Below are 72,089 nucleotides of genomic sequence, written 5' to 3' on the forward strand. Positions count from 1 at the left end.
GAAAAAAGTGAAAAAAAAAGCTATCTGTGAGGAAAACACATCAGAGCTGCTACAAGGGAAACCTACACTGACTGTCTATACTAGCCAAAAGAATTCTTCTACAAGGATAAACAAAACCATGAACGGCTACACCTTTGCTTATCATACACAGGACTTTAGATTGGATCTTCCATACTAAAAGAAAAAGAAAGTAAAGGAAATATAAAAATCAGAGTAAAAAAGAAACATCCCAGAGACACAGAGGGAATTCCTAGAAAATACATGAACAATTCTTGACTTAAATATAATGAGCAAGCCAAACAAACAAGCAAGCAAAACAACAAACAAAAAACCCATATTTTTAAATTTGTGGTGGAAGAAAAATTAGGTTTTCCTATGTAGAAGACAGATATTATGTGGGGGATGGGGGGACCAAAGAAAGAGCCCCCAAACAGACAAATCTGAAACAATTTAAGCATTAAAAGAGAGTGATGTTATATTATAAGCCAAGGTACAAAGCAAGTATCCCTGAGTTTGTGACCAGCCTGGGCTACATAGTAAGTTTCAGGATAGCATGGTCTACCAGAGTAGAACTCTGTCTTAGGAAAAACAAAAAACAAAAAGAAAGAAAGGAAGAAAGGAAGGACGGGAGAAGGAAGAAAAAAAGGAAGGAAGGAAGGAAGGAAGGAAGGAAAGAAAGAAGAAAGGAAGAAAGAAAGTTACATGGAGGAGTGGTTCCTTTGTTTCATCTCACCTGGCTAGCTTACACCCGAAATAATCAAACAGAAACTGTATTCATTTAAACACTGCCTGGCCCATTAGCTCTAACTTCTTATTGGCTAATTCTTACACCTTAATTTAACCCCTTTCCATTAATCTGTGTATTGCCACATAACTGGCATACCAGCAAGATTCTAACCAGCGTCCGTCCCAGGCAGGAGATCAATGGCGTTTTGCCACTCTGCCCTTCTTCCCAGCATTCAGTTCTGTCTACTCTGCCTACCTAAGTGCTGCCCTGTAACATGAGGGGGCCTGCTAGTTGTTGGGGTTTCTGTTCTGCCCGGGCCCCCAGCTGTTTAGTCCCTGGTAAAATCCACATGAGATCTCTTTAAGTTATAAAGCTGATTGGCCCTTTAGCTCATGCTACCTACTTGTTCTTATAGCTTATTGTTCTGATCTATGTTAGCCACCTGCCTCAGTACCTTTTTCAGTGGGGCAGATCACATTCTGCTGCTTCGGTGCTCTGGGCAGAAGTGGGAGGAATCAGCTTTCTCCTTCCAGAAATCTTCTGCTCTCTGGTTTTTCCCACCTATACCTCCTGCCTGGCCAATCAGCATTTATTTAAAACATGATTGACAGACATGATTGATAGACAATTCTCCCACCTCAGTGCCCTATCAAAAGGCCAAGGCATTTTGTTTATTCAACCAATGAAAGCAACACAAAAACAGTAGGACCTTCTACACAAAGAAAGAAAGGAAGGAAGGAAGGAAGAAAGGAAGAAAGAAAGAAAGAAAGAAAGAAAGAAAGAAAGAAAGAAAGAAAGAAAGAAAGAAAAATAAAGAAAAAGGAGCACCTGACCAGCAGCCAGTCTGATGCCCCAGAAAGGGGAGCTCAGGCACCCCCCATTTCTCTAAACTTTCTGGCCATTCAGCGGGGGTTTCCCACTGGTTGCTGCCTTACTCTTCTTATCCCATCCCAGCTTGCCCCCCAAGCACCCCTCTCCATCTGCAGGGTCATAGAATGTAGGTACCCAGGTCTTTTTCCCTTTTCTTCCTTGGCATTTCGCAGGGCTGTTTGACCTCTGGCCCCTGGAGATTCTGCACTAGCACTGGCTTGGGGGTAGCTTAGAAAGAACTTGGCTGTCTTTGTTATGGTAATTCCACCTGTAAACAAGGTTGTAGCTGCGGGCCCTACAGGCCTCCCATGCCTGCCTCCCCCTTAGCTGATTCTGCCTGAGGCGCTGGGAATGTATCAATCTATCCTACTGCTCCTGATGGGAGGGGGCCATGCCTTTTTGAACCCTCTTGCCTCCTGGTATAAATACCCGACTTGAGTTTAATAAAGGTCCTTTTTTTTACTCTTTGGCAAGCGAGCAGGTCTCTTGTGTTTGTCTATTTAAACCCTTAGGACAATCGTCCATTCTCGTGGCCCTGGTTCAGGAAAGCGTGCTCCTGGATCAGGCCTGGGTATCCACAGAAAGTGCGGAGGCTTACAATAGGATTCCCCAACTCAGCCTGCTTTGGGGCTGAGGTCTGGGGACAAGTGGTGAGGGCAACTGCTGCAGGACTTTCTTTATCCTACTGAGCCTGCACCCAGCAAGTGCACCCTTTTGCCTGTGAGGTTCCTGGCCAGCAAGTGGCCTGGATCCTGTACCAGAAGATCTGTCCTTCTGGAGGGGTGAGTGTGTGCCCGGCCGGCAGCTGGCTGGATGCCCTGGAAAGGGGAGCTCAGGCACTCCTCATTTCCCTAAACTTTCTGGCCATTCAGCAGGGGCTTCCCCCTGGCTGCTGCCTTACTCTTCTTATCCCATCCCAGCTTGCCTCCCAAGTACCCCTCTCCATCTGCGGGGTCATAGGATTCCCCAACTCAGCCTGCTTCGGGGCTGAGGGTCTGGAGATAAACTGATGAGGGCAACAGCTGCAGGACTTTCTTTGTCCCACTGAGCCTGCACACAGCAAGCATGCCCTTTTGCCTGCAAGGTCTCTGGCCAGCAAATGGCCTAGATCCTGTACCAGAAGATCTGTCTTTCCAGAGGGCATTTGAAGGAAGAAATGAGCAGGCGCCAATAGAAGAATTCCTTCAACAATCTGAAAAACATCAGAATCCAGCGAACATACAACAGGAAGACTTGAACACCCTAATTCAGAAGATGTAGAATAAATAGACTTTAAATGTAACATTATGAAAGTAATAGAGTCCCTTAAACAGGAAGTGAAAAACTCCCTTAATGAAATAGATGATAAGAATAACTGATGGAGTAAGTCACAAAACAAAGCAATCCCACGCAAACTTGGAATTAAGATTAATAAAAGGGTTATTTATTTAAAAGGAAAAAGTTACAGATCACCGTCCTAGACAACAGCCTCCTGCAGGATCAGGAAAAGCATCTGAAAGCTAGAAGCGGAGTCCAAATCTAGCAAGAGCGCAAGAGGGCTGGTGCAGCTTATTTTTAAAGCGAACGATACCACACCACAGTGGGCTGGTATCTCAAAGGCTATTGGCTGAAGGGGCAAAAATAGCTCCCGCAGCAAATAACAAAAAGTTTGAAGAAATGAATAAATTTCTCAAAGATACCGTAGGAAACCAAAAAAAAAGCAATCAAACAGGTAATGGAAACAGTTCAAGACTTGAAAACTGAAATGGAGGTTATGGAGAAAACACAAACCGAGGGATGGCTGAATATGGGAAATCTGGGTAAACAAACAGGAACTACAGAGACAAGTATAACCAAGAGAATACAAGGGATAGAAGAAAGACTCTCAGACACTGAAGATACTATAGAGGAAATAAACTCATTGATCAAAGAAAAGAGCAAATCCAACAAATTCTTAACACAAAACATCCAGGAAATCTGGAACACCATGAAAAGACCAAACCTAAAAATAATAGAGGTAGAAGGAGAAGAATTACAACACAAAGGCCCAGAAAATATATTCAACAAAATTATAGAAGAAAACTTTCCCAACCTAAAGAAGGATATTACTATGAAAGTACAAGAGGCATACAGAATACCAAATAGATTGGATTAAAAAAAAATCCCCTCACCATATAATAATCAAAACAAAAAACATACAGAATAAAGAAAGAATATTAAGAGCAGCAAAGGAAAAAGGTCAAGTAACATATAAAGGTAAACCTATCAGAAAGACACCTGACTTTTCTATGGAAACAATGAAAGCCAGAAGGTCTTGGATAGATGTGCTGCAGAAACTAAGAGATCATGGATGCAAGCCCAGACTGCTATTCTCAGCCAAGCTTTCACTCACCATCAATGGAGGAAACAAGGTATTCCAAGATAAAAACAAATTTAAACAATACATAGCAACAAACCCAGCATTACAGAAAGTAATGGAAGGAAAATCTCAACCCAAAGAACCCAACAACACCCACAATAACTTAGACATCTAACAACCCTCCACAAGCACAACCCAAAGAAGGGAAACACACAAAATCTACCACCAAAAAAAAAAAAAAATAACCAGAGTTAACAACCACTGGTCATTATTATCACTTAATATCAATGGTCTCAATTCACCTATTAAAAGGCACAGGCTAAGAGAATGGATGCGAAAGCAGGATCCAACATTCTGCTGCCTACAAGAAACACACCTCCACCACAAAGACAGATATTTACTCAGAGAAAAGGGTTGGGAAAAGGTTTTTCAATCAAATGGACCTAAGAAACCAGCAGGTGTGGTTATACTAATATCTAACAAAATTGACTTCAAACTAAAATCAATCAGAAGAGATGGAGATGGATACTTTATACTCGTAATAGAAACAATTCATCAAGATGAAGTCTTAATCCTGAATATCTATACCCCTAATATAAAAGCGCCAACATATGTAAAAGAAACATTATTTGAACTCAAAGCACACATCAAATCCCACACATTAATAGTAGGAGACTTCAACACTCCTTTTTCACCAATGGACAGGTCAATCAGACAGAAACTTACCAGAGAAATAAGAGAACTAACGGAGACAATGAATAAAATGGACTAAACAGACATCTAAAAAACATTCCACCCAAATAGGAAAGAATATACCTTCTTCTCATCATCTCATGGAGCCTTCTCGAAAATTGACCACATACTCGGTAACAAAGCAAACTTTCACAGATATAAAAAATTATTAGTAACCTCCTGTGTCTTATCAGATCACCATGGAATAAAGTTAGAATTTAACAATAATTCTATGCCCAGAAAGCCTACAAACTCATGGAAGCAGAACAGTCAACTACTGAACCACCCCTAGGTCAGGGACAAAATAAAGAAAGAAATTAAAGTCTTCCTTGAATTCAAGAAAAATAAAGACACAACATACCCAAACCTATGGGACACTATGAAAGCAGTGCTAAAAGGAAAATTCATAGCTCTAAGTGCTCACATTAAAAAAAAAATAGAGAAAGCTCACATTAGAGACTTAACAGCACAGCTGAAAGCTCTAGAAAAAAAAAGAAGCAGATTCACCCAGGAGGAGTAGAAGACTGGAAATAATCAAACTGAGGGCTGAAATCAACAAAATAGAAACACAGAAAACAATTCAAAGAATCAATGAAACAAGAAGCTGGTTCTTTGAGAAAGTCAACAAGATTGACAAACCTTTATCCAAACTAATCAAAGGCAGAGAGAGAACATGCAAATTAATAAGATCAGAAATGAAAAGGGGGACATAACAACAGACATGGAAAAAATTCAGAGAATCATTAGGTCTTACTACAAAAGCTTATATGCCACAAAATTGGAAAATGTGAAAAAAATGGACTTGTTTTTAGATAAGTACCATTTACCAAAATTTAAATCAAGACTAGGTGAACAATTTAAATAGACCTATAAGTCATGAGGAAATAAAAGCTGTCATAAAAAACCTCCCAAACAAAAAAAGCCCAGGACCAGATGGTTTTAATGCAGAATTTTATCAGAACTTCCAAGAAGAGCTGATACCTATATTCCTTAATGTGTTTCACTTAATAGAAGCAGAAGAGTCATTGCCAAACTCTTTTTATGAAGCTACAGTCACCCTGATTCCAAAACCACACAAAGATTCAACCAAAATAGAGTACTACAGACCAATCTCGCTCATGAACTTCGATATAAAAATTCTCAATAACATTCTGACAAACAGAATCCAAGAACACATCAAAAAAATTACCCATTATGATCAGTAGGCTTCATCCCAGAGACGCAGGGCTGGTTCAACATATGAAAATCAATCATATAATCCATCACATAAGTAAACTAAAAGAAAAAAACATATGATTGATCATTTCATTAGATGCTGAAAAAGCACTTGACAAAATTCAACACCCCTTTATGATGAAGGTCTTGGAGAGGTTAGGGATTCAAGGATCATACCTAAATATAATAAAAGCAATATATAAAAAGCCAACAGCTAATATCAAATGAAATGGAGAGAAACTCAAAGCCATTCCACTAAAATCAGGAACAAGACAAGGCTGTCTACTCTCACCATATCTCTTCAACATAGTACTTGAAGTTCTAGCAATAGCAATAAAACAACATAAGGAGATCAAGGGGATTTGAATCGGAAAGGAAGAAGTCAAACTTTCGTTATTTGCAGATGATACAATAGTGTACATTAGTGACCCTAAAAACTCTACCAAAGAACTCCTTCAGTGATGTGGCAGGTTACAAGATCAACTCAAAAAAAAATCAGTAGCCCTCCTATATACAAAGGATAGAGAAGCCGAGAGGGAAAACAGAGAAACTTCACCTTTTACGATAGCCACAAATAGCATAAAGTATCTTGGGGTAACTCTAACCAAGGAAGTGAAAGATCTACTTGACAAGAACTTTAAGGCTTTGAAGAAAGAAACTGAAGAGGACAACAGAAAATGGAAGGATCTCCCGTGTTCTTGGATGGGTAAGATAGTAAAAATGGCAGTTCTACCAAAGGCAATCTATAAATTCAATGCAATCCCTATCAAAATCCCAACAAAATTTTTTACAGACCTTGAGAGAACAATAGTCAACTTCATATAGAGAAACAAAAAACCCAATCCTATCCAATAAACGAACTTCTGAAGGCATTGCCATCCCTGACTTCAAACTCTATTACAGAGCTACAGTAATGAAAACAGTTTGGTATTGGCAGATAAACAGAGACGTCGACCAATACAATCGAATAGAAGACCCGGATATTAACCCACAAACCTATGAACACCTGATTTTTGAAAAAGGAGCTAAAAGTATATACAATGGAAGAAAGAAAGCATCTTCAACAAATGGTCCTGGCATAACTGGATATCAACCTGTAGAAGAATGAAAATAGATCCATATCTATCACCATGCACAAAACTCAAGTCCAAATGGATTAAAGACCTCAATATAAATCTGAACACACTGAACCTGATAAAAGAGAAAGTGGGAAGTAGACACATGGGCACAGGAGACCACTTCCTACATATAACCCCAGTAGCACAGACAATAAGGGCAACATTGAATAAATGAGACCTCCTAAAAATAAGAAGCTTCTGTAAAGCAAAGGACATTGCCATTAAGACAAAAAGGCATCCTACTGAATGGGAGAAGATTTTCACCAATCCCGCATCAGACAAAGATCTGTTCTTCAAAATATATAAAGAACTCAAGAAACTGGACTTTAAAATTCTAATTAACCCAATCAAAAAATGGGGCACTGAATTGAACAGAGAATTCTCAAGATAAGAAGTTCAAATGGTCAAGAGACACTTAAGGTCATGTTCAGTTTCCTTAGCAATCAGGAAAATGCAAATCAAAACAACTTTGAGATACCACTTACACCTGTCAGAATGGCTAAAACCGAAAACACCAATGACAGCCTAGGCTGGAGAGGACGTGGAGTAAGTGGAACACTCATCCCTTGTTGGTGGGAATGCAAACGTGTGCAGCCACTTTGGAAATCAGTGTGGCAGTTTCTCAGGAAATTGGGAATCAACCTACCTCAGGATGCAGCAACATTACTCTTGTGAATATACTCAAGAAATACCAAATCATACTACAAAAATACATGTTCAACTATATTCATAGCAGCATTATTTGTAATAGCCAAATCCTGGAAACAGCCTAGATGCCCTCAATGGAAGAATGCATAAAGTGTGGAATATATACGCATTAGAGTACTAATCAGCATTAAAAAACAATGACATTTTGAATTTTGCATACAAATGGATGGAAATAGAAAACCCTATTCTGATTGAGATAACCCAGACCCAAAAAGATGGTATTCACTCATTTGTGGACTCTAGCCATAAACCAAGGATATTAAGCCCTTAGTTCACAAGCCCAGAGAAGCGCAATAACAAGGTGAAGCCAAAGAAAAACATATATAGATCCTCCTGGAAATTGGAAGCAAACTAGATTGCTGGGCAAAAGTTGTGAGCATGAGGGTGGGGGTAAGGGTGAGGGTGAGGTTGGGGGAAGGGGAGAGTGGGAGAGAGAAGGGACAGAGGAAAGAGTGGAGAGAGCTTGGTGGAGTGGGAGGGTGGAGATGGAGGAAGGGCGGATATAGGAGCAGGGAAGAAGATAGCTACATTAAGGGAGCCATTTTAGGGTTGGCAAGAGACTTGGCTCTAGAGGGTATCCCAGGTGTCCACGGGGATTTCCCCAGCTAGGTCCTTGGAAAGCAGTGCAGAGGGTGCCTGAACTGGCCTTATCCTATAGCCACACTGATGAATATCTCAAATACCACCATAGAATCTCCGTCCGGCAATGGATGGATATAGAGATCCTCATCAGAGCAACGGACTGAGCTCCCAAGGTCCAGTTGAAAGGCAGAAGGAGGGAGAAGATGAGCAAGAAAGACAGGACTGCGAAGGGTTGGTCCACCAACTGAGGCTTGTGCCTGTTCTAATGGGAGCTCACCAAATCCAGCTGGACCGGGTCTGAATGAGCATGTGATCAAACATGACTTTCTGATTGTGGCTGACAATGGGGGCTGACTGAGAAGCCATTGATAAAGGGACTGGGACTTGTTTTTACGGCATGTTCTGGCTTTTTGGGACCCTAGTCTATATGGATGCACAGCTCCCTAGGCCTAGATGTAGGGGGGGAGGGCCTTGTACTTCCCACAGGGCAAGCTTCCCTGCCCTCTCTCAAGGTCAAGCAGGGAAGGAGAGGGAGGAGGAGGTGTGGGGGAGCATAAGGGGATTGGGAGGAGGGAAGGAAGTGTAAATATTTGAATGGAAAAAAAAGAGTTAAAAAAGAATACATTTCATTCATATTGTATTTGAAATAAAACAAAAATCAGCTATTCTCCAAGATAAGAACCATATATACATATTTTAAAAATTAGTCAAAATGTCTATAGCTTCCAAAGCCTAACCCACAAAACAGCAATAGTCTATATACTCACGTTTTATTAAATCTTGCAAACAGCTTCTATGCCTTAAAATATAAATATTGCAATTTCAGACAAAACAGACTATTTAAGCTTTTCATTGCAACTAAGGTCTGTCAAGTTATTATTTCTGATTGTGCCTTTATTTTACTGGATTGCTACAAAGAACAGGTTTCTCAATCTAACATAAGCAATAGCTTTTTGTATACTCACTCACTCAATCTCAATTATTATCTGAATACCTACTGTGATAGCCAAGGAAACTCCATTGTGTACAAGGCACCCTCCTTAGTAGCCAATGGCCTCTGCCATAAATTCCTGAAAGATGAACTTCACAAGCCACACCCTCCCCAGAATGGTGTAACTGCTGAGAGACAATTAACCACTTGCTCTGGCTTCTGTCAAACTAGCTTTACATGTTAACCCCAAAGATGGGAAGAGAAAGATCACCAACTCAAATCATCATGGCCAAATTAATTAAAGCAAGCAATTAATTATAGCAAGCTCTTTTTATTCATGTACACAGGTTGCCTCCCTCTAAGGCAGGGTTGGAAAGGTCAGCCTTGGATATGGGGAAGACAGGCTTTTATAGCTCAAGTGTAGGGGGGTTCCAAATGAGGGATTTGGTAGGCAAAATGGGGGGAGGTCTTAGTTAAGGTTTCTATTGATGCGACAAAACACCATGACCAAAGAGTAAATTGGAGAGGACAGGGTTTATTCTACTTACACTTCCACATTGCTGTTCATCACTAAAGGAAGTCAGGACAGGAACTCAAACAGGGCAGGAACTTGGAGGCAGGAGCTAATACAGAGGCCATGGAGGGATGCTGCTTACTGTGTCCCTTGATTTGCTCAGCCCATCTTCTTAGAGAACCCAGAAACATCAGCCTAGGGACAGCACCACCTACAGTGGGCTGGACCCTCCTCCATCAATCACTAATTGAGGAAATGCCTGCCTTACAGGTGGATCTCATGGAGGCATTCATCAACTGAGGCTCTTTCCTCTCTGATGACTGTAGTTTGGGTCAAGTTGATAGACAATAAATAAACTAGCCTTGGCTATTTTATCTATCCTTATCTCCTCCTAGAAGCTGCCTGCTCTGTCTCTGTTCCCATTGGTGGTTCTTTGGAGCCTGTTGTTTACATCCTACAAAATCTTTTATCTCTGAGATTTCCTTGTTCTCTGCTTACTTTGTTCCATCCTTCTGGACACTGGATTCAGTTTTCTATGGAGTTAGGTGTCTTTTGTATGGATAATATTGAAATATTGTTTTATGCTGCTCTACTTTATTAAGAAATTGGCTCTGGAGTTGGCTTGTGTTCTCCCTCTTCTACCTCAAAAACGCTTGTTTAGAAATTTCTTCAAAATCTCTGTCCTAAGTCAGAAGGCCATCTGACTCTATGATAAGAAGATGGAAAACCAAAGAAAAAAAGCCCAGGAAAAGACACTATGGACTTTAAAACAGCTAAAAAGTCAAGTATTTGCAACAGGCAGTACTTCTATACATCTCAAACTATTTTGGGTTTTATTTAACTCTCTAAAACTTGTATTAAAATATAAACTTTATCTCAAGGTTTGCAAGACTACTGTGTAAAATTCCTGTAAGTCAAAATTTGTAAGTTTATTGAGTATGTTTTTTTAAAATCTATAAAATCTCTAACAAAAAATTACCTTAAAACTCATAACAAAGGGGTTAAAAGTTACAAATCTATAGATAGGTAATATTAAAGGGGTAAGTGCCTAGTGGACTCACCTTGAAGAGCAACCATGTGGCTTGTTGCCATTTTAGCTCATGTCCCCATTAGGATAGAAGCAACCACGTGGCTTGTCGCCATCTTTACTATAGTTAAAGTGAGGATAAGACATGTAACTTCATTACATCTTAATTAAGATGACCATGTAGTGTAAACTAATTAAGGCAGTGCCCATAAAACTTCTTAGTCCTACTGAGTCCTCTGCTTATCACCCTAACTTCTTTTTAAAATAAAGAAAAAAAAATGTCTCCAAGATATTTTGTATTAGGATGGATTTTGGTATGATTATTTTTGTCCTGGGAGTAAAAATTTTATTTAAAAATATGTTTAATAAGGTATGCTTACTTAAGGTTTATAAATTCCTAAGGTTATAAAGGTCTACTCAGGTTAACATAAACTGACTTAGTGTTTAAACTTAGTGTTTAAACTGTGTATGTTTAAACACATCTTTGCTGTGTTCAACACCAGGCTTCTAGAAAAATTTAGATAAGAAACAAACATGTCTTTGATAAATATTTTTGAATGGATGTTAACTAAGGTTTATAAATTCCAAAGGACTATTCAGGCTAGCAGAAATTGACTTGAAGATATATGTCTAGCCTCTTTGCCTTTGTTAATTTTGTTAAGCTTTAACTATTTGGAAAAATCAAATCACATAAGAAACTATGGCATTATATAATGGTATATTATAAAAGGGATCACAAAAATAAAGTCACAGTCTCTCTGTGAACTGTATTTATGGTTTTATAAGGTTCCCAGACTTTCTGTGGACTGTTTTTATTGATAAAAGTTTCATTTTGCTGCTAAAGAATTTCCAATTAAATCTTGAATTCAAATTTTTAGGGATAAAACTTAACAGGGATAAAACTTTAAAATCTTAATTTTGTAAAAGCTACTAAGTCATTGTAAACTGTTAAAGATAGTTAATGCACACAAGTTAGTAGTCAGTCACCTTAGAAATGACCAAATTCTTTAATGTGCATAGAACTATACTTGTAGTCATGCTGAGTACAAATTCATTTACAGGAACAAATGTTATTTAGCCTCCTGTCTATGTTTTCAAAGTTATGTCTGACATAAGTAACTAAAAACCAATAAAGCTTGTTTAAAATTGGGTAAATGTAATAAATAATTGCCCTCAAACTCCTCATGAGATCTGCTGAACATTTTAAATGTTTAATAAAAAGTTTCCCATGATAGACAAAAATGCTAACTCCTGGAAACAACTAAGAACTCCTCCAAAAATGATAGGGCACACCACCCTGACTGTGCAGTAACAGTAACCACTGAACAAAGAATAAACTGCCCGACTACTCGCCACTGCCAACACGCTTGCCCAAACTGTAAGCATTTTTGTGTTGACTGCCCTACTCTGCCTCGCCAAATAAGGTCAGTTTTCCCAAGTTCTTCATTTACTGATAAAACAATCTCTCAGACCTTCTCAGTCTTGCAGCTAAAAGCCATTGCTGCCCTGTGTGACAGCTGAGGACTTACCGCTGTGTTCAAAGACAGCCCACCTCTGCCCCGCCCCGCCCTACCCCGCCCAGCCTCAAAACCTTTGGGATAACTATGGAGGAGTCTAGGGTAACCATATAAGTAGTGAGTAAGACTCTACAGTTTTCTCTGATACAGAGTGCACTTAGATTATGTTTCCTGATCAAATTTATCCTTCTCAGATATTCCCCGAGGCTACAGCAGCCTAGTCAGTCCTTTTTATATGTAAAAATCAGGCCTTGCATTTCCCTTAGCTACTTGCAGAGAAAGGCCAATCTAGAAAGTTTACCTTGCTGACAGGTTTCACACTAAAAGAAATATTCATAAAACAGGTTTCAATGTAAGTTTTTACTATTCTTTTCTTTTCAATGACTGCTCTCAGTAAACAATCATCTGTGTCTTATGGTAAATTATTAGATAAAAAAATATGGATGTCTAAGGAAATAATTTAAGATAGGTATATGCAAGTTATACAGGTCTTAAAAACCAATTTAAGGTTGCCAAGCAGTGGTGGTGCATGCCTTTAATCCCAGCACTTGGGAGGCAGAGGCAAGAGAACCTCAGAGTTCGAGGCCAGCCTAGTCTACAAAGAGAGTTCCAGAACAGCTAGGGCTACACAGAAAAACATTGTCTTGAAAAACCAAAACAAATTTTTTTTGATTTAAAGTATGTAAAAATAAGACTTAAAATGATACATGATGTTAAGACTTCAAAAGTTCAGAGTTTTAACATAATGACCAGTAGAATTCTGATAAGATAATAATCTGGCCTTTGTAAACTACTGGCTACTAGTATCAAAGTCACAGGCCCGAAATTTTAAATTTCTTTTGTTGTCTTCTAAGTATAGACTCAAAGATACTTCTCATTGTGCTGAAAACAACTCTGTCTGATATCTCCAGCTCTCAGGAGAGGAAAGAGTGCTCATGACTTTAACCCAGAATCATTTTTTAGGTCCCTAAGCTTTTGCTACTTATGGCTCAAAGACATGAGTTTGCTCCAGCTGTTTACGGACACTTGTTAACCACTTTCTCTATGAGGATTCCAGTATAGAATACAAACAGCAGTAATATTAACATACCTAAAACCTTTACCTCTGTTTTTGTAAATTAAAGAGAGATCATGTAAGCTTCAGGGAGTCACAACTTGACTTGTTACAGGTCAGGTGAATTCCGGATAAGTGCTGCTGTCCTGTCAGTCATCAGTCTAAGCTTTGCCATCTCTTGCCTGTTCCTGAGGGCGGGTCTTCTATTGTTCCAACTACCAGAAACACAGGCATGGAAGTTTCAAATGTAAGAGTTTCCCAAAACTTCCTGAACATCACCTTCTGTACCTAGTCTGGATCTGTCCCTAATTTCCAATCAACTGAAGACATCAAACTGCCAGTCTCAGATGATCCTTCAGAACCAGGGAGCCAATGTAAACCAGATGCTTCTAATGGGATTTCCTACCAGTTTGAGTTCCCATTTTGAACCAGTACTCTGGACTGCTCCAAAGCTGCCTGTACTTCACTAGTCTCAGGTGGAACAGAAAAACTTGGGCAGCTCCTTCCTGGCCTTGGAATGACATTCCCGCCTTCCTGGATCCTGACAAGGACTTCCTAGCTGAGAAGCAGTTATAGAAGAGAGTACATTGCCCTTTCATCAAAAAGGGTTGAAATGTCTAAAAGTTCAAAGGAAACAAGTTCCCTGTAGTAACACTTCTTTTTTTAAAAATCAGGAACACCAGCCTGCAAATAATGAAACACACTTATTAATTATAAAAATTTGGTTATCAGCTTAGGCTTTTCTCAACTAGCTCTTATAACTTAAATTAGCCCATTTATATTAATCTACACTCTGCCATGTGGCATTACCTTTTTTCCATCTTGTACCTCCTGTTTCCTCATGTCTAGCTGGTGACTTAGCCTTTTTCCTTCCCAGAGTTCTCTCTCCCCAGAAGTGCCACCTATATTTCCTGCCTAGCTATTGGCCAATCAGTTTTTTATTACACCAATCACAGCAATAAATCTTCACACAGTGTACAAATATCCCACAACAGTCCTCCTCTACTGAAAGAGTTGTTTCCCTTCTTTCTGGCAAAAGGGATAAATAAATATGGTACCTATTGATATACCAGGGCCCATACTGGCTTCCAGACTCCCTCAGTATCAACAGTATCTGTTTAAAAAAGAAAGGGCTACTTAAGTCCTGGGGCTGGGATCTAATTGAATGGCGTACTTCATGGTTATAAAATTTTACCTGGTTAAAACAGATATTTATTTCCATCCTTTCACAGGGATTGCCTAAAACCACCAGAAAACATAGACATTTACATTACAATTCATAACAGTAGCAAATTACAGTTAATAGATGAAATAGCAACAAAAAAATTTTATGGTTGGGGGCCACCAAAACATGAGGAAGTAATATATTAAAGAGTCACAGCATTAGGAAGGTTGAGAAGCACTGTTCTAGAGCTAGCGGGGAATATAATGGGCTACTAACCTATAATTATGCCATCTTAAAAAAAATCAACTGTTAAAACATTAGCCCTACAGACTAGGTATCAACCTGTACCTCAACATGAATCAGTGATTTGATTCACATGATCTACAGCCAGTGAGGAATGTGTAACTAAGAAAACCCCATTCTGTACCAAGTACCCTCTTTTAGTAGCCATTGCCCTCGGCCTGAAAATCCTGAATGATGAGCTTCTAACAACCTACACCCTTCCCCAAAATGGTTTAACTTCTGTGAGATATTTAACCACTTGCTCTGGCTTCTGTAAAATCTGCTCAACACTGTACACAGTGGAGAAAGCATTTCATGTAGCTGAGGGGAGTGAAGCAGTTTCTCACTGAGCTACAATTTCCACAGAAAAAATAACTATGGTATTCACCTTTAAAAATTCTTTCCTTAGCCCCTTCTGGGCAGCACACCATTTGATTCAGTATTAAGACTGTCACCATACTGCCAGTTTTTAATAAATTCAGATAATTATAATTTCAATATAATGTGTTTGTTGGGCCAAAATTATCTCAGGGCCTGTACCTCGAGGCCTGTAGAACAGAAAAAAGTCTGGCTCAAGTTCAGGGCCTGTACCTCGAGGCCTATAGGACAAAGAAAAGCCTGGCTCAAATCTGAGTGAAAATGAGAGCAAAATCTAGGTAGACACCCCTCCAGCCAGAGGGAGGGCTTGGCTGTCTCTCATTGGCTAGAGGTACCCCCACATCACACTATGTCACTTAACCTATATAAGCTGACTCTCCATAGTAATAAACTAAGTTCCTGCTTTGACTTGACTCCCTATCGCTTCTGACTGTCCTGCATCATGGGGCTGCGGAATGTGGGTAGATAGTGCACTCACCTTTCCCTGGGGAATAAGAAGGCTAAGGAAGCCTAGCATGTGTTCCTTCACCTAGTGATGGTGAACTCCATAACACCTACCATTAGTAAAGCACTATACAGATTGCATATCCCCAAAATAAAATCAAATCCAAAATCCAAAACATTCACCAAATATGTACTTTGTCACTATCCACATGATAGATATATTCAAATAGAAAATTCTACAGCTTGGCTCATGTGATAGATCACAATCAAAATGGAGGCACAAAACTTTATGCAGCAACCCCAAGAGAAACTCCCAGCCTCCTAACTGCATATTAAAAGGTATTATATAAAATTACCATTACCGTTAGGCTACATGTAGGCAATGTATATGAAAGATAAGTGAATTTTGTGTTTAGGCTTTCAGTCTTAGACTGCACAAAGGAGCAAGCTAGCTGAGCAGGAATGTTCATCTTACTTTCAGTAGCTCCATGCTCCTACAACCTGACTAGTCCACTATCATGGATTATAGTATAATGTGGTTCTCAACCTTCCTAATGCTGCAACCCTTTAAAACAGTTCCTCATGTTATGGTGACCCCCACAAATAAAACTATTTCATTGTTACTTTATAACTGCAATTTTGTTACTGTTATGAATCGTAATATGATGTGCAGGATTACATTGCAGAGGGGTTGTGACCCACAGGTTGAGAGTCACTGGATTACTTATACCCTTGACCTCTGAGCCAAAACAAACCTTTCTATCCTTAAGCTGCTTTTGTCTAGTTGTTTTGTCACAGAAACAGGAACAGGAAAAAAAACAACAAAAACCAAAAATAAATAGCAAAAAAAACCAAAGCACTAAGGCAGGAAATATTCCAAAACATGAAATACAAAATACTTCAGACTCCAAAGGTTCAGATAAGAGAAATTTAGCCAGTTCCATATGCCATACAAGCTAAACTACTGATTAACACAATTGTTTCAGGTAATGGTCAACCTAGAGGAAGAAACAGCACAGCCTGAGGGAAAACAAGGAGATAAAAGGAAAATATGGCAGAGTACTGGTACTAACTTACATTTGCATACAAATGTTTTCAAACATCTCTCAAGAGATTTAGAAATTCACAGTAAAAGTATTATCTTTTGGGGTCTAGTTTTATTTTTATTGTTGCTGGTGTTTGTTAGGTTAGGTATTTAGACAAAGGATCTGTAAACAGAAGCTTCCGTTCCACCAGGTCCTGCAGGCATTCATTCCCAAAGAAATACACAGAGCTTTATATTAATTATAAACTGTTTGGCCTATTAGCACAGACTTATTATTAACTAGCTCTTCCAACTTAAATTAACCCATAATTCTTGTCTATGTTTAGCCATGCAGCTTAGTACCTTTTCTCAGTACAACATGCTCATCTTGTTTCCTCTGCATTTGGCTGTGTGACTGACTCTCTGGCTTTCTTCTTCCCAGAATTCTCCTAGCCTAGTTGTGATGTGGGATCCCCCTCTGTATTCTGTGAATATGCTTGATTGCCATTGGTTAATAAAGAAGCTTCTTTGGGCCTATGGCAGGGCAGAATAGAGCAAGGTGGGAATTCCAAGCAGAGATAGAGAAAAGAAGGCATAGTCAGGGAGATGCCATGTAGCTGCCAAAGGAGACAGATGTTGGAACTTTACTTGGTAAGCCACAGTCTTATGGTGATATATAGAATAACAGAAATGGGCTAATTTAAGATGTATGACCCTCCTACATCAAGAATTAGTTAATAAAAAGCCTAAGCTAATAGGCCAACTGTGTTTTCATTAATATAGTTTCTATGTAATTACTTCGGTCTGGGAAGCTGGGAAACAAAAGAGTAGTCTCTGCCTACAAAATGCCATGCCAACATGGGCCAGCTATATCCACATAAAACCTGAGAGAGAAATTCTAGACACAGGAAAACAAGAGTTAAGCACAGCTTCTTGGTAGCAATATATATATATATATATATATTATTGCTTAATATATATATATTATATTATATATATTAAGATGGGTTCTGTTTGCTGGCAGCGAGCAGGGGCACCACGTCTCCTATAAGAGAGGTCTTATTGACTCAGCCTTGGCAGCAAAGGCTCACAGCTTCTTTAAGGGAAGGCTTCCTGGCTCATGCTAGTTGCATAAACAGCTCTGGCTCTTTCAGGAAGCCAACTACTTAAATGGGGTCTGTTAGCAGCGTGTTGCAAATTGCTTAATGGTGACATAGACCCACTATGACCATGGAGCTGGGATAGTGCGCATGGCTCTCAGGGGCAGTGAACATGCCTCTGCCATGTTGGACTGGACAGAGCAAGCAGGTAGGGCCACAGAGTTGGTTCTAGCCACATCCACTTAACATTTTTTTTAAAAAAGCACTCTTGGACAGAAAATAATTACAGATATGCACACAACAAAGACAAATTCAGATGGAAAAGACCTCTAAATGGGTCACAGTATTGGATAAATGTACTTAGGCTTGGGAGAGAGAGAAAAAGGAGTATAGATAATTATAATAAAAAGTACAGACAGTCATAGATTAAAGTAGTAAAGATAATAAAATAAATATAAAACTTGTAAAGAACAGTAATAGAGTAAGAAAAATAAGTCACACAAAGATGTAATATACACAGAGAGTCTGGATTATGCATATTTTGTGTTTTCTTTAAATTTTTGACTGTGAATGAGCTAAGTACAGACATTTCATTGTACTAGCTGCTAAGTTAAACCAACATATATATTTTAAAGATATCTTGACTTCAAAATTTGAGTCTAAGGAATTGTTACTTTGGAAAAGAGGTTCTGCTTTTCTTTCCACAGAAGATGAGAACCTGTAGATTCCTTCCAGGATAATATGGTTTGATTGAACAAGACCCCCCTGAAAGGTCTCCGCAAACCCCAAAAATACTTCACCCAACAAAAAGCAGGAAGCAGTTTGAAGAAAACTATGCCCAAAATCCCAAATATTGTTTATAACTGTTTGTTTACATTTAAAGGGGGATATGATATAGACATGAATAGCTTGCATTTGTATGAATATTGGTATACTGATACAAATTTAAGGTCAATATATATATATTTCTGTTCTTGTTTAAGGTATTGTGTTTGTGCAGCTCATTTAAAATGCAATGTATAATTAAAATACAGGTAAACAGTCATCTATAATAGTCAAGCTTACAGTCATATTAGTTAGGTTTTCTAGATGTACAGAGATATATTTCAGATGGTTAGTATTCTTCAAATTTTCAAAGACTAACAGAATATGACATTTAAAATATTTTAAAAACTTAGGGCTTTTACTGCCAGTGAAACATGTCTGTTTCTGGCAGCACCAATTACTTCAGAGAGGTTGATGGGCATTGAAGAAACTCACTATGGGATTTACCTTCAATGTGACAATGTTAGCCATCTGGACAAGAAACTGCTCTTGCCTAGACTGCTTGTTGGTATGCTGTATGAATTGAACATGCAGGACCCACACAAAAATGACTGATGAAGTTGCCTAAAGAAAGTGAGACAGCACCTTCCTGGACCTGGGGGGAGCGGGGAGGACCTTGGACTTCCCAAAGGGTAGGGAACCCTGACTGCTCTTTGGCCTGGAGAAGGAAGGGGAGGGGGTGGGGGGGAGGGAAGTCAGAGGAGGGGAGGAGGTGGAAATTTTTAATAAAAAAATAAATAAATTTTAAAAAAAAGTGAGACAGTCCTTCAGGGTTCCTGCTTCAAGAAAGAGTCTGCCAGACATTCTGCAGGACACAGAAAAATGTGATTGATAAACTGCCAGTATAGGTGGAACTGTCTTTGAAACTTCCTGCTTCACGAAAAAGTCTGCCAGGAACTATGGGCTTGTAGGCTGAAGATGGATGCCTCAATGCTATCAAAGAACTTTGGGGTGACTGTCCAGGCTGCAAGGTGTCTCTTTCAATTCTAGAGTTTTGAAAGTAGCACACAATGCACTTTCTGTTTACTTGGGTAATATTATATCCTTCTGGAGTCTTTGATGGAGTAGAAGAAAGATAGTTATAATTATAAAAGATAGATTAGATATAAAACTTTGGACTCACAAAGATAGGATAGATTATAGAGTATTTTCCTTAATTTGTCAAGTGTAAATGGACTAAATATTCTAACTATAGGCCTTGCTTGATAACTGTTTTGTTGTATGTAATCTTACTATGTTAAAGTTAAAACCTTCCTTTTTAGACAGAAAAGGGAAGCTGATGTGGGGTTCCCCTCTGTATGCTGTGAATATGTTTTATTACCATTGGTTAATAAAGAAGCTGCTTTGGGCCTATGGCAGTATAGAATAGAGCAAGGCAGAAATTCTAAGCAGAGATAGAGGAGAAAAGAAGGTAGAGTCAAGGAGATACCATGTAGCTACTGAAGGAGACATATGCCCTGGAACCTTACCAATAAACCATAAATCTCATGGCAATACTTAGATTAACAGAAATGGGTTAGTTTAAAATGTAAGAGTTAGTTAATAAGAAATCTAAGCTATTGGCTGTGCAGTGCTATAATTAATATAGTTTCTGTGTAATTATTTTGGGTCTGGGCATCTGGGATATGAACAAACAGTCTGTCTTCATGACTGCCCCACCCATACTTCTTGACTGGCTACTCACCAATCAGTCTTCTATTAAAATAATATGAGTGACAAATCTTTACAATGTACAAGAGCATTGTCCTACAGCAAAGGTCTCTCTATTATATATCTCTGGCTATCCCAGAACTCAATATGTAGACCTAGTTGGCCTTGAACTCAAGAAATCTACCTGCCTCTGTCTCCTAAGTACTGAGATTAACAATGAGTACCACCACAAATAGCCACTGTTGTTTCTTCAGGCAGGAGCTTACTATGTAGCCCAGGCTGGCCTTCAGTCACTGTGATCCTCTTATATCGGCTTCCTGTATGCTAGAATTATTGCAGTGTACCACCATTTCTAACTCTTGTTTTCATAGTATATTTGGACTCTTAAAGGAATTTCTCTTCACTCATCCTATGCAAACAGCTCCCATATTACTATACAATTCTTCATACTAAATTATGTTAATGCCTCTAATTAAAAGCTTTAGAGCAGACACACTGTGTTTCCCTACTCTTCTAGCATATCACCCAAAAAACAGACACTATAAACATCTTCAAAATGAAAACTGAGACTGGAGTTCTCTGAAGTAGACTGCCTTGCTGCATAACCAGGTATGGTGCTCAGAGGCAGGACCATGGTTCTCATGGTTCTACCAACATGACCTGAACACAATAAAGATATTTGCTCCTTTTACTTTAATAGCAACGAAACGCTTAGTCAGTTAAAAATGGAGAAAAGCTCAAATAAGTATTTATAAGCACAATCACTTTATAGGAAGAAACTGAGTTTTATTTAGCACTCTATGAGGCACTAATAGGAATAAAAGAAATTAAAAATCAATTCTATATTCAATTTTAAAGAACTTCAAAACAATAAAAGCACAAAGCTTGTCACCAATATCAGAAATATGAAATGACACATTTACAATACACAGGATATACTATGGGTGCTTCCTATCACAGGGAGATAGTTGGAATAGCTGCAACGTTTCCATTCTGAAGACTCCAACCTATACTGTTATGCTGTTTTCCCTAACGCCAACAAAAAACTCTAAGAGCAAGACTAACAATACTGAAAGTTCTTCTAGGACAAGGGAGGGTCTGAGCAAGTGTGATGCTGGCCCTGAGAAACAAGTAAACTGGCCTAGTGTTCAAACAACATAAGGCTACCAATGTGTGAGAGCCACACAATCAAGGAAACAATTATATTTAAGCTATGATTTTATAACTACACAGAAAATCACAGTTCTTTAGACAAAAAAAAAGTCATATTACACTATTAGACATTTTAAAGCAATCTGTACATTTTGGTGAAGAGGCCAAAATTATAATTAGGATTTTTAGAAATAAAAAATTAGATGCATTTGAAGTTCATAAAATGTATCAATGACCCAACTAATAACATCCTCCTAAGTTAGTTCTGTCTAGGCTATCAGGGATAAATAAATCAAACAAAAACGAAAAATTAGAACATATAAGGAAACATTTAAAAAACTGTAGACATGAGAGAAGGAAAAAGTGTTTTAGGCATGTAGTATTTCTTTACAAAAGCCTTTAATGTAAAACATACTACATAAGCAAAGTAAGAAACATGAGGAAAAAAGATGGATACATCAGAAGAGTTTAATATCTTAATTCTATTGTTTCTACAGACTTCCACAAAGGGGTAATACAATTCTTCAATTTATTGCAAACACATTTTTTAAAAGTCAGCCATAATATTGAAGCTATAAGACATTTTTTAAAACATTATTGGCACTATACAGTAAAGCACAAGGAACTTTTAAAATAAGACAAGGTAATATTTTATCAGACAGTATACAGAATAGCTTTTTTCTGTCTCCATATATCCAATGACAATATTTATAGACTAGTTTCTAAACAAATGTAACTTAAAAAAATTGGCAAAATCCATGATTTGTTCAAGAATACTATTATTACATACCACACAGGTTGTCTTACAGCAGCTACTAACTTGTCAAGCTTCAAGTGGCAAAAGCTAAGCTGTTGCATTTGCAATTGTCTAGCTGGTTGTTCCTTTCTCTGGAGATTCTGGGGGCATGTGCCATTGAGAGATAGCCTTGCTGCCACCAATTTCTCACTGTTGGATCCACTAAGATAGAACTTTCGAGTCCTTAAGATGCAAGGCCTAGCAAAAAGCCTCCCACAAAGCCACTGGATATCACAATGTTCTGCTTGATAAATTCTGTTGCCTAAAAAATAAAAATGTCAATAAAAATACTATTAATTATGCTACAAAATAGATGAACCTTGAAATATTACACTGAATGAAATAAGATAGACAACAAAAGGACAAATGTACAATTCTATTTATGACCACTCTACCTGCAAGTCTCAAATGGAGGACTAAGGGGAGGGCAAGCTTGGGAAAATAGTATTTAATAAAATCAATTTTTAAATTTTGCAAATGGATAGAGGTAATCATTGTACAGAGGCATGAATGTACATAACGCCTCTGAATTATATACTTAAGAATGGTAAACTTTATCATATATTTAGCAACAATAAAAATGCACACTTTTAAAAAAATACTCTTAATTATTGAATTCAAGATAAATAACATTCTCAATAATTTTCTTTTGCTGTTTTTGCTTGTTTTTCTTTCTTGAAATGGAGTTTTATTCTGTAGCTCAGGCTGACAGGCTGGTTTATAATTCATGGCAATCCTCCTTACTCAGTCTCCCAAGGGCTGGGATTATAGGCATGATCCACCACACCTATCTAAAATATCATTAAAACAATGCAATCCTCAGTCATGATTTGTACTGAAACCTATTACCAAAAAAAAAAAAAACAAAAAACAAAAAAACAGAAAGCAAAATTTCTCATTGTCTTACTTCTTCAATTATATTGTTGATTTCGGGTGCTGCTTTATTTGCTCGTTTCTTAATCTGTCTTTTTGCTTTGTTAACATCTTTTTCAACTCTCTTCCAGTCAATCTGCACATAGCCACTGTGACTGGCAACCTGTAAACATGCAATAAAGATAACTGTCAAATCCCAGAAGTAGAAGGTCAATTAGATTTACAGGAATTCGCAAAGTTTCTACTTAAGAAACTGTGACTGACTTACCAATTTACTCATTCAAAAGGCACTGAACAAAGACGATATAAGACTCCACTCCTTTTAGGAGTATTCCTAAAAGTATATATAGTATGTGCTGGGAAAGATTCAAAAAGCTATATCATAACTATAATAACTGCTTTTATCTTATCTTTTAAAATAGAAATCAGCTAAAAGTATAGATTATTTGAAGTATGACTAAAAAAAATCTACCTTTTAATTAAATAGATGTGAAATAGTAGGCAATCAGTTGACATGTCATTAAAGAAATCTAAAATAGCCTGATAAAGGATCTTCACTAGCTCTGAATCTACTTAAGAAGATAATGTGGGGAAAAGGGAACTTCCATTCACTCTTGATGGGACTGCAAGTCGATGTCGCCCTTCTGGAAATCAGTGTGGAGAATTCTCAAAAAAGCTAAAAATAACTCTATCAAATGCCCCAGCTATAACATCCCTACTCCACAGACACTTGCTCAGCTAGGTATCCATGTTCATTGCTCCTCTATTCACAACAGCTGGCAAATAGAAATAAGCTAAAGTCCTACAACTGACAAATGGATAATGAAATGTGATACATATATACTATGGATACTATTCCGCTATAAAAAAAAATGAAAATAGGACTGGAGAGATGGATCAGTGGTTAAAAGCCCTGACTGCTCTTCCAGAGGACCCAGATTCAACTCCCAGCACCCACATGACAGCTCACAACTGTCTATAACTCCAGTCCCAGGGGATTCAATGCTCTCATACAGACATGCCTAGAGGCAAAGCAACAATGTACAGAAAATAAAAATCAATTAAACTCCTGCATTCAAGAGAGCCTTTTAAACAAAAGAAAACTGAAATAATCTGCAGGTAAAGGGATAGAACTAGAAAATATTTTATTGAATGAGGTAACTAGACCCAGAAAGACAAGCACTGCATGTTCTCTGTAATCTGGGGTTCCTAGGTACAAATCTTCAAATTTGAGTATATAACCTCGGATAACCACAGAAATCAGAAATAAGGGGACTACAGGCATAGGATATGCTAGAAATCGGAATAGTATAATACAAATGATATGAAAGGGAAAAATGAAGCATGAGGTTTAACTGGCAAGGGGGAAGTATTATGGAATAGTCTTTTTGTACACTGTAAAGATGTTTCTTTACCAAGGTGCCTTCTTATTGGTTTAATAAAAGAGCTGAAAGACCAAAGGCACAAAGAGATTAGGCAGGAGACCCAAACTAAGAGGGCACTACGAAGACGTCGAGTCATGAGAGTCTGAGGAGTCAGAGGACACAGCATGAAAGCAAGCAGAATGGGGGAAGTACACAATGAGGTAAACAAACCCCAGATTACCTCACACAGCACAGAGATTAATAAAAATGGGTTAATTTAAATTATAAGACCTAGCTAAAAACAAATCTAAGCTATCAGTTGAATATTTGTAATTAGGTCTCTGTGGTTATTTAGGAGCTGGCTGCCGAGACACAGAAAACCTCTGCCCACAGGGAGGGAGGTCAGTACAGAACAAGGGGCATGAGGATAGGGAAAAAGAGCACTATAGATGTTTGAAAAAGCCAAAAGGAATCATATTACTTTTTATTTACTGAAAATTACGTATAATGCACATTAGTGTTTATATATACATATAGTGTACCTATATATACATATATAAACACATATATGTACCCCCACAGACACAAAGTTATGCCACTTGGGCTGACACCACTACCCTAAGAGCCACTAACTGTTAAACAAAAAAATTCCAGTACTAGACATAAAAAAGTTATCTCGAGTTGGTCAGGGGAGTCCAAGAGACTCCCAAAATAATATATGCTATTGCTATTGCCTTTGGCTGTCCCCCAGAGACTAAAAGTATGTATTGATGAACACAACACGCACTTTAGACAAAGGACTTGGAGGATCCAAATTATGTCTAATCTGAAGTCTCCTTCCTGAGGACTCTAACTCTCATAGTAACAGAAAGGTACAATACAAAATGCCAAGGGAGGGAAAAAAATCAATATTCCTATCCGCCCATTATGCCTATGAACCATAACAATGACCAGACTGAGAAGATATTCTTAAAGGTAAAAAACAGTGACACTCATATCTTGATAGTAACCAACAACTATCTATTTGGACTTAAGGCTTCCACAACTGAGGGAAAGTACACCTGGTACTTACTGGAAGCCTAGCCAATCACCCAGAACTAGTGAGATCATGGATCTTAGAGGGGTACCTATTACTGCTACTTTCCTTAATAAGCACAATCCTTAACTTCGCATTCTAAATACTTACCTTGATAGCCAGATAAGTGCAGCTTTTAACCCTCATCAAAGCATCTTTGCTTTGCAGTAGATGGATATTACAAAACACCACCCAGACCTGACAGATAAATCTATAATAAAACTCTTGCACCTAAGGCTCTGGGAACATCTCAGAATAAAAGGGAAGAGTCTAAGAGTCAGAAGACCAGGAAGTTAGCTGTGAGATCTTGTCTCCCAGAAAGAGCAGAGAAGCTACACCCATGAAATCTCACCAATATGGCTGCTTAAAGAGGACCTAAACAATGACACCACCAACAGACGTGCGGAGTCCCACCCCTAGACAAAGAACTACAGGCAACTGCTGAAATATGAAGAATTAGTCAACCCCAGGGAAGAGCCTCTAATTGGTTATCCAGTTTCAAATTGCCATCCCTGAAACTACATACAACACTAAATGACAAGGCAGGTGGCACTTCTATGTGAATGCATTTATACATATATGCAACAATAATGAAGAAAAGGAGGCCATGAATTTTGAGAGAGGGGTCTATATAGAGAGTTGGTGGTAGGAAAGGGAAGGGGAGTAATGATGTAATTATATTTTAATTTAAAAACTTTATAGTAATTCTTTTTCATAATAAATTTCATACTATAAATCCTTTTTATTAAACTATAGCTAAATGCTTATTCATCTTAAGAACCATAATATGAAGTTACTGGGCCACTGAAAAAAATGGAAGACAACAGCAAGATGTAACCAGTATAATTAAAATATAAATTCAAATAAGCATATAAGTAAATAATTAAACCATATATACTATTATAAATTACTATCAATCTCATGCATTCTTTGTAGGTTTTTAACTATATATAAAATATTTAAAATAACAAAAATATCTGATTTCATATAAAGAGTCTGACTGGAATTTTAGGATTTATTTTCTCTATGACTAACTCCACATCGGAATTTATCTGCAGTTCTTCTTATACTCACTTACCGGCTATCCCATCAGGCTCCAGCCTCAGAAATAGAGGTGATCAAATTGAATGGCATATGAAAACTTTTCTGTTAAAACCTGATACAGTGATTTGGATCATAGGCACAGCAGTGACAATGAACTTCAGAGAAAGTTTTTTCTATATGAAAGTTAAAGGTATGCCTGAGTAATTAAACTTGTTGATTACTTTGAAACTTTTGTAATATTTAACCTTAGGTTGAATTTCAACATTTTGTCTTACTGAAATAACAAAAAATTCATTCATGTACATGGTTTTGGTTGTTGGTTAGAATGACCAAAACACTATCCATTTTACCACACACTGGCAACCCATAATTCAACTGCCATTTTCAAGATTTACTAATATAAGCTACAAATTTTTAAAAGAGTAATCAGTATCATAAATTACATTGTTGATAAAATAACAGCAACAAAAACCTTAAACTCACTCCTGGAGGTGACTACTGATCTACTCCAAGCCCACAACTAAAAATTAGAGGCCATCTAATCAGACGGATAAATTCTCACAAATACAATTCTATGTATAATTTTTTAAAAAAAATGTAGCTGCTACCAAAGTCAGTAAATCCAGTTAATTTGAGAAAAAGATCTAGTAGACACTCCATTTTGAAGTAAAGTATCATATAGTTACAGTGGTTAAGAAATCTTGAGATATATAAGACATAAATGTCTAAGTTCCCCTCCTCCAGTACCTCCAAGCAATTCAAGCCTTTCTCTGTACTCTCCACACCCCAGGTACCCATCCAGCTCGGCCTTGACCAGATGATTAAATTTGTTTGCCACTATCTGTCTCTTCCAGTGAACTGTGAATCTCTGTGTCCCTAGTCACAAATAATATCATGCAAAAAGACAAATGAGAAACACTGAATGAATGATGATAAAGATAATGAAAAAATACTAAATCTCCAAAGTTGCATTAACCAACCTGATTCAAAGAATACTTTAACAAAGTAACTGGGTCAGATTAGCCCAAAGGGTCCTATCATGTTTATTAGTGAGAAGATGGTTTCCATCCGACATGGATATAACTCACTACCACTGAAGCAATTTCCTTGAGAAGTTCATAACTATCTGCCCTTATAGAGAGACCTGGTCAAACTGAAGGGGAACAGTCTGAACCATACAGGATCCACTTTAGTCTTGTTTACTTTTATCTATGTAATTATAAAGAAATTCATACCAGCAGACTGGAGAAGAGGTGGAGCAATGATGACTACTTTTTGAACTCTATTTGACTTTTTTACAACATTTCAATATTTAATGAAATTAGGTAAAAAGGCTTTGTTAGAATAAAAATTTCTCAGTTAAAAATAAGGAGCTGATGGTACAGCTCAGTGGTAGAATGCTTGTCTGACATGTAGAAAGGACATCCTGGGTTAGATCCCTAGAAGCACAATAATAAAACAATAATGAAATGTTAAAAATAGCACCAAGCTTTCAGACAAAGATTCACTGCTGCTTGAAGTTGTAAGGAGGTAGATGGGGCTTCCTACATGTGAGTCTCACCATTAGTGAGTGATCGAGCAGAAAAATAGAGACACACATTCAGTGAGAAATCCTGCCTCAGAAAAGAAGGGGCACATCAACCTCAGGCCACACAGACATGGGCAAGTGAACCTACACACATGCATACACCATACACACATATATGCACACAATAAAAATATGAGTTAATAAAGGAATAAATGAATACCATGAATACTGATGGTCAGAGAGGATAATGCACAATTGAAAGAGCTTCCCGTGGCTAAATCTATAACAATTTGATCAAGAAAATGACACTTAAATTTTAACCCAAAATATAAAATAGAAAGCTAAGTTCATACTGGTATAATTGAATAAAAATTAATAAATAAAGAAGAGACAAGTCTTCAAATTTTTTTTTCTCTTTCTGAGACAAGGTTTCACCATGTTGCCTAGGCTAGCCTTCGACTCCTGGGATCAAATAATCCTTCTGCCTCAGCTTCCCTAATAGTTGGAACTATGCAGGCTATGCCACTATCCCTGACTAGAAATTTTTAAAAATAACTTATGTAGACACTTGTCCTCAGTGAGGTCACTCCTACTCCTCCAGTGTGGGCTGCCCTAGTGATTTCCTTCTAAAGAATACAGACTGGAAAGAAAGGAAATTGGTATGTACTTTCATAAAGGGATAGTGAAAATGCAATAAATGTATACTTACTAGAAGCACTTGACAATCAAAAGGCTTCAACATGTTTGCTTTGTGTTAGAGGAATGTGAAAAACGAAAACGATCTTAATTAAAGATCTGGGATGTAGCTCAGTGAAACAGGGCTTGCCTGGCACGCATGAGGCCCTGGCTTCAATCTCCAGTACTGCAAATAGATAGCTATCACTGCAGTGTTATCTGTAACACTGAAAAACTAGATTGATAAACAGTTTGTTCAGATGCTAAGAACTTCATGCATGACAAATTATTTGAACCAACACTCTAGACCTAGAGTTTATAAAATCAGTTACTTCAAACTAGCACCTGGCAATTAAAACAATTTTCAGCCCCTGCCACTTTTAAGAACCTTTTATTTTCAATTCAAATCAGAGATGAGGTAATAGGATCAAATTTCATATAAACACAGTCTACCTCCTCGATCTCCTTAAATAACTATAAATAGCTCAGAGGAATTAAAAATATAAGTACAGGGCTAGGGCTACATGTAGCTCAGTGGTAGAATGACTGCCAACTATGCATGAGAACCGAGTTCAATCCTCAGTACCAATAAATTAATAAATAGAAATAAGCAGAAATGAAAAACTCAGTTAGGAGATGAAGGTGAAGATATCTTCCAGAAAATAAATCAAAAAAAAAGACAGAACTAAAAATATCAAGAAGATAGACTATAAAAATTAGACAGCCAATCTAGAAGATTCATATCACAGGAAATACAGGTGCAGGGCAGCAATAAGAAAAAAAAACACAGAACAGGAACTTGCTTGGTAATATCAATAAAATTTCTGAACTGAAAGGAACCACAGTGAGTAAAAACAGGCCCACAGCAAGAACTAGCAATGTCACAAATCAGAACACTGGGGACACACACACAATAAAATCTTCTAAGCATTTACTAGGACATGGGAGAAGGGAGGTATGCATACAAATGGTCAGGTATTAGAACTGTTTTAGACTTTTAACAGCAGCACTGAATTTGGAAGAGAAAGCAGCAATATCTACACCGAGCTTAACTATTACTCAAATGTAATAGTTACATGCTTATTTTCTTCACAAGTTACTTGATGTGTGGTTTGAATAGGTAAGGCCTCCATAGACTCTTGTGTTTGGATGCTTGGCCCATAGGGAGTGGGACTCTTAGGAGGTGTGGCCTTGCTGGAGTAGGTGTGGCCTCTTTGGAGGTGTGAGGAATTTGAGGTCTCAAATGATCAAGCTATGCTCAGTAACACAGTTCACTTCTTGTTGCCTGAGGATCAAGACATAGAAGTCTCAGCTTCTTCTCGAGCACCATGTCTGCCTGAATGCTGCCATGCTTCTCACCATGATTATAATGGAGTAAGCCTCTAAAACTGTCAGCCACTGCCTCAATTAAATGTTTTCCTTTACAAAAGTTGCTGTGGTCAAGCAATACTTGAAAATATAATAATGGAAAGATGTGTCCCTTGAAAATAGGAAACAAAACAACATGAGACACAGGAAACAATCCAAGACAGAGCACAGGAAAACATTCAGAACGGTACTGAAAGGAAAATCCCATGAAAACAGGCATATGCTAGGCCTAAAAAACAAGCAGGACAAAGGAGCCTGGGACAGCCCTCTCCAGAAGACTAAACTGGCTGGCTAATGCATATTCCCCAGGAGAGATTTAGATAACAAGAATACATCAAAAGAAGAAAAAAAAAACCCAACCTTCATACTGTAAATAAGAGCCCAAACCTTCCTAAACTGTACATTCGTGCTTTTTCTATTTTATAAAGACAATTTATTTATTTTTTCATTCTGGTTTATTTGTTTTTTTATTTGCCTGTTTGTTTTCTAAAGAGAAAAAGGTTTGGAGTTGTACAGATGAGGAGGTAGGGAGTATCAATAAAAAACATGAATTCAAGTAGCTCACTTAACCCACAGTTACTTAATCATACACAATTATACTCAAGATGGGCATTATACTCATGCCAGAGGGCATGGGGGAGGGTCAGAAAGCATTCAGGTGTGTAATATAGGTGAGGTGGGGCTAGAATGGGACAACTCAAATAACAGCAAATATTCCATAATGTGAAAATAATAGTGAACACCTGCTACTAATAGATCAAAAAACTGGTCAATCAACTCAGTGGAAAGGAGGCTCTGTGAAAAGTTAAAATCGTTACTTCAAAGGAGGAAAAAATCGAGGTAGAGGATTAATCTGCAACAAGCGCTATACAAATATCTGTTCCCTATATACAAGCACATATAACTTTTAAAAAGCTGAACTACTCATACATCATTAACTTAAGCAGGGGGAGTAGAGAACTCTGTAATTGGTTACGACTCATTAGTTGGAAATAATACTGTACTCAGACCTGCTCTGATGTCTATTTTAAGAAGGCAATATAAGAAATACCTACTGAAAAACATTTAATATTGTTAGTAGAAAAGCTCTAAGTCCTAACCCAAAATAATACTTATCTTTAATGATAAGCAAAGGTTATGAAATATGGAGTCAGGCCTAAGAATGTGAGGCAATTAGCTTAAAAGCCATTTCTTTCTCTAGCTTCTCTTTCAGGTTCCTCCTACTGCCTTTTCAAGGCTAATTGTATCTGGGGGTGAAACAGTTTGATGCAGATGAGACCTGTGCCCTTCGGGCCTTCAAGACTTCAAAAATCCCAGGCTAAGAAAAGCAGGAAGTAGCAATGATAAAATGGGGGCTTGAACAGTGACTACCAAATGTATTTAAATAGACTAAAAGGCACAGAATAGATTAAAACACACAATTCAATTCTGTTAACAGTTTTAGTATATTATTTCATTCTAGTTCCCTTTGCATTGAAAAAAATGACAACACGGTTTTCAAAATACTGATAGACTTAAATATGCCTTTGATTCTATACAAATGCAAGTCAAAAATCAGCTTAAATAAAATTATCTTCCATGTAAACACTAGTGTACCCCCAAAAGACCAAATTAGAAATTAATCACATCCTCTTACCTTCACCACAAAAAATATTGCTCTTAATATTGTTATTAATAGAAAATATATCCTTAAAACAGTTAGCTAGAACGCTACTTAAATTAGTGCATAATTCACATAAGTTCTATCTCTTTGCACTTAAGGTGACTACTCCATTGGTTATTACAGGATCAATGGCTTAGGTACTAGAGTCAGATTTTGGTTGCTACAAACAGCAATCATTTCTTAAATCTGGTATAACCAACAGTTCTCTCCATCTTTAATACTGTTGCTAACACTCATTCCAAAAGATTTTCAATTATGAGATTTACTATAGTTGATCTTCTTCAGGAAACACTATTTTGAGGAAAACACATACCAATCAGACATGAATGGTAGATAATATCCTCAAAAACATTCTCTAATAGCAAAGCATTTTTAATCCCTAAAAGAGGATGAACAAAATTAAAATTTTAATCCACCTGCCTCAGAAATAGGATTATGGGTATTTTTAAACTTTATTTTCTACTTTCTGCATCTTCCTTTCTTTCTTCTTTCTTTAATCTTCTTTTCCCCCGAAAGTATTAGTATATAACTAACTAAGTAGGCCAAGGCTGGCCTGATTTCTAGATCCTTCTGTCTTAGCCTCTCAGCCTCTTGAGTGCTGCAATTTCAGGGTTACACTGTTAGGAATCAGTCCCCCTCCACTCCCAGCCTGCCTTCAGCAACTCAGGGCCAGCAGTCCCTTCATCACCAACCACCAAATGCAACACATGCACCCTTAAAATGTCCCAGCCATCACAGACAGCTCTCTCATTCTCTGTATGGCTCTATTTCTCTCCCCCCCTCTCTCCCCTCCAAGGGAAACTTTCACCCCACCCTCAAAAATCTCTTGCCTGAGATCTGTTATGTGGTGTGATCTCTGTGGCATTCCATTCCTTGGCCCCAATCTATCCGCCAAGGTACTCTTCCACAGAAACCCTACTATATAAAGGCGTTAGAAAAACGTTAATAGTAGATCTGCTTTTGACATAAGTAAGTATTAGTTTATGAAAAATACAATGAAAGCACAGTGTGATCTATAAACCAAATGTGGTTGTACACATCCATAATCCCAATTTACTGGTAAAATTCAAAGGTTCAACTACTAAACTACAGCCCCAGCTGTTTGGTTTGGTCTGGTTTGAAGATGATGTCTTGCTTTGGACTTGTAGTCCTCCTGCCTCATTCTTTTGAGTAGCTGGATTATCGATGTGTGCAACCACACCTGGTTCGAAGCTATCTTCTTAATAGTTGATATCTCATCATGCTGTGCATATACTCAAATCTAGAAATATTTAGTTTGTTTTATTTTATGACAGATGCAAACTTTTAAAACTCATTATAGTTTTTCCATAAACTAATACCTAAAAGAAAAATTCTACCTTCTATTGAAATGAACAGGAATTAAATGAGTTAACATTCTCTGTTCCCATAGGCTACCTGTATAAGCAAGTACATAGAGGTCTAACATACCTGTAGGAGAAGAAAGCCACCACCTACGGCAGTTGCTGCAAGTTTTCCAACCTTCTGGAATAAAAATCCTGCACACCTTTAACGACAGAAATAACAAAAGACAAGAACAATCAGTGATACACTAAATTTCTACATTTTATTGCTTTTCTAATAAAAGCTTAATGTGTTCCCATCTCTTTTGATAATGTCCTTTGCCTGCTCAGAAAGCTTCAGTGTTTTCCTGTAGTCATACAGGGTAGTTAAAAAATACACACTCTGTTCTAAAATGTCTGAGATTTGACAAATTTGCAAAATGAGTAGAGGAGAGAAGAGGGAGACTTAAAAGGAAAAGAAAAATAGCAGCTACAGAAACCAATTGTGAGTACTTCGATTCATTATACTCCTTCTACATTTGTTTATATAAGACAAAATTTCCCACAGTAAGTCATTTCCTTGTTTTGCTTCATGTGCTCAAGGTGTTCCATACATCTGGCCAACATGCACTCTACCTAAACCAGCTCCAACCCAGTTAGTTTCAAATGCATCATCATCTTTATTTGAGCTATTAATCTTTCCAATTCTACCGATTTCTGCCTAGCTTTGCCTATGAAAAGCTTTCCTGTCTTTTGTGTCATTTTATGTCCTTACATTGCCCACATTTCTCATACTATTGATTTTCTGGATTAAGCTTGTTTTGTCTCATCTAACTATGGAGTGTCACCCTATACCTCTGGAGTGAACTCACATTCCCCTCAATATTTCAGATTCAAATTGCATAAACAAATTCCAGATTTCTAACTGTAGCTTTGCACACTGAATTTGTGTGTCCCACAAATTACTGTCTTTCATGAGACTTTACTAGGAAATAAGGCTACTGTTGACGTTATTAGGTAAGATGAAGTCATATTGGAACACAGTAGGTCCTTACTTCAATTTGGGTCATGTCACAGGGACACAAACACAGTCAAAACAACTGCTACTAACGTTCCAATTTCTGTGACAGTACCATTCTCCATAGCCACTTCACATTCATTTCACATTTATCTTTTTTAACTCAAAGTTTTCTAAATCCCATCTCTAAAATTGTTTTTTCCTTTCTATTCTTTTGTTAATTTTTTTGTTTGTGTGTGTGTGTGCACACGCGTGCGCGATGTCTGAGCATTCACACACAGAGATGTCCAAGTACAATGTTTATGAGTTGATTCTCTCTACCATGTGAATCCTATGGTCCTAATAGAATTCAGGTCACCAAATTGGCATCAAGCCTACTTGCAGAGCCATCTTGCCAGCCCTCCTTTACACTCTTAAAAGAGTATTATTACTTTGGTAATTTAATGTTGGAATTCCATAACCATGCTTTTAGACCATGCTCTAACAATACCAGAATCAGTCTTAAAGACCTCCAGATTTCCTAGCAACCATCCATTCTCAGACTAGCTTTCACTTCTTATGACAAGACAGGCACCAAAGCTACAGAGAAACCTTGTCTCAAAAAAAGAAAACAAAACAAAACAACCAAAAAAAAACCCCTACAGCTACCAACCTAAAGCTAAATATAATCTCCTCAGGTTATCCTTCATGTCTCAAATAGGTGTGAAGTGTTAAGTTGGATTCATGCCTGTTAACTGCTCCACTTTTACACACCACAAACACACCAATGTTACATTCTAAGAATATTTCAAAACTTTACTATATTGAATCTACACTACAGTCCAAGCCATTACAGAAAATCACCTATGTAACTGCCAACATCCCTCAGAGATAGAGTGCTTACCTGCTATATGCAAGGCCCTTAATTTACCCCCAACACTAGATAAAAACAAAAACCAAGCCACCTATATATCAGTGTCCCATTACACAGTTCAGGCCATAGGATGGCTCAGTAGATAAAAGCACTTGCCACCAAGCCTGAAGACCCAAGTTTGATCCTCAAAACACACATGGTAAAGAGATTTGATTTCTATAAGCTGTCCTCTGACCACCACATATGCTCTGGGACACATCTGTGCCCCACATACAAACACATCAATGTGAAAACAAAACCAAAACACAAACTCTTACATAGCTCCTGGATTCAATACCTGGCAGATACTAATAAGTCAATGTATGAGTTATCATTATCAAGAATGTGTTCCTCATACAGGAGTCGGCAACAAAGGCTCAGAAAAAGAAGTAGGAAGTCTCCACAATATCCCAAGTTGGATGTTCCACAAGCTGTGTATTACTGCTAACAAGCATCAATCACTAAGACAACCATAACCTCTGCTCTGCCTTTAGGTTTTTCAAGAAAACCCAGCAATTATGGGCCTTTTTTTTTTTTTTTTAGTTTTTCAAGTCAGGGTTTCTCTGTAGCTTTAAAGCTTGTCCTGAAACTAGCTCTTGTAGACCAGGCTGGCCTCAAACTCACAAAGATCCGCCTGCCTCTGCCTCCTGAGTACTGGGATTAAAGGTGTGCACCGCCACTGCCTGGCTGGGCCTTCTTATCAGGCTTGGTCTACAAGAAGAAAATGTGCAGTAGTCTTATAATTCTATTTCTCAATTATTTTTAAGATATTTTTTAACATCGGGCTTTTAGCCATGACTCCATTTAACCAATCACCTCTGGCACCAAATTATGAATTGATTTAAGGGAGACAGAGGTGTTATCATCTTATAGCGAATTATTGGAGTGACCAAGGCCCTCAGCAGAAATTTCTGTTATAACTGCAGGCTCTTTCAGTAACAGTATTAATATTGTGCCTGTGTGCCATAGAATCTTCACAAGAGTTGGTATAAAAGGGCTTTTACAAGAAGGCATAGGGGACCATCATTATTCCAAGTTACATGTAAAACACACATGAAGAAATATCATTTGCCCATGCCATGTGGAAGTATGTATTTTAATTAACACAAGCTACGTTTACCTTAGAATGTAAAGGAAAAATGCTTACAACTTAAGCAGTGTCACTCAAAAGGAAGTCATCAACATTTTTCAAAATGTTGAACTGGTTCTGCCCCTTACTATCTGGTTAATCTTTCATTCCAAAAATAACAGAATTAAAGTACATGATAGGTGTGTTATTATGTGATCTGAATTGTTTCCCAGGTAATGGTCATTAACCACTCCTTATTGTGCTGCACATTATTGCAGAATAAATAATCAGTCCATAACTCTAACAGAGAAGCAATGTTGTCAGATCTTCAAAGCACTACCAGAATCTGAACTAGCACACAAAATAAAATCCGCTGCATCATCATGAATAATTTTTTCCTGAGCATTAATGCTTCTATGTACAGAGCTGCTAATCCTAGAGGCCAGTTCTGCAATGGGAGTTCTCATAGGTTTTTCAAAATGTTAGCACTGAATAGCAAGAAACAATTTACTTAAAATTGAATTGCTAGATTTGGAAATTTGATAATGTATCAAAGGAAGGGTAACAGGGGAAGAGTGGAACTATGCTGGGCCTGGGACAGAGGGAAATCACTAAAATCCAGCAAGGAGTGTCTGAAGGTTGATATACCTAGTTACATCAGGGGAAAGCCCCAAAGGTGTGCTTGACGGGCCCATTTACAAAAGGACAATAGCTAGCTTCCCACAGAAATTTAATGAAAAAGGTTCTCACCAGCCAGTCACACCACCCATTACAATCTGGGTAGCTACTGAGTATTTTTCTACCATAGGTCCCGAGCTGTGGCCAAACACTCGATTCCACCAGTGGTGTCTTCTTGCATACTCAGTTAAATCCAACACTTCGTAAGACTCGTCATCGCTTTCATAGTCTTTAAAAAACACAAAATGAAAAATATCGAATCAATCTATACTCAGAAGCCTCTCAAACTGTTTTAATCTGGCCTACAACTAAAAATGGTTACATGGAAACGAATGAACAAGATTAACTCAATCCCTGAGACTAGGACCTCAGGAGTAAAGAGCATAGCAATACCATCCCACAGGGACGCGCTGGCAGGGGCCAAGGAGTTACAAAGCAGTGAGTGGTTACCAGCCCAATGAGAATAAGGTCAGAGCAGGGTCCATTTCCGTCCGTGGGAAAATAGTGGAGAAGGCATGTTCCTCCAGTGAAAGAACAGGTCAGGAATCGAGCCACGGAAATGACAGGACTGAAACGCAACCAACCAATCAACCCACCTAACCCCCTACTGGAGTAAAATGGAGAAGGGCTAGAGGTGGGGGCCGGGCAGGATCCGGCCTTGGTAGGTGTAGAGGAGCCTGGTGAGTTACAGAGAGAGGGGAAGGAGACATTTGGATCGGAGGGGGGTTGCTAAAAGAGGCTGTATGGCCACCAAGCCCCAGAAACACTGGAGGGGAAGGGAGAAGCACCGTAGGAGCCAGGTCGAGAGCTGTGGGCCGCGTCCCAGTGACTACTTCGGGCCCTGGCTGCTCACCTTGGGGAGGGGGATTCCGGGACGCCATGATACCGCCTGCGGCCAGTTCGGGGTGGTCCCCGCCCACCCTCCTCTCTCAAACACTTTAAAGGGTGCTCTAGACGGAGGTGGAAGTCTATGGTCTCTCTTTTTCCTCAGCCTCCTCCTCCAGACAGTCTTGTCACCGCCCACTCTCCCCAGCACGGCCCCTTCAGCACTTTGTGCGCAGCCGCAAGACTCAGGGTTAGGGGCGGATTAGTTGGGTCCCCGCCCTGCGAGGGCTTATGGGAAATGTAGTCCAATGATCTTCTCCTGGGCTTCCCCCCCCCCCCAACCCCTCTAGAGTTTGCACGAGAAAATTTCCTTATTCTCTTTTTTAAAGCTGAAGGACTAAATGGAGGAACGGCTCTGGGTAATAGAACAGGACAACCATTTTGGTGTCAGCAGACTGTCCTTAACCAGCATTTAGTCAGAATTCTCTGAAACTGTCTGATTAGATTGCCTCCTTAGGTCCTATCTTTAGCCTCCAGTGGTTGCAAGAATCCTGTTGCCTTTAACAGAAATTTCATCCCTGCTCCTCGCTTGATAGCTAATAACCCAAATCTTTCTTCAGTAACGCTTTTAAATTAGCTTAGCAATAAACACTCCTGCACTGATTGTTGTGCCCAGTTACGACCCCCCAGAGAGAGACCACCAGAGAGGCCCAGGCTGTAATAAGCAAGGTTTAATCAGCATAATACAAACATGTTTGGAACTCATCTCCATCCCTGTTACAGTGAGGTGTAGAGAGGAGTAGTATCTCCTCTGTGGGGTAAGCTTTTAAAGGCATAACTACAAAGAGAATCTTTGAAGCTGCTTTGGCACGGGTACACGGACTTTTGCTCCCTCCCATTCTTCTAAGTCAACTTTTTTCTTGTTCTTAGAGCAAGGCCACTGTTCTTGAGTTAGGTCATCTTTATCAGCCTGTACCAGGTGACTGGCTGGGCTGAGCTAAGTGACCTTGTGCTCAGAATCTCCTGAGTGAGAGAGGGGAAGGCCACTATCCTCCTGGGAAACCATTCTGCTAGGAAATTTCTTCTCTCCCCTTTGAGAATAAGGGATGAGGGTTTCACACTGCTGCCTCCTCTTGGTAGGATTCCATACATTGACACGCTCACTCAGATTATGCGCCATAAATGTCCAGCATTTTTCTGTATTCCAAATTGAAGTGGATCCAATACCCATTTTAACAAGTGTCAAGACAATTTTAAAGGTGTTTGGTAAAATATGTTTCTTGTAAATTCAAAGTTTATTAAATTATAAAAGTTTCCATTTCCGCCCCTCCTCCCAACACCCTCCCACTCCTCCCATTCCCCCCCACCTCACTCTCCATCCCTAAGAGCAGTCAGGGCTTCCTGCCCTGTGGGAAGTTCAAATTCCTCCCCCCTCCCTCCAGGGCCAGGAAGGTGAGTATCCAAACAGACTGGATCCCAAAAATCCAGTATATGCAGAGGAAACAAGTCCCAGTGTCATTGTCAATGGCTTTTCAGAAAGACTCCGGGCCAGCCACATTCAGAGAATCTGGATGGATCACGTGCTCCTTCAGTCCCAGTCCAACAGGCCTTGGTGAACTCTCATTAGATCAGTCCCCTTGTATCAGTGGGTGATCGCACCCCTCGCGGTCCTGATTTACTTTTTCATGTTCTTCCTCCTTCTGCTCTTGGGTATATTCCCAAGAGTGGAATTGCTGGGTCTTGAGGGAGGTTGACTCCCAGTTTCCTGAGAAACCGCCACACTGATTTCCACAGAGGTTGCACAAGTTTGCATTCCCACCAACAATGGATGAGAGTTCCCCTCTCTCCACATCCTATCCAGCATAGGCTATCATTGGTGTTTTTGACTTTAGCTAATCTGACCGGTGTAAAATGGTATCTCATAGTTGTTTTGATTTGCATTTCCCTGATCGCTAAGGATGTTGAGCATGACCTTAAGGGTCTTTTGGCCATTCGGAGTTCTTCTGTTGAGAATTCTCTGTTCAGATCAGCACCCCAATTTTTAATAGGGTTCATTAGAGTTTTAGTGTCTAGTTTCTTGAGTTCTTTGTATATTTTGGAGATCAGGCCTTTATCTGATGAGGGGTTGGTGAAGATCTTCTCCCAGTCAGAAGGTAGCCTTTTTGTCTTACTGATGGTGTCCTTTGCTTTACAGAAGCTTCTCAGTTTCAGGAGGTCCCATTTATTCATTGATTCTCTTATTGTCTGTGCTGCTGGGGTTCTACCTAGGAAGTGGTCTCCTGTGCCTATGTCTTGTAGACTACTTCCCACTTTCTCTTCTGTCTGGTTCAAAGTGGTCAGATTAATGTTGAGGTCTTTAATCCATTTGGACTTGATTTTTGTATATGGTGATAGATATGAATCTACTTTCATTCTTCAACAGGTTGACATCCAGTTATGCCAGCACCATTTGTTAAAGATGCTTTCCTTCTTCCATTGCACACCTTTAGCCCCCTTGTCGAAAATCAAGTGTTCATAGGTTTGTGGGTTAATATCTGGGTCTTCTATTCGATTCCATAAGTCGACTTCTCTGTTCTTATGCCAGTACCAAGCTGTTTTCAATACTGTAGCTCTGTAATAGAGTTTGAAGTCAGGGATGGTTATACCTCCAGACATTCCTTTATTATATAAGATTGTTTTGGCTATCCTGGGTTTTTTGTTTTTCCATATAAAATTAATTGTTATTCTCTCAATGTCTGTGAAGAAGTTTGATGGGATTTTGATGGGGATTGCATTGAATCTATGCATTGCTCTTGGTAGAATTGCCATTTTTTACTATGCTGATCCTCCCAATCCAAGAGCAAGGGAGATCTTTCCATTTTCTGGTATCCTCCTCAATTTCTTTCTTCAAAGACTTAAAGTTCTTGTCAAATAGGTCTTTCACTTCCTTGGTCAGAGTTATCCCAAGATATTTTATGCTATTTGTGGCTATCGTGAAAGATGAAGTTTCTCTGATTTCCCTCCCTGCTTCTTTATCCTTTGTGTATAGGAGGGCAACTGATTTTTTGGAGTTGATCTTGTATCCGGCCACATTACTAAAGGTGTTTATCAACTGTAGGAGTTCTTTGGTAGAGTTTTTGGGGTCGCTCATGTATACTATCATATCGTCTGCAAATAATGAGAGTTTAACTTCATCCTTTCCAATTCGAATCCCCTTGATCCCTTTATGTTGTCTTATTGCTATTGCTAGAACTTCTAGCACTATATTGAAGAGGTATGGGGAGAGTGGACAGCCTTGTCTTGTTCCTGATTTCAATGGAATGGCTTTGAGTTTCTCTCCATTCAGTTTGATGTTAGCTGTCGGCTTGCTGTAGATAGCTTTTATTACACTTAGGTATGAACCTTGTATCCCCAATCTCTCCAACACCTTTATCATAAAGGGATGTTGGATATTGTCAAAAGCTTTTTCAGCATCTAATGAGATGATCATATGGTTTTTTTCTTTCAGTTTATTTATATGATGGATTACATTGATGGATTTGCATATGTTGAACCAGCCCTGCATCTCTGGAATGAAGCCTACTTGATCATAATGGATAATTTTTCTAATGTGTTCTTGGAATTGGTTTGCCAGGATTTTGTTGAGAATTTTTGCGTCGATGTTCATGAGTGAGATTGGCCTATAATTCTATTTCTTGGTTGTGTCTTTATGTGGTTTTGGTATCAGGGTAACTGTAGCTTCATAAAAACAGTTTGGCAATGACTCGTCTGTTTCTATATTGTGAAATACCTTAAGAAGTATAGGTATCAGCTCTTCTTGGAAGTTCTGGTATAATTCTGCATTGAAACCATCTGGCCCTGGGCTTTTTTTGGACAGGAGGTTTTTGATAACCGCTTCTAATTCTTCGTGACTAACAGGTCTATTTATATTGTTCACCTGGTCTTGATTTAACTTTGGTAAATGGTATTTATCCAAAAACCAATCCATTTCTTGTACATTTTCCAACTTTGTGCCATATAAACTTTCGTAGTAAGATCTAATGATTCTCTGAATTTCCTCTGTGTCTGTCGTTATGTCCCCCTTTTCATTTCTGATCTTATTAATTTGAGTGTTCTCTCTCTGCCGTTTGATTAGTTTGGCTAGGGGTTTGTCAATCTTGTTGATTTTCTCCAAGAACCAACTTTTTGTTTCGTTGATTTTTTGGATTGTTTTCTGTATTTCTATTTTGTTGATTTCAACCCTCAGTTTGATTATTTTCAATCTTCTACTCCTCCTGGGAGAGTCTGCTTCTTTTTTTTCCAGAGGTTTTAGGTGTGCTGTTAAGTCTCCAATATGTGCTTTCTCCGTTTTCTTTAATTGGGCACTTAGTGCTATGAACTTTCCTCTTAGTACTGCTTTCATTGTGTCCCATAGGTTTGAGTATGTTGTGTCTTTATTTTCATTAAATTCAAGGAAGACTTTAACTTCTTTATTTCTTCCTTGACCCAGGGATGATTCAGTAGTTGACTGTTCAACTTCCACGCGTTTGTAGACTTTCTAGTGTTCAAATTGTTATTGAATTCTAACTTTCTTCCATGGTGATCCGACAAGACACAGGTGGTTACTAATATTTTTTTGTATCTGTGGAAGTTTGTTTTGTTACCGAGTATGTGTTCAATTTTCAAGGTTCCATGAACTGCAGAGAAGAAGGTATATTCTTTCCTTTTTGAGTGGAATGTTCTATGGATATCTGTTAAGTCCATTTGATTCATTACCTCTAGTAATTCTCTTAATTCTCTGTTGAATTTCTGTTTGATTGACCTGTCCATCTCTTCCTTCAAATGCTCTCTATTGGAACTTCTGGTACCGGGTCAGGATCCCTTGTTGGGCAGGGACTTCACTGACAGAATGCCCACCTTTCCTCAGGCAGGCTATTGAAGCACAGGCACTCCCTCTTTCCGGGATGCGCCTACAGCCCAGGCCCAGCTCGCAAGGCAGCTGAGCTTGGGAAATTTTATGGCCCTAGGGGAAAGGGAGAAATATAGGAATTTGTACCTGGACGGGAGCTGGGATGGCAGGCGGGAGAGCTTAGCCGGGGGGAGCCAGCACTGCTGGGTGACCTGGGAATCTATGGGGTCGGGGAAAGCCCCAGCTCCTCCTCACTGGGCCCCTGCCGTGGGTCTGAAGCAAACTCACCCCTCTGATGGCCCTCTGCTAGAAGTCAGGGCCCCTGCTGGTCAGGAATGTGACTGAGCTGGCACCTGGTCCACCTGTCCTCAGGGAGGCCTTTAAGACCCAGGAACTGCCTCCTGCCAGGATGCGCCTACAGCCCAGGCCCAGCTGGCAAGGCAGCTGAGCTGGGGAAATTTTATGGCCCCAGGGGGAAGGGAGAAATATAAGAATTTGTACCTGGATGGGAGCTGGGATGGCAGGCGGGAGAACTTAACCGGGGGGAGCCAGCACTGCAGGGTGACCTGGGAGTCTATGGGGTCGGGGAAAGCCCCAGCTCCTCCTCACTGGGCCCCTGCCATGGGCCCGAAGCCTAAAATATGTGTTTGTTTGTTTGTTTGTTTGTTTGTTTTGTTTTGTTTTTGAGACAAAGTTTCCCTGTGTAACCATCCTAGTTGTCCTAGAACTAGCTCTTGCAGACCAGGCTGGCCTTGAACTCACCAGTGGAGTGAGTCACCTGCCTCTGCCTCCCAAGAGCTGGGATTAAAGGCGTGTGCCACCACTGCCTGGCAGTAAAAAAAAAATGTGTTTTAAGAGCTATACAAGAATTCCTGATTTCAAGCCACATAGTCCACAAACTTCTAAGGGCTCAGCAAAAGACAGAAGTTTCTTTTAGTGCCCTGATGTTAGGAAGTATAGGGCCACTGTGAGGGAATTGTTTAACAGTCAAGAAGACATAACTCTTTAACTTGTATTTTTGTTTGTTTGGTTGGTTATTTTAAGCAACTTCTCACATAATCTAGAATTCTCTGCAACTCCCTGTATAGACCAGGCTGGCCTGGTACTTGCACAGATCCATCTCCCTCTGTCTCCCCAGCACTGGGATTAAAGCATTTATCACCAAGTTGCCTTACTGGTTTTTACATATATCCTCACTGTGTAGCCCAGACTGGGCTCCAATGCTAGATTCCTCTGTCTTGCTCTCAAGTGCTGTGATTACAGACATTCACCACCATGTTGAGATTTTTGAAATCGTTATTATTTAAATCTGACATAGGGATAAAGGCAAGGTTTTTATCACAAAGGTTCATGGAATTCTATAAAATGTAAAAACATGTTGGGTACCAAACAGATAATCCACATCCACATAAATTAACATCAAACTTATTTAAAACATGAGTTCTATCTGAATTAGCTGTATAGTTAAACTGAATAGCCTGTTTTGTATTAGTGGAAAGTTAAGATATTCTAGTATAAAGTAATAATTTAAGAATATTAACTTTGCCTGAGAAAGCAAACTCCAGGGGAGTGGGAGCAGATTGAGTCCAGGGACGTTGGCAGACCAGGACTGAGCCAGAAACCTGGGCCAGAGCAAACCTGAGACAGTGAACTCTCCCAGGAAAAGGTACCGGGCAGGTACCACTGAGCTAGTAAGCCAGAGCCAGAGACCGCTGGGGATCCGGAGGTGAATCTGGGACCTTCAAGGGAGTGGACTTGGGCTGGGACCCCTGTGGGTCTGAGCCTGAGTCTGAGACATCTGAGGAACTAGGCCTAAGACAGGACCTCTCTAGGTCTGGGTGTTGGTCTGGGACATCAAAGGGAACAGGGAGAAACCAGAAGCCTCAGCCAGGTCCTTTGTGGATCAGGGCACACCTGAGCCTGGGAACTCCAAGGGAGTAGACTGGAGTCAGAAACTTTTGCAGGACCAACTCCAAGCCAGGGACTTCTGCAGGAGGGGATCCAGATCAAGATTTACAAAAACAGGTCAAAGGCTCTGACCTAGGCAAGAGCAGGCCTGAGACAGACTCCAAGGGAGTGGAGCAAAGCCCAGGAGCGCTGAGTAACCTCCAGGAACAAGGAGTGACCAATGGGGTAACTAGAACCATGACACTGACTGTACCAGAAGGAACAACCATTTGAGCCTTGGCACCTAGATTCACTGGCACCTAGAAGATTAATCAAAAGAATCCCAGACAGCCCCAACCACACCTATTAGAGGAAAAGATGAGTAGAAAAGGTAAGATCACATGCTATCACTACAAAGAACAACACAACACCAGTAAAACCTAAAGATACTACAACATCAAGACTTGAACAACCAAATATAGATGAAGCAGAATATAATGACCTAAAAAATAACTTCAGGAGAATGTTTGAAACTCTTAAAGAGAAAATGAGAAATTCCCCCTAAGAAATGGAGAAAAAGACAAACAAAAAATTGGAAGACATCAGCAAATACCTTAAAGAAAACCAAGAAAAAGCAATCATACATGTGAAAGAAACCATTCAAGACTTGAAAATTAAAATAAAGACAATAAAGAAAGCACATGTGGAGGGAATTATAGAACAGAAATCTTGAGAAAATGATCAAGAAACACAAACGCAAGCATGAACAGCAGACTAGAAGAGATGGAAGAGAGAATATCAAGCGCTGAAAATACAATAGAGGAAATAGACTCGTCAGTCAAAGAAAACATTTAATCTAACAAAAGCTTAAACAAAAATATCCAGGAAATATAGGACACCATGAAAATGCCAAACCTAAGAATAATAAGTATAGAAGAAGGAGAAGTTCAATTCAAGAGCACAGAAAATATGTTTAACAAAACCATAAAAGAAAACTTTTTCAACCTAAAGAAAGATATGCCTATGAAGATACAAGAAGCTTACAGAACAACAAACAGACTGAATTAAAAAAAAAGTTCCCTTGCCATATAATAGTCAAAACACTAAACATACAAAGTAAAGAAAGAATACTAAGACCTACAAAGGATAAAGGCCAAGTAACACATAAAGGCAGACCTATCAGAATTACACCTGACTTTTCAATGGACACAATGAAAGCCAGAAGGTCATGGTCAAGTGTTATGCAGACATTAAGGGACCATGGATGCCAGTCCGGACTACAATACCCAGCAAAACTTTCGATCATCATAGAAGGACAAAACAAGATATTCCATGACAAAACCAGACTTAACCAATACCTAGCCACAAACCCAGCCCTACACAAAATACTAGAAGGAAAACTCCAACCCAAGGAAGTTGACTACATCAACAAAAACACAAACATTTAATGGTCTCAGCAGCAAATCCCAAAGAAGATAAAACCATACAAATTAACATTACCAACAATAAAATCTCAATTAACAGGAGATAGCAATCACTGATCATTAATAACCCTTAGTATAAATGGACACAACTCACCTATAAAAAGGCACAGGTTAACAGAATGGATACAAAAACAGAATCCATCATTCTTCCGCATACAAGAAACACACGTCATCCTCAAAGACAGATATCTCCTCAGAGTAAAGGATTGGGAAAAAAAAATCCAATCAAATAGACCTAAGAAACAAGCAGGTATAGCTATCCTAATATCTAACAAAATAGACTTCAAACTAAAATCAATCAAAAGAAACAAAGAAGGACATTTCATATTAATAACAGAAAAATCCAACAAGAGGAAGTCTCAATTCTGAACAACTATGCCGCAAATCAAGAGCACCCTCATATGTAAAAGAAACACTTCTAAAGCTTAAATCACACATTAAACCATGATAGTGGGAGACTTCAACATTCCACTCTCACCATTGGACAGGTCAGTCTGGCAAAAAATGAACAGAGAAATAAGGGAACTAACAGATGTTATGACTCAAATGGATTTAACAGACATCTATAGAATATTCCATACAAACAGAAATACCTTCTTCTCAGCACCTTATGGAATCTTCTCAAAAATTGACCACATACTTGGTAAGAAAACAAACCTCAACAAATACAAAAAAATTGGAATAACCCCATATATCTTATCAGATCACCATGGTTTAAAACTAGAAGTCAACAGCAATACTAATTCCAAAAATCCCACAAACACATGGAAATTAAACAATGGTCACCTGAAGTATCAGTGGGTCAAGGAAAAAATAAAAGGAGATATTGAAGACTTCCTATGATTCAGTGAAAATGACCACACAACATACCCAAATTTATGGGACAATGAAAATAATATTAAGAGGAAAGTTCATAGCACTAAATGCCTACATAAAAAATCTCGAAAATCCCACACAAGTGAATTAACAGAACAATTGAAAACTTTAGAACAAAAAGCAGCAATCTCACCCAAGAGAACTAGATGACAGAAAATAAACAAATTGAGAGCTGAAATCAACAAAATAGAAACAAAGAAAACAATACAAAAAAATCAGTAAGACAAAAAGTTGGTTCTTTGAGAAGAATCAACAAACTAGACAAACCTTTATTCAAACTAACCAAAAGGCAGGAAAAGAATATCCAAATTAACAAAATCAGGAATAAAAAGGGGGACATAACAACAGACGTGGAGACAATACAGAGAATCATCAGGTCATATTTTGAAAGCATGTATTCCACAAAATTGGAAAGCTTAAAGGAAATGGGCAACTTTCTGGATAAATATCATTTACCAAAACTAAATCAAGACCAGATAAGCAAGTTAAACAGACCTATAACTGTTGAAGAAATAGCATCAAAAGTCTCCCAACCAAAAAATCCCAGGACCAGATGACTTCAGCTCAGAATTCTACATGATTTTCAAAGAAGAACTAATACCAAAACTCCTCAAATTATTACACACAATAGAAACAGAAGGAACATTGCCAAACTCTTTTTATGAGGCAACAATTACCCTGATACCCAAACTACAGAAAGACATTACTAAGAAAGAGAATTACAGACCAATTTCACTCATGAACATTGATGCAAAAATACTAAATAAAATATGGCAATTGAATCCAACAACACACCAGAGCCATCATCCACCATGATCAAGTGGGTTTCATCCCAGCAATGCAGGTATGGTTCAACATACAAAAATCTGTCAACATAATCCACCATGTAAACAAAGTGAAAAACAAAAACCACATGATCATCTCATTAGATACCAAAAAAGCTTTGGACAAAAGACAACATCCCTTTATTATAAAGGTCTTGGAGAGAGCAAGGATACAAGGAACATACCTAAACATAGTAAAGGTAATACACAGCAAGCCAACAGCCAACATCTAAATAATTGGTGACAAACTCCCAGCGATTCCACCCTCAAAAAATTACTTCACTCAACTGCCGACTGAGACGAACCTCACACACCAGTTATATCATGAAATACCTAAATAACAGCGCCCCCATACAGCAGGAAACAGTTTGGAGAGAAAAAACTCTGCCCATATTCCCAAATATTGTTTATAAAGGTTCTTTTACATTTAAAGGGGGATATGATATAGATATGAATAATTTGCATTGGTATGGATTTTAAGATCAATTTTGTTATATGTATATATATTTCTGCTCTTGATTAAGGTATTGTGATTGTGTAGTTCATTTTAAAATGTAATGTATAATCAGGAAATATAGGTTGTTAGTGGATAATCATCTATAATCAAGTTTGTAGTCATGTTAGTTAGACTTTCTAGATGTACATAGATATATTTCAGATAGGCATTCTTCATATCTTTCAAAGACCACAGAATATGACATTTAATGTTTTAATAACTTAGGGTTTTCATGACAATGAGACACATCTGTTCCTGGCAGCACCAAGCTACTCCCTGAGGAAGATGGGTATCAAAGGGGCTCCTTATGGAGTTTGATAGCCATTTGGGCAAGAAACTGCTCTTACCTGAACTGTTGCATAAACTGGACACACAGAACCCACAAAGAGAGGACTGCTGAACTTGTCTAAAGGAGAGATGGTCTTTTGGGGTTCCTGATTCATGAGAGAGACTGCTAGACATTCTATAGGATACGGCAGATAGTGACTGAACTGTCTTTGAAATTTCCTGCTTCATGAAAATGTCTGCTGGAAACTATGGGCCAGTAGGCTGGAGATGGATGCCCCAATTGTAGTGAGGAGCTGCGGGCAGGCCTGCTTTTCATCCCGCACGGCTAGCTTAGCCCCGGAAATAACAACACACAAATTGTATTCATTTAAAAACTGCCTGGCCTATTATCTCTAGAGAGTTAGTTTCTGGCTAACTCTCACATCTTGATTAACCCATTTCTAATAATCTGTGTAGCACCACAAGGTGGTGGCTTACCGGGAAAGATTCAGCATGTCTGACCTGGTGGCTGGCTCCATGGCCTCTACCTTATTGCCCTCTTCCCAGCATTCTGTTCTGTTTACTCCACCTACCTAATTTTCTGTCCTATCAGAGGGCCAAGGCAGTCTCTTTATTAACCAATGAAAATAACGTTTAACAGAAGGCCCACCTACATCACCCAATGGTACAAAAGAACTTTGGGTGAATGTACAGGCAGTGAGACGTCTCTGTCATTTCTCGAGTTTTGGAAGTTGCTTACTTCTTGTTTACTTAGGTAATATTATATCCTTCTGAAGTCTTTGATGGAGTTGAAGAATGGTTAGTTATAGTTATAGTTTTCCTTAGTTATGATAAAAGATAAAATAGATATAAATATCGTAACTGTAATTCTTGCTTGATAACTGTTTTGTTATATGTAATTTTACTATGTTAAAGTGAAAGCCTTTTTTGTTTAAACAGAAAAAGGAGAAATGATGTAGGTGGGTCTTCTGTCTATATGTTACTTTCATTGGTTAATAAAGAAACTGCCTTGGCTTTTTGATAGGGCAGAATTCAGATAGGCAGGGTAGACTGAACAGAATGCTAGGAGAAAGAAAGCAGAGTCAATCAGACACCATGATTCCCCTTCCCGAGACAGACGCTGGCTAGACTCATGCTGGTAAGTCATGACCTTGTGGAGGCATACAGATTATTAGAAATGGGTTAGTCAAGATGTGAGAGTTAGCCAATAAGAGGCTAGAACTAATGGGCCAAGCAGTGTTTAAATGGATACAATTTGTGTGTAATTATTTTGGGTGTAAACAAGTCAGGGAGCCGGAATCCCAGGAGAAAGCAGCCCACATCTCCTTTTACAACACAGGATAGCCAAAACAATCCTGTACAATAAAAGAACATCTGGAGGCATTACAATCCCTAAATTTAAATTTTACTGCAGAGCTACAGTACTAAAAACTGCTTGGTATTCACATAAAACAGACAGGAAGACCAATGGAACCAAATTGAAGATCCAGATATTAATCCACACACATTCGAACACCTGATTTTTGACAAAGAAACAAAAAATATGAAATGGAAAAAAGAAAGCATATTTAACAAGTGGTGCTGACATAACTGAACATCAAAATGTAGAAGAATGAAAATAGACCCATATCTATCACCATGCAGAAAACTCAAGTCCAAATGGATCAAAGACCTCAACATAAGGCTAGCCACACTGAACCTTATAGAAGAGAAAGAGGGAAGAACACTTGAACGCATTGGCACAAGAGACCACTTCCTAAATATAACCCCATTAGCACAAACACTGAGAGAAACAATTAATAAATGGGACCTCCTGAAATTGAAAAGCTTATGTAAAGCAAAGGACACGGTCAACAAAATGACAGCCTAAAGAATGGGAAAAGATATTCACTAACCCCACATCAGACAGAGGTCTGATTTCCAAAATATACAAAGAACTCAAGAAATTGGTCATCAAAAGAACAAGTAATCCAATACAAAAAAAATGGAGTATAGACCTAAACAGAGAACTCTCAAAAGAGAAATCTAAAATGGCTAAAAGACAATTAAGGAAATGTTCAACATCCTTAGTCATCAGACAATGCAAATCAAAACAACTCTGAGATTTCATCTTACACCTGTAAGAATGGCCAATATCAAAAACACTGATGACAACTTATGCTGGAGAGATTGTGGGGTAAAGGGAATACTCCTGCATTGCTATTGGGAATGCAAGCTGGTACAGTCCCCTTGGATGTCAGTGTGGCGATTTCTCAGAAAATTAGGTAACAACCTTCCTCAAGACTCAGTAATACCACTTTTGCATATATATACAAAGGATGCTCATCATGCCACAAGGACCTGTGCTCAACTATGTTCATAGCAGCATTGTTTGTCATAGCCAGAACCTGGAAACAACCTAAAAGCCCCTTGAACGAAGAATCAATAAGGAAAATGTGGTATATTTACACAATGGAGTACTACACAGCAGAAAAAATAACGATATCTTGAATTTTGCAGGCAAATCGACAGATCTAGAAAACATCATTTTGAGTGAGGTAACCCCCCAGACCCAGAAAGACAGTTATCATATGTACTCACTCATAAGTGGTTTTTTAACATAAAGCAAAGAAAACCAGCCCACAAATCACAATCCCAGAGAACTTAGACAACAATGAGGACCCTAAGAGAGACTTTCATAGATCTAATCTACATGGGAAGTAGAAAAAGGCAAGTTCTCCTGAGTAAATTGGGAGCATGGGAACCTTGGGGAAGGGTTGAAGGGGAGAGGCAGGGAGTGAAGCAAAAAAAAAAAATGTAGAGCGCAATAAAATGAAATAAAAAAAGAGAAACATTTGACATTTAAATGTTTTGAATTGCAGTTGATATTTAAAATCCTGGAGGTTTAAAAACATCTTGAGTAATTTTTTCATTCATATAGCTTGCAAATGTCTTTCAGGTATTTGTTGGGTAGGATAGAATACCTCCAGGCAGGTAATATCCCTTCAAATTGAATTACTTACCTTCATTATCCTTCATATTATAATACTAAGTTGTAATAACTATTAAATAACTTGTGTTTCTTAGTTCTTACCTTATCTATGCAAATAATTACTAGCCTTTAGCTTTGGTTGTTCTTTACTTTAAGGTTGTTTTCTCTGCTATGGTCTAAGGAGATTCCACTATCTACTGAATGGGCAAGATATAAAGACATGTAGACAACAATGACAATGCCTTCACTTCATGTTCATGAAGGGGGTTTGCAGAGCTAGGAATAAAGGAGAGAGAGAATGAAGGCAAACACATGGGACAGAAAGAGAATATAAGTCAAGAGAGATATGTCTCTTGGAAGGTGAGGATATTGGGAAATTTAAAGATTAATGTAAAAATTTAAACATTGATAGTTTAATCAATGCTGAAATAATGTACCTATTCCTAAGGTGGATAAGTTTATTGCACTGCTAATTCCTCCACCAAAAGAAAAAAATGTCTTTATTCACATCTAATGACTAGATAAACATGTAGGGTTAGGGCTCTAGCTCAGTTGTAGCCTGCTTACCTAGCATGTATAAGGCCCTAGGTTTGAATCTTCATGCAAAAGAAAATTAGAATTTTTTTGTACTATATTAGTATTTGTGTGTGTGTGTGTGTGTGTGTCTGTGTCTGTGTGTATGTGTGTATGAATGCCAGAAGAGAGCATTGAATCCTCTGTATCTGGAGTTACAGGCAGTTGTGAATTGCCTGATGAAAATAAGATGTTTTCAGGGGAACTGAGACTGGTGGTACAGGCCTATAATCCCATCGATTTGAGAGGGTGAGGCAGAAAGATCACAACTTCAAGGCCAGACTAGGCTATGCACTGAGTTCAAGACCACCCTGGAAAACATTGAGACTCTGATGATTAGTGTTACTTGTCAAATCTACACCTTGGAGGTAGGCCTCTGGGCACACCTGTGAGGGATTGTCTAAATTAAGATTAACTCCTGGGAGTATCTGGGAGGAATTATTTGGTTGGTACGTTTGGTTTGATGTAGTAGGCACCATCTTGATTGAGGGCAGGACTGTTCTCTAGGCAGAGGAGCTTGATGTAAAATAGTGAGGGCAAGCTGAGCACTGCTGTTAACTGTGTTGCTGTTGATATAATGTCAGCAGCTCTCTCAAACTCCTGCTGCTATGACTTTCCTGCCATGATGGGCTATAATCTGGAACTGGGAGCCAAACAAACCTTTAAACCCTTTCTCATTAAGTTATCTTTGTCAATGTATTTTAATCACAGCAACAGGAAAAGAAACAAAGACAGACCTGGTTTCTAAACAAATAGTTAAAAAATGCGCTAGGAATAAACCAGAGTGTTATGGTGCTGGTTTAGCATACAAATGACCCAAATCCCTGTTCTGCCCCAACCCAGGAACTTCTTAAACAAAAGCCACTCATTTAAAATGTGTCAGACAGACTCAGGCCAGGGAGGCAGGTAGGCAAACTGCAGACCTTCACTTTCACCTCCACCTCTGCTGCCACAAATCCAATGCCCTAGTCGCATTCCCAGTTCTGCAGCTGACCACCTGCTCAGAAATCTCCCTTCCCTCAGTATCCCTAGCTCCAGTTGGTCACACAGATTTTACCCTCCTAGCACCCCTTCCCCCACTCATTGCTTTATCCTATCCTCCAATTCCAGCAGGCATTCCCTGGGAACCCACAGGCCACTCTGACCAGGGAAGAAGGTCCACTGACTTATGTTAGGGTACGAGAGACGCTCCCCAAAGAAAGACCAACAGCCACGTGTGCAATAAGAAGAGCACTTTATTAATTCCAAATTTGGAGTGGCTCTTGGTGACCCCCAAAGAAGGTCACTGTTATGGTTTTTGTCTCTTTAAGAGACAAGCCACACCCACTCCCGGAGACTCCTGCCCTCCTCCCACCATCTTAGCCTCTCACTGTCCCCTCTTGGCATGTGCATCTCTCTCTCTCTCTCTCTCTCTCTCTCTCTCTCTCTCTCTCTCTCTCTGTCTCTCTGTCTCTGGCCCTCCTCTGTCTCTCTCCTCTTCTTCTCTTCTCCTTCTTCCCCCACACATTCTCTCTCTCTTCTAAGTAATAAATACCCAATTCTATTCTGTACAATGTGTCTGCCCATGTGCCTTCTACCCACCGCCTGCTCACACCCGCTCGCCACATGGCGGGACCAGTCTGCCCTACTGCAAACCGCTCTCCCAGGACCCGCTGTGAGCAGCTCAGGACCACCGGGCTCGCTGCTGCTCTGTGGGGGATCTTGCAGCATTTTTTTAAAAGACACAAGCTCCTTTTCAGTGGAGTTAGGGGAATTCCAGGGAGGAAAGACTAATCTGAGGCAGATTGGTGGAAGAAAGATTAGTCTGGGGAGGTTCTAGTGGTTAGGGACCTTCCTTCCAACAGCAGGGCAGGGGAAGCTATCTTTAGTTATCAGGAGACAGGTGGGGGGAGTGGGGGGGGACACACCTGCTGAGCCAGCAAAGGAACTGTAGGGTGCCTGTTGAGCTAGCAGAAGCCTGTGGGGAGCCTGCTGATTGGTTGCTCCTCAGTTGTGGTTTTCCTGAGAACTGTCTGGTTAACTCTGTTCCATTTTAGTGAATCAAAACGACCCAGTTTCTATCTCAGTTACTGGGAGAGCCTGTCTTAGCTCTGGTCTGCCTCTGCCCAGTCCTCTCACTGTAGATCTTCATGTTTCTCCCAATTCATCTAAGTTCAATCATGCAATCTCATGGCCAGCTCTGTAGTAAACCTTCAGATGTGGCCTCTACTCACTCTGCTCCCATTATCAGGAAACTAAGCAGATCCTGGAGGAACACACTGTTAATCCTCTCTTATATGGATCCTCTCAGTTCCCACCAGGCCATAACCATTCCTAAGAGTCAGCTCCCAACACCCAGAAACACATTTTACCTGGAACCCACAGTGGCCACACATATCAGAATTCCAGAATATTTTTTTTATTTACCTGGAACCTACAATGGCCACACATATCAGAATCCCAGAATAATGTTTTTAATCAGGTGACAGATACTACACTATTCTAAGAATCAGAGAGGAAAACAGCAAACAAGGAACAAAATGCCCATTCAACAATGGCAAGACCAGATCCCAGCACCTGTAATTACAATCTTCCCAATCCCAGATGCCTACATGCCAGAATAAAACCCCAATCAATAACAGCCAGAACAGTAAGTCTCCCCTAGAGTCCAGTAATCCTACCACAGAAGGCGCTGAGTATTTAACACAGTTGAAGCACAGGGAAAGACTATAAAATAGCCTTTATGAATATGATGGAAGTCTTTAAAGAGGAAATGAATAAATCCCTTAAAGAAATCTAAAAGATACAAACAGTGGAAGGAAATGAATAAAACCATTCAAAAGCTGAAAGTGGAAATACACGCAATAAAGAAAACTCAAACTGAGGGAAATCTGGTACTGAAAAAGTTAGGAACTCAAACAGGAACTACAAAGACAAGCCTCGCCAACAGAATATAAGAGATGGAACAGAGAATCTCAGATATTGAATACACAATAGAAGAAATAGATACCATGGTCAAAAAATGTTAAATGTTAAAAAAATTCTTGACACAAAACATCCAGGAAATCTGGGACATTAAGAAAAGATAAGATCTAAGAAGAATAGGAATTAGAGGAAGGAGAAAACACCAAGGTCAAGGCACAGAAAATATTTTCAACAGAATCGTAGAATAAAAAAGTTCCTAATTTAAAGAAGGAGATGCCAATCAGGAACAAGAGGCATACAAAATACCAAATAGATTGGATCAGAAAAGAAAGTTGCCTCAGCACATAATAATAATTTAAAAAAAACACTAAACATGCAGAACAAAGAAAAAGACCAAGAGAAAAAGACCAAGGAACATATAAATGCAGACCTACTAGAATTACACCTTACAAGTTTAAATTTACAAATTTAAATTAAATTTAGAACTACGCCTGACAAGTTCACAGCATGAAACAAATACTTTGAGAGCCAGGTGTGGTGGCACACACTTATAATCCTAGTACTCTGGAGTCTGGTGCAGAAAAATCTCATGTTCTAGGTGTATGTAGCAAAATCCTCTCTCAAAATACTAGGGAAAAAAAGGTTCTTAATTAATTCATTTAGCAATGTTTACTTTTTCCTATATGTGAGGATGCCAAGTTGTAGTGGTGAGTTTTATTCCTAATATTTCTATGACAGTCCTTGTTAATATAAATATTGCATAGTTTTGTTGATAATGTAATCTTGTTTTCAGGTTATAATCTTCATAGGAGAGGAACAGTGCTTTAAAAAGTCAATGTCCCAATGACATAAAGAAAAAAAATTGAACAGAATTTCCTTAGTTCTGCCACAAATAAATAGTACTGCTGGAGTTGAACTCATACTGCCTCATACCTTCAAAAAATAGGGTTCTAATGCTCCATGAGACAGGGAGGGAAGCAAGGGAGGGGAGAAAGAAGAAAGAGAGGCCACAGTCTCTTATTGTGACCCCCCAAATTCCAGAGTGTGAGGGGGACAATTCATTTTTCAAAGAAAGGCACAGGAGGAAGATGAGGTTAGTAATAATTTAACAAAAGGAAAACGAAAGCAGTCCCCGTCTCAGATCAGTAAACATGCTCTTATTAAAGAGTACATAGGGAGAAAATTGCTCACAGGAGTCAGATGGTAGAGTACAGGAAATAAACCCCATCAGATGCAAGCCCTTAAAGTCACACACAAAATTTGCTGCAGTACCTGGCTTATCAGAGGCTATCCAAAACTTGTTGGCTGGTCCATGGAAAAAATCCTTCTGTAGCTTTCTCTTTCTTGGATATCTTTTTGAAATAACTTAGCACACTTCCTTAGGGGGAGTGAAAAGCAAGCACATGGCCAGTGCAGCCAGCCCTGAGTATGTCAGGAGACTGGAAGGCCGCCAACAGCCCCATTCCCTGATGTAAGCCTTCCTGCTCATAAGCAGATTTCAAAATAACATTTCTCAGTCCAAAGCATCTAGTGCAGGCTGGCAGCTCTTGGATGGATGGAAATGGACCAATTCTTTGAGGGTACTTTAGTAGTTCATCTTTTGAAAATGTTTTGAACCCTACATTCAACAAACAAACATCCAGAACATCAGGCCAAGTAGAAACAAGATAGAACAAATAAATAGGAACAATCTCAGCGGACTTTTACTGTTCCCTCAGCTTACCATGTGACAACCCACCGGATATTCCATTGGTTAATCATTCTTCTGCTTCTCTGACTGTGCCTGTTATCTCTTCTCTCCTACTTTGGGTAAATGTTTGATTATGTCTTAGTTTCTGACAAAAAAAATGAAAAGACCTAATGTTGCTGATTTTCAATTCAATTCCCAGCCAAAGAGTTTCAGTTAAATATTTTGAATTAACTCTTAGAATTGCAAACAGGATACTGCCAGAAAGCCAAGGGAAGGCTCCAGAGGCAGTTCCCCCAAGGCTCTAGCATGACTGCCAGGTTTGGAAGTACAGGAAAGATTGCCCTATCCTTAGCTATTCATTTCCTTAGGGTTCAAACCCTTCACTGAACTGTCCTGCCTTTTCAGCGCTTGTCAGTTTCACTTGAAAAAGTCAAAATGAAGCAGAGAATTTACCTACTGATTGGTGGAACCTTGGGGTTTCAGTTGCAAAATGAATCTAAACACTGAACAAATGAGATGTTCGGAACTGGTAGGCGGAGAGAGGTCAACTATGCAGGCTTCATTCTCTTGATTGGAAAGATATCTTCAAGAAAATGTTCACCTCCCAGTTTGACAAGGTACAATTAGTGGAGTTCATTTATATCTTTTTATATTCAAGAAATTAAAAAAATCATTATGAGCATTTAAAAGAATGGTAGTATCTAACTATCTTTTACTGAAACATAGGAGTATAGTTAACTTATATTTTCACTCAGATATTCTACTCTTGTAGAAAAAGAAGGAACAGGAATAAAACAAACACTTGTTCTTTTTACCCAGGAAGTACTTCAAATATTTATATACAAGGCATCTATCTCAGTTGTCAGCTTAATGATCCCCAGAATCAAACTGGAGCTTCTGGCTGTACCTGTGAGGAATTATCTTGATTAGGTTAGTTGAAATGTCACCACAACACTGTGGGTGTCACCATTCCCTGGACTGCATTCTGGACTGAATGAAAAGGAGAAAAAGAGCAGAGTACAAGCATTCATTGATCTCTGTTTACTGCAAATGTAATGTGATTAAATAGACTTGGAGCTGTGTGCCAGAATACATCTACAGGTTGGTTTGAGAAGGTATTTTATCATAGCAGCAAGAAAAGTAACTGGAACAATATTATTTTTCCTATCTTCTTTCTTCTCTCTCTCTCTCTCTCTCCCTCCTTTTTTCCTTCCTTCCTTCCTTCCTTTTTTGGAGACAGCGACTGATGTAGATAGAGACAGAGACCCACTTTGGAACACTGGACTGAGCTCCCAAGGTCCAGTTAAAGCACAGAAGGAGGGAGAATATGAGCAAGAAAGTCAGGACCACGAGGGGTTGGTTCACCCACTGAGACAGTGTTCCTGATCTAATAGGAGCTCACCAAATCCAGCTGGACTGGGACTGAACAAGTATGGGATCAAATTGGACCATCTGAATGTGACTGACAATTGAGGCAGACTGAGAAGTCAATGATAATGGCACTGAGATTTGTTTCTACTGCATGTACTGATTTTTTGGAACCCTAGTCTATTTGGATGCATACCTTCCTAAGCCTGGATGGAGGGGGCAGGGGCTTGGACTTCCTACGGGGTGGGGTACCCTGACCTCTCTTAGGACTTGAGGGGGAGGGGAAGGGTTAGTGCGGGAGCGGGACGGAATTGGGAGGAGGGGAGGAAGTGGACTTTTTGAATGGTATTATTTGTAAAGTAATAAAAAATTATTAGAAAAAAAGAAACTAAGGCTGGTGTTGAACTACTGATTCTCCTGTCTCAACTTCCCTGTACTGAGTTTGCAGGCATGATCCACCATGCTGAGTTTGTGTGGAACTAGGAATCAAACTCATGACTTTGTGAGTTGTAAGCAAGCATTTTACAAATTGAGTTGCATTCCCAGTCCCAATTTATACTTTACTATTAATAACTACACAGTATTCAAATATTCATATTAGTGATAACCAATATGAGGTACATGGCACACAAATAGAACTCAATAAATACTTTATAGTTGTCATTGCTTCTCTCCTGAATCAGTGCCTTAGAACACTACACTTCTAGTTTCTACTGCTACAGCAGCTGTCTTCATTATGTTGTCATTATTTATGTACACACCCTTCTAGTATAGTTTGTATCTGAACTGTCCCCAGGGGACCAGCTGTTTATTGGTGAAGACTTGGTTCCTGTGCTTGGATTGGGATGCAGGGAATGCTTTAGTAGGTAGGCCATTGGGTGACTGAACGCGTGTTCACTGGAGTGATTTTGGGTCCTTGACCCCTTCCCGTTTTCTTTGCTCGCATAATTAGAGTGTGACTGCCTTGAGTTTTCTTCTATAATTTTGTTGAATATATTTTCTGGGCCTTGGATCTGCAATTCTTCTCCTTCTTCTATCCCTATTATTCTTAGATTTGATTTTTTTATTGTGTCCCACATTTCCTGAATGTTTTGTGATGAGAATTTGTTGGATTTGCTGTTTTCTTTGGTCAGAGCGTTTATTTTCTCTATAGTGTCTTCAGAGTCTGAGATTCGTTCTTCTATCTCTTGTATTCTATTGGTTATGCTTGTTTCTGAAGTCTCTGTTCGTTTACCTAGATTTTCCATAGCCAGCTGGCACTCGGTTTGTGTTTTCTTCATTGCCTCCATTTCAATTTTCAAATCTTGAACTGTTTCCATTACCTGTTTGATTGTTTTTCTTGGTTTCCCAGGGTTTCATTGATGGATTTACTCATTTCTTCAAACTTTTTGTTATATGTCTCTTCCATTTCTTTACTCATTTCTTCAATCTTTTTGCTATACTTCTCTTCCATTTCTTTACAGCAGATTTTCACCTCCTGTTTAAGTTCTTCTATTATTTTCATAAAGTTCCGCTTAAGGTCGATTTCTTCAATTTCTTCTGGAGTACGGTGTTCAATTCTTCTAGTTTCATGATCCCTGGATTCTGGTGATGTCATGTTGCCTTTCAGGTTGTTGGAGGAATTCTTACATTGGCACCTGCCCATCTCTTCCTCTCTGGATGGGACTCCTCAGCACTCTCTGAACAGAATTCCTCAGCACTCTGGATAGAACTCCTCAGTACTCTGGGTAGAACTCCTCCAGCACTCTGGATAGAACTCCTCAGCACTGAAATAGGGAGAGCTGGTATTCCAAGGACACAGGAGACAAAAGGGCGCCAGTGGGGGCAGGGAAGATTCCAGCAGAACACTGAAGAGATCCTGCCACAGAAACTGAGGCGGGGCGGGCAGGGGGGAGGGGCTGTGCTCTCTTCCGGGACAGTTTGCCCCAGCTAGCACACACTCACCTCTGGATATAACTCCTCAGCGCTGAAAAAAATCTTCTCTCTCTCTTTTTATAAACACTGAAGGAGAAACTTCTAATGGTTTTTAACTAAAAAACAGACATCAAAGGACATCCTTCTCTGTTTCATGACAATCATGGTCAAACAAAACATTTGTTTGCTATGTTGAAAGAAAAGGCTGTATTTAATGATAATATAGTGCTTATTATTAGGTCTGAGTAAATTATTGTTTCTTTGTTTGCAATACTGTTTGTTTTGTTTACCTACAAATGTTAGGATTACAGGTACTGTACTCAGTTTTTAAAATTATTCTATCTGCTGATTTGTTTGTTCAAACAGACTTTTATTTATAGTCATAGCATTTGAATTCAGGGATTTGTGTATATTCTACTAATGAACTGTATGTCCAGCTAATCAGTCTAGCTAGTTGAAATGATTTAAGAATTGTTTCTCATTACGGGTAGGAGTGTGTAGTGACTACACATGTTGATGTCAAGGCAGTCAAAGAAGTTTATGAAACCCTAGATAAACTAATTTGTGGAAGAAAATGACTTGCTGGAGCAAATCTTTAGTATGAATAAGACAGCTCTATTCTTGAAACAGATGTGTAAAAGACTTTTCATCCACAAAGAAGCCAACTAAGTGCCAGGGTTCAAGGCTTTTGAAGACATCTTGCTTGAGGGCAGTGTTGCAGAGTGCAAATTAAAACCTGTTATGATCTGGTACAATTGTGGACCCTTGGGCCTCCAAGCACATGGATAAAGAATGCCCTTCTCCTTAGCAGGAATAGAAAGAAGTCAGGGTTGATATCTTCCAAGATATCCTGCTGATGTGCTGTCCACCGAGATGAGAAATGCTGTTTAGAGAATAGCATGCCTTCAGTCTGCTGCATACTATTAGCAATGTTCCCATATGCTCTCCTTTTATTGTGATTTTCACCTCAGTACCAAAGCAATATTTCTCTCTCGCTGGGCAGTGGTGGCCTCTGTGAACTCTGTGAGTTCAAGGCCAGCCTGGTCTATAAGAGCTAGTTCCAGGACAGCTAGAACTGTTACACAGAGAAACCTTGTCTCAAAAAAAAGCAATATTTCTCCAAACACCACCAGTGAATGTAGTAGTGACAGCAGCTTTAAAAGCTGGCTACCAGAGCCGGTCTTTACCCAAGCTTGTACAGCCATAGAGGAAGACCATGAGAAGGTGCGAATGTCATTCTGGAAAGTTTGCGGCATCTATGACTTCATAAGATCCTCGCTTGGACTTGTGTAGTAGCAATTTACACCTGAGATGAAACATTCCCTCTAGGAATGACCATGAAGGCTCATGGGATTCAGGAAGTAAACAAATAACACATGTCCAGGAAAGCAGGAGCTTAAGAGACTCAGCAAGGCCCCTCCCCTGAGGATATAGAAGCAGTAAACAATGGACAGGTCAAAGAGCCGAGGTTTCTCTGACTAGAAGAGACTGTTCAATCTGTCAAGATGCTTTGTATGCCAAGTAGAAAGCTCTAGGCTTGCAGTCACTGTCATTATCTTTTAGGGGTGGGCTTTTCAGTCATGCAGCTGTTTCATCTTTGGTCTTGCAAGTAACCCAAACGAATTCATCGGTTTGCCAAGTTGGGCTATGGTGGCATCGTTACTTAGGTTTGTCATTGGTTTGGGGTGAGTTGACAGAAAAGTCTCATATAATGCACTTATAGTGATGTATTAAAGAGGTGCCTGAATGCCAAGTAGGGAGAAGTTGCAAGAGCCAACAAGATTGTGTTTGATAAAGAGGAGCACAACACATGTGATTTCTAAAGACATAACTAATGAGGAGTTGCAACTTTTGCAGACCTCAACCAGTTCCTTAAAATTTTGGAGGAAATGGACCCTGGGATGGTTACTGTTAATTATCAACTTAAAAACATCTAGAATTCCTTAGAAAATGGGCATCTGGGGGATTTTTCTTTCTTAATTAATTGAAGAGAGAAGATCCATCCATTGTGGGTTGTAATGAGAATCTGCGAGAGTCTGGGAAAGGTACAAAACAATTTATTTAGAGATATAATAGGGGTAAACACTCATTGATACAGTACAGGTTAGATGCCACTGTAGTTGTTCTGCCCAAGGGGAAGAAGCACCAACAGCAAGCTACTTGCTCAGCTTCTATTATCCAAGCAAGCAAGAGAGAGAATGACAGTCCCCCTCTTTCCTTATGAGAGATCACATCCGCAGATAAGAAGCCATGCCCTAAGGTCAATATCCCAAATTTATTGGTGGAATGAATTCCCACAACACTTCCTGTTTTAATCTAAATAAGATTCTAATCCTGACATAAAACTATCATATCAACAATTATCAAGTATTTTTCAGGAAAAAGAAAGGGCAATAACATAACATACACAAATATAGAACTACAACCAACAAGAACAATGTCAAGCAAGAAACACATACTAAATGTCCAGGCTATAAGTAATAGGCAAATAACAGAGATTATTTTAATAACTGTTCTCTTCTGAAGAGTCTAAGCCTTGTACCTAATTATTTAGCTAAGATAAGAGAGAGCTGCAATTATGACTATCTAGTCTTCAACCCTATCAAAGACCTGAGAAGGAAAATCTATTATCTGAATAAGCAGGAAGGGCAAGCAAGTGACTTCCAAAAGGTGCAAGAAATGACAGAAACAGATGGCTACCTGGACAGTCACCCAAAGTCTCTCTGCAACGTTAGGGCAACCAAATCTGGCTGTAGGCCTAGAATATCTGACAGACCATTTTTAGAAGCAGGAAAATTTGAAAGACTGTACTATCCTGTCTTGACAAGGTTTAGCAGTTGCTTGTCCAATTTGGACAGCATGCTTACTGTCAGCAGTTGAGGCAAGGGCAGTTTTTTTTTTTTATCAAAAGGCCAATTTTGCCAAGAAGAAAACAAGCTCCATATAAAGTGTCTTCAGTGCCCATCATTCTCTCAGGAGTAGATGTGTACTGTCAGGAGCAGTTGTGCCTTGCATCAACAGAATTATAAATTACTGAAACACTTAAATGCCATATTCTGTAGGTCTTTGAAGTGTTTGAAGATTACCTATCTATGTAGATTCCATCTTTGTGCATCTACAGAACCTAACTAACATAAGTATGACAAACATGGGTAACTATTAACCTGTAATTCATAATAACTTATATAGCTTAAAGACTAAAGCTTAACAGTATAAAAATAATCTTTAAACAGATAGGCAACATGAGGACTATGACATCAAAATTGTAGTAATATATAAAATATCTTAATCAGAGGCCGAAATGTTAAGTGCAATATGACAAAATATCCTTATTTTCTATCAATATACAAAATATCTTAAGCAGGTAGAAACATCTATATGGTATAACAAAAATAATTTTACATTTGTGTACAAAAACATTGTAAACAGAAATAGGAACATACACAATATAACAAAAACAATTTTATATTTGTATACAAATTAGCTTAGCCAGGAATACAAAAATAATTTTACAGTGGATGGTGCCATTTTCTGACGTGGACACTAGACTATGTAAGTGGAGAAATTACTCTCTGTCCCCAGTTGTGGTTACAAAGTGATCACCTCCTCAAGCTCACACTGCATTGACTAGCTTGTTATGATGAACAGTAGCCTGTAACTGTGAGCCATAAAAAACATGTTTCTCTTAGGTTGCTTTTTTCGGAGTATTTTTATCACAGCAACAGAAAAGAAACTAAGATTCTACATTTAAAGATTTTCATTGCTAGAGAGTAATGTGCATGATGCATTAGCTGCTATGATGAAAAAATAAGGAAACAAGTAAACCACCATGGACGTATTCTGAATAGATTGCCATCTCTGTAGGAGCAACTCCATGTAGGCTCTTCAGGAGGGATCTGGAAAAAGCCATTGTTATCTTAGGAGATGAAGCTTCACTTGTGTTGTTGACTATGAAGATCTTCAATTAGGATATGAAGTGAAGGTGAAAGGCAGTGGAATTGATGATTCTGGCCCTGTGTGGACATAGACTAATGTGCTGGGATTTTTTTAGCAACAAAATAACAACAAAAACCTATAAAGGTAAAAATAAATAATAGGAATGTAGGTTATAGAATAAGGATACTCTGTTTAACTGTTTGTTGCTGTGAAAAGGTACCTGAGAAAACAAGGAAGAAAGGTTTATTCTGGTCACAGTTTCAGGAACTTAAGTTCATCATGACCAGTAGACCATGGCACTATAGCTTACCTCATAGTACTCAGAAAGCAGGGAGGGAGGAAGAGAAAGGTAGACAGCAAGAAGACATTCCTAAAATTCCTAAGGACCTGTTCCAAGTGATTTACATCTTCCAGCTGAGCCCCACCTCCTAGAGTTTCAAAAATCTCCCATATCCTCTAAATCAAATTAGATGCCTCTAGCAAACTTGGTGATTTGGTCCCTGTTGTTTGAGTATGATGGAGAAGGGAATTGAGGTGGTAGAGTCAAACTGTGTTTGGCTTTAAATAAGAGAAGATGAACTCTGTTTCAATTACTATCTCAAAATTGTCTTAAGGAAATGACTTCAGATACACAATCAACTTGGACTGAAAGGGACAAAGAGGACAGAGCACTGGTTTCCTCTTGGATGCCTTACATTTCTTCAGCAAGACCTTAAAGCAACTAAGTCAAAAAGAGTAGTAAAGTCAGGCCTATCACAACAATACCCCGCTTCTTGTTACCTACTTAGTTACTGTTCTATTGCTGTGTAAACACAACATAACCAAGACAGCTTATAAAAGAAAGCATTTAACTGGGCACTTGCTTACAGATTCACAGGGTTAGTTATGGTCATCGTGACAGGAAGCATGGCAGTGGGAAGGAAGTCATGACACTGGAGCAGTAGCTAAGAACTCACAAGTGATCTGAAAGTTACAGGCAGGAAGAGGGGGTGACTGAGCCTAGCTGTTGGCTTTTTCAATGTCAAAGCTCCCCCTTGCCCCACCAAGTGACAAACCTCCTCCATTGTTTAGATTATTTAAAGGCAGTAATAGAGGGAGGCAAGGTAGAAAAAAGAAATAATAGCTCTGACATTAGGCAGAAACATGTTTATTCATGGTGAGGGACCATTTTGCCACCCATGTGTATATAAATGGCCAAAATGTCTACAGAGGAAGATGGGATGTGGTCCCTTATAAGATAGAAATGACTTTTGAAGATTGCAAGGGAAACTTGGAAGTATAGTCCTTCAGCAGAGAACTGTCATTGCTAACTCTGGAAGGACACAGAAAATGCAGAGCAGGGAGGTTATAGCTGTTTTCTGATGAGGAGGGCGTTTGTTGGAGGGGCTAGTTCTGGGTCCACTGAAGAGAGCACACTCTGCCATGTAGCTGTGGGAGAAGCTTGCCTTGAACAGCTGTGACGGGTCAGGTGATTGCTGTCCTGATTTGGGAAATAACTATTAGGAGGTTGTAAGCTGATAACTTGGTTACAGAGTGGAGCTGAGATTTCCCAGAAAGGTTGGAGAATAGGGAGGAGGAACGGAGGTGGAAGAGAGAGAGTGAGCTGAGGAGAGAAAACGTAGAATTGATTCGGAGTGACAGTGACTGGTCCCATTGCCAGAACTGTTGAATCAAAATGAGGCATCAGAGGTAGCAGGGAACTACAGAGCAGCAAGGAAAAGAACAAAAGAAAATAGAGAACACAGGTAAAGAATTGTGTCTGGTCTTGGGTGAAAGGGATGAGGTCCCTTTTCGACAGAGTTTCTCCATAGCTTCTAAACGGTCTTTTTTGCAGACATATAAAGAATAAATTGGGCTGTTATTGGGTGAGAGTTATTGGGAGAGCTTATGTGAAACATTTTGTTTGGGTTTAGAGTGACGTTCTGTATGTAAAACATTTAAAAGACAGGGAAACAACATAGGTATGAGCATAATAAAGAGAAAAGAGTGATGGGGGAGGAGGGAACTAGAAGGAATTTTTGTCTGGTTTCTTTCTCTAGACTCCATCTCAAACCAGCTAGACTTTGTGGTGTGGACAGAAGCAGTATCATTTGTGGAGAAGGCTCAAGTCCCATGACAGGGGTCAGATCCAGTCCTTTTCAATGTTGGAGTACTGCAGCTGTCACAGAGTCAAGCTGGTCCTAGGGAATGTTGAGCTGGAGAGACAGAGAGGGCAACTGAGGCAAAGAAGGTTTCAGTCCAGCTGATTCTGTTCTGAGTCCCCAAAACAATGTCCAGAGTGGCAAGAAGAGGGGTGAGTTAGAGAGCCCATGGCCTAGTAATCCCCTTTTAGAGGTAACCCTAAATGCTGTTAGAGCTTTAGGGGCATCGGCTTCTTAGTTACTGCTTTAAGGCTGACAGAAGGGCAATGAGTGGAACAGCAGTTAGAGTGTCTCAGAAGAGGATCCATCCAAGGGACCATGAGAGAACTTGACAGTTGGCAAAGATGCAGAACACAAGCAAGTCAGGAGATAATTGCACAATTTTGTGGGGAGCATTACATGAGAAAAACTCTTACATCAAGATTAACACGAGTTAAATGCAATTGTATAACTGGCTGGGCCGTGTACCAGAGCTCTGTAGAAGGATAAGGTGACTGTAGTTAGCTGTTTGTTTACATCAGACACTTGCATAAGGAACAAGCACCTGGAAGGTTTGTAAAAGAAGTCAGCTGAAGTCAGCATCCAAGTAATGAATCTGAACAGAAAGGGCCTAAGTGGTATTCCTTCCTTCCACATATGGTAAACTTTGTATATTTGATTCAAATAGTAACAATGCCTGCTGTTATTTAATAACAAAACAGTATTTTAAGTGAAACAAATTTTTTTATTAGATGTAATCTGATAAGTTGAAATTTAAAAAATTGGGCCTATTACCTCAAATGACCATGTTTTGTATTTGAAAACATGACAATGCATGTTTTTGCTAACATCAAATTGTTATACATATATTCCAACAAATATATTCCAGTAAATATCAGGCTGATGGAGAGACAATTTAGTTCAAAGCTGTAGTCTCCAAAAGAAATTATTTTTCAATTTCGAATTTAAAAAGTATGGTCCCAGAAACAATGACTGCCTTGTCTAGAGAGAATCATTAGCTTTGCAAAGTTTTCTAAAATTAATCTTATTAACAGAGCCTTTAAAAAATTCTCTAAAACGCTTTCATTCCACACACTTAACTAATAGATGAAAGCAGTCAGTCTTGTCAAATCTATAATAAATAATGTAACATTAGGTATACATTGACTGAGCTGAGAAGAAGGTTAATATCAACTCTTGACTCCTCCTGCCAGTAGACAAGTCTCTAGGTCACCACATGCTGACAACAGTAAGCATGATTGAAAATAGATCAGTTTTATAGAGGCATAATTTGTAAAGCAAGGCAACCAAGTTAAATGATCCTTTGGCTTCTGGAATTTCTTAGAAGCACCCACAAACACTACTGCCAAAGCCCTTCTACTTCTTGTAGGCTTCAAGATAAGAGCACAGGTGTTGGCCCTGGAGATCTCTATCTGGGTAGAGATTAGATTGTGTTCCCAAAGCACCACAGGTGAGTCCAGGTGGAGACAACCTCCTTCATTTAAGTAATTTTCTTTTAAAGAATCTAAAGGCTTGGGATATGACTGAATAGAATCATTTGTTGACCCTACGGATATAAAACCAGCTGTCAATGATACCTCTTGACTATTCTGGGTAATGTTCTAAAGTTGTGGGCTTGATGGCAGATGTCTGGCATCTCCTTTAATGAGGGAACACAGGTAGAGTATAGACCATGGAATTATCTTTTCCTAAGAGAAAGACTCAAATGCAAGGGTATTGGGCATTTCAAATTGAACTAGCATGTGAGTCACTGGAGATGACCCTGTTGTCTTTTTCTCCCTCTGGGCTGCAGGGCCCTTATGTTTAGAGCTTCTCCACACCCTTGCACTCAGGATTGAAGAGAAGGGACCAAATGATTTAGGCATAGAAAGAGTCAGAGGAAGGAAGTCCCATTAATCTAGAAAGATGAGCAGGGCATGCAGGCCTTTAATGCCAGCACTGGAGAGGCTTTAGCTTGGGGATCTTTGTGTGCTTAAGGACAACATGGTGTTTAAAACATTGCCCCCTCCCACACCCCACATGCCACTATGACATCAGAGTGGTGGTCCAATCATTTGGCTATGGAACGTGGGATAATTTACATATGATTACCGACTGGCCGAGTCGGTAATCGACTCGCCCCCAAGATGACATTTGTGTACACATAGTTTCCAGAGAAACCTCAGTTTGTGCTGGTGGTTAGACAAGCAGAGTGCTGCTCCTCTACCATCCTTAAAAAAGAGCAAAATTTGGTAAACCATTGGGAGATTCAATCCTGGCTATAGAACTAATTCAGACAAGAGACTTCTGGGTTGTGTGCCCAGTCCATTTTCCCAGATAATGCTAGAAAACCTGGGAATTCACTAGTATTACTTAAATGAGTTCCAGAAGGAAAGGACCTCATGTTCATGACCAACATTTTGGGGAAGGAGATGACTTCGGGAAACAGACACCAAGCTACAGGGAGGTCAGAAAGGTGAGAAATCGCTCTTCAGAACAAAATTCAGACTAGCTGAAAAATTGTCAACTACCTCTTCCAGGAAGACCACAGGGTGGCCCTGCCACAAAAAGTCACTCAGTGGAGTGAAGGTGTAAGTCACAGACAATCCCACACCAGTTTGGAATTATGATTAATAGAATGGTTATTTATTCAAAGGGGAAAAAACTTACAGATTACCATCTCAGACAACAGCCCCTCCGCACGACAGGAAAGGAGTCTAGGAGCCAGAAGCGGAGCCGGAAGCCAGAGAGGGAGTGGAGGACAGTCGCTGCTTTATTTAGAGAGAGAGAGAGACCACGCCCCAATGGGCTGGTAACTCAGTGGCGATTGGCTGAAGGAGCGGAAGGAGCTCCCGCAGCATTTCCCCCTTTTGTTTAAGTAAGAGGGTTCTAAGTCTACTACGAAATTATATACAATAAGTACAAACCTATGAAATTATATACAATAAATAAAAATATCCTATTCTAACTAGCTTGAGTCTTGTATAACAAATAACTTGGCCAAGTCATGAAAGGAAAGTAACTACATTTATATAATCTTCAATCCCATCGAAGATCTGAGAAGAGAAATAATGTTACCTGAGTAATTAGGAAGTACAATCAAACAACTTCCAGAACATGCAACAAATCACAGAGACAACTGGCTACCTGGGCAAACACCCAAAGTCACGTTTGCAGTGTTGAAGCAACCAACTTTGGCTAAGGCCTGACGTAACTGACATACCATTTTCAAAGGCAAGAAACTTCAAAACTATCTTACCCTGTCGTGGCAGGATATGACAGTCCTGTTTTTATCCATTTACAGATATTCTGTAACTCTCTCAGTAGTTGAGGTATGAGCATTTCTTTACCCAAAGGCCAGTTCTGACAAGAAGAAAGGCTCCAGGTAGAGTGTTTTTGGTGTTCAACATTCTCTCGGGAATAGATCAGTGTTGCCAGGAGTGATTATGTCTCCCTACCACAGAACTCTGAATTAGATTAAAGGCCATTTTCTACAGCTCTTTGAAGAGGTTGAAGATTATCTATCTATACTGAATATAATCACTATGTATCTAAAGAACCTGATTAGTCTAATTATAAATGACAAACGTAGATGACTATTGATCTATATAATTCTCAATATCTATCTAACTTAAAGACTGAGATAATAAACAACTGTGCAATAAATGAGGACAATATGACCTCCAAATATAAACAATGTGCAAGTATACATTGCAATATGGTAAATATATATATCAATACATAAACAATATATAAGTATCTTGATCAGAGGTAGAAGTGTACAATGCAATATGGTAAATATACATATATCAATACAATTATATATATCAATACATAAAAATATTTTAAACAGAGGTAGAAGCATGCATGCATAAAATAGTCAACATAATTTAACTTTGTATAAATATATAAGAATCGATACCAATATGTTTGTCTAAAAACAATAGCTCACAAGTACAAATCAATTATCCCATAATCCAATTATCCCTCTTTTTTTTAAGATTCCTGTGCTTATAAAATTCCTCCCCCAACCCTCAACCATATACTAATTATAACCAACCCCTAAATTATGTCCCTAAACCCAAGGACAAACTTTACTGGCAGAGGGGATGTCGTTCTCTAGAATTACTCCCAGCTGTCATGGGGGCGACATTCTTTCTGGGGAATCCTGTGAAAGTAAAATGATGGTTAAATTTCAAGATCAATGTCTTTTAAAATTGCAAATAGTCTCTGAGTATTTTGTGGAGGTCTGGCCAGAATGTTGTACAAGATGTGCACCATTTCAGCTAACCAAGTTGGAACCTTCTTGTGCAGCTGGTACCCAAAACAGATCTGGTAGTAGCACTATCAGTATCATGACGTCATCTCAACCAGGTGGAGTTGTTGTTATGGGGCCCCATCTTCTTCCTGGAAACTTCAAATGTCACTGCAGGAAAAACTCATTGTTCATTGTGGAAAACTTAAACAGAATCATATAGACATATACAGACATACATATACTCAATGAAAGGCATGATAGATATATTTAATGAAAGGTATGATAGATATGAAGAAAAGTAAAGATGCTTTCTAAACTCATATTTCTTTCTGTCCCATATCATGGCTCTTGACATGAGACATAAACTCCAGAAACTCTGGGTTTTTCTTTTAACAACAGGCATGGAATTAGAGAGGGACTGAGCCAGAATCCAACTCCAAAACCAGCTCTATAAATTTAGAAATATGATCTAGTATATCTTACTTACAGAACCTATTCAGTTTTCTTGAGAGTCCCTGTTGGGTAGTTATTTTTCCATCTGTCAGTATTCAAACATCCAGGGTCCATTGAACTTTTCAAAGATCAGTGTTTTCTGTGGAGATAAGAACAGAACCCTGCCACCATTCTATATGTTTTTCTTACCAACTGTATGAATATCATCATTGTAGATGAGTTGTCATTTCTCCTTTCCAAGAGGTTTCTCCTCTTCAAATCGAACCTTTATTTATTTTGATGGTATCTACAATTTTTCTTCTCCTGTGGAAACAAGAGCAAAACCCCTTCCCCAATGTAGCACATCTCCTGGCTTCCATTGAGAGGTCAGTATGTCTTTGAAATAGACAGGTTGGTTTAGTTCAGAAGTTTTTTTCATTATCCAATGCCTCTCTGCTGCTGTTGTTCCTTTTTATTATCATTAAGAAAATTCAAGGTTTATAAAGCATTATGCAATCTATTTCTGGGGGTATCTTTCATCCCTTTCTGTTTGTTTAGCATATCCTTTATAGTACAATTTGATCTTTCTATAACTGTAGGATTCTATAACCTGTAGGATTATTTGGTATACCCGTAATGTATTTTATATTATAATAAGCAAAAAAGCATTTCATTTTCTTAGATACATAAGCTGGACCATTGTCTGTCTTTATTTGTGCAGGTATACCCATGATGGCCATAACTTTCAATGAATGTGTGATTACCGAATCAGCCTTTTCTGAGCTCAGGGCAGTTGCCCATTGAAAACCTGAATACGTGTCTATGGTGTGGTGTACATATTTTAATTTACCAAATTCCATAAAGTGGAACACATCCATCTGCCAGATTTCATTCCTTTGAGTACCCTTTGGGTTACTCCCTGAAGGCAACTGTGTTTGATTATAGAAAGAACAAGTAGGACATCTCTTTATAATGTCCTTAGCTTGCTGTCATGTAATGGAAAACTCTTTCTTTAAGCCTTTACTATTGATGTGATTTTTTCTTGTGAAATTCTGAGGCCTGCAGAATGCTTCCAATCAATAATTGGTCAATTTCAGCATTACCTTGTGTTAGAGGGCCAGGCAGACCAGTATGGGACCAGATGTGTGTTATGTACATTGGACAAAGCCTATCTCTAATTATGTCCTGTACCTGGATAAACAATGAATTCAACTCTGTGTCATCTGGTATGAATTCAGCGGTTTCAATATGCAAGATAACTCTTTCTGCATATTGTGAATCTGTAACTATATTAAGAGGTTCTTTAAAATCCCTTAGCACCATAAGAATGGCATATAATTCTGCCTTCTGGACAGAATTATAAGGGCTTTGTTCCACCTTACTCAATTCTTCCAATTTATAACCTGCTTTCCCTGATTTATTTGCATCAGTATAAAATGTCCGGGCTCCAGTTATTGGAGCATCATGTACAATTCTAGGAAGAATCCAAGAAGTTCTCTTTATGAGGTTAAATCTATCACTTTTGGGATAGTTGCTGTTAATTTCTCCCAAAAAATTAGCACAAGCTCTTTGCCATGGTTCATTATCTTCCTCATTTTTTATTTCCTTTAGAAATAGATTATTTATATTTATAAATATAATACAATCTTTCAAATTTTTCTCTATCCTTTTCTCGCAAA

The 72,089-nt window shown here is 38.9% G+C and overlaps 1 protein-coding gene across 3 annotated transcripts; it reads right to left on the minus strand.

The window, feature by feature from the left end:
• Window positions 1-21,733: 21,733 nt before the first annotated feature.
• Fundc1 (FUN14 domain containing 1) lies at window positions 21,734-55,983 on the minus strand. 3 transcript variants are annotated; one of them, XM_087902739.1, is made up of 5 exons: window positions 55,965-55,983; window positions 36,770-36,926; window positions 33,189-33,264; window positions 23,057-23,185; window positions 21,734-22,411 (listed from the first exon to the last, which is right to left on the minus strand). In XM_087902739.1, the coding sequence occupies exons 2-5, from the start codon at window positions 36,823-36,825 to the stop codon at window positions 22,334-22,336; spliced, it is 339 nt and encodes a 112-aa protein (XP_087758865.1). In that variant the 5' UTR covers window positions 36,826-36,926; window positions 55,965-55,983; the 3' UTR covers window positions 21,734-22,333. The 3 variants fall into 3 exon arrangements, with proteins under 3 accessions (XP_087758865.1, XP_048317478.1, XP_085541219.1); XM_048461521.2 differs by lacking the exon at window positions 55,965-55,983 and adding an exon at window positions 37,551-37,740; XM_085685093.2 differs by lacking the exon at window positions 55,965-55,983 and adding an exon at window positions 37,148-37,166.
• Between the last annotated feature and the right edge of the window lie 16,106 nt (window positions 55,984-72,089).

This window comes from Myodes glareolus, chromosome X (genome assembly GCF_982192425.1).
Source record: "Myodes glareolus chromosome X, mMyoGla1.1, whole genome shotgun sequence".
NCBI classification, from domain to species: domain Eukaryota; kingdom Metazoa; phylum Chordata; class Mammalia; order Rodentia; family Cricetidae; genus Myodes; species Myodes glareolus.

What these genes read in the sequence shown, in the direction of transcription:
- Fundc1 (XM_048461521.2), bottom strand. Translation starts at nt 37,578, where the DNA reads ATGGCGTCCCGGAATCCCCCTCCCCAAG. An exon ending in CCGGAATCCCCCTCCCCAAG is followed by an intron (nt 36,927 to 37,550) that starts GTGAGCAGCCAG and finishes TGTTTTTTAAAG; the next exon opens with ACTATGAAAGCGATGACGAG. An exon ending in GTGGCTTTCTTCTCCTACAG is followed by an intron (nt 23,186 to 33,188) that starts GTATGTTAGACC and finishes GCATGTTTACAG; the next exon opens with GTTGCCAGTCACAGTGGCTA.